Source organism: Mchenga conophoros, linkage group LG4, assembly GCF_057382185.1.
Source record: "Mchenga conophoros isolate Kocher_MC1m ecotype Shallow Benthic linkage group LG4, M_conophoros_male_GT1.1, whole genome shotgun sequence".
NCBI classification, from domain to species: Eukaryota; Metazoa; Chordata; class Actinopteri; order Cichliformes; family Cichlidae; genus Mchenga; species Mchenga conophoros.
The window spans coordinates 9580781-9652869 of NC_140529.1; the positions used below are offsets into that span (position 1 = coordinate 9580781).

Sequence of the window (72089 nt, forward strand, 5' to 3'; positions counted from 1 at the left end):
CCAGCTGGACTCAAATGCTGGACTTGGAATCTCAAAGTTCAGTTTTATTTCCAGTGAAGTCAGCAACAACACACTGCAAAATGAGGGAAGCAGTGATCAAAGGGTCCATGGAGAAAAAGAGTCTAAACATCCAGTTATACACAAGAAACTCCTCTCAACTCGGGTTAGGCTCACCCAACACCAGAGAAAAGAATCCAGGAATCTGTGTAGAAGAGACAAATGGTCAGTATCCAGAAAAAAAACAGGAGCAAGATAAGTCAAAGGAGCTTGCAAAGAAAACCGTCTGGACTTCTTTAAGTTGCTTGAAGATGTTTCACCTCTCATCCGAGAAGCTTCTTCAGTTCTAAGGTCAAATGGTGGAGAGTCCCAGATATAAACCTGGTGGGAGTAACCCCCCACAGAGGGACAAAAGGACCCCCTGATGATCCTCTAATCTCCTGACACCCAGTTTCACACCTTGGCTCAGGCGATTAGAGGATCATCAGGGGGTCCTGATATCTGGGACTCTCCACCATTTGACCTTAGAACTGAAGAAGCTTCTCGGATGAGAGGTGAAACGTCTTCAAGCAACTTAAAGAAGTCCAGATGCTTTTCTTTGCAAGCTCCTTTGACTACGATGACCTGGATGACTGAGAACCTTCACAGACAGGAGCAAGATAACAACACAGTGAACCAGTTTCACTAACTGTATAGCTTACCAGTGCACCAAAGACTGACTGCCAGCCATTATATTACAGTTTTTTCTGATGGCTTTAACCCTAACTGTGATTCTTATAGCACAATTCCTAAAACTATTAATACTTATAGCAAAACCACTCACTGAGTTTGCAAAACTAAAAGCACAAACACTGCTTTGCACTCAGTTTGCCATTTTGTAACACACTTTGCAAAACTGTAGGCACAATTCACTGTTCAACACTCTTTTTGCAGAACTTTAAACACAACTCACTGCTTACACTCAATTACCAAATTTCCAACACACTCCTAGCAAAATTATACACATGTATGGCTATCATTAACACTATTTTGCCAACTGTTTGGCACACTTTCACATGTGAAAACTGTTTTAGATAATTAGTCCACTTTGCAATCAGCCTAAGCACTATAAACAGGCCACAGGTAAGCTGTCTATGTGGAGTACAATGGAAGGAGCAGGAAGAGTGAGAAGAGTGAGAATCAGAGGAGGCCGAGGGAGAGGACGTGGAGGTGAAGAAGCAAGAGGGTTAGAGGAAGTTAGAGGAAGAGGACAAGGAGGAGCAAGAAGAGGACGAGGAGGGGAAAGAGGAAGGGTAAGAAGAGTAAGAAACAGAATAACTGATGACATCAGAGCTACAATAGTAGACCATGTCATCAACCATCGGATGACCCTGAGGGAAGCTGGCCAACGGGTTCAGCCTAAACTGAGCCACTACACTGTGGCAAGCATCATTAGGACATTTCGAAATGAGAATCGGTAAGTACTTTGTAGCACTGCCAGAGAAACACAACAGTACCATACATGCAAAAATACTGAAATTGTTACTTTACAGAATTGCTAGACATCCAGATGTTGGGGGCAGAGGCAGAATGTTCACTCCAGAGCAAGAGACCCATATAATGAACATGGTGATTGCCAATAATGCAATAAGAATGCGCGAAATACAGCAGCGCATAATTGATAATGACACCATCTTTAAAAATATACACAGTGCAAGCATTTCTGCACTAAGTCGTGTACTTGCGCGCCACAGAATAAGAATGAAGCAAATTTACAAAGTTCCCTTCGAGAGAAACACAGAACGTGTAAAGCAACTGCGATATGACTATGTGCAGGTAAGCTAGTGTCATTGGTTCTGAATTTGGAAGTGCATACTGTAGTGCTGTGCATGGGCCTGATGTGTTGCATTTGTTTTGTCTTGTCCAGAGAGTGATGGAACTAGAAGCAGATGCAATGGGACATGAGCTACTTTTTGTAGATGAGGCCGGTTTTAACCTCAGTAAAACCAGGAGACGTGGCAGGAACATTATTGGACACCGTGCCATCATCAATGTCCCAGGACAACGTGGTGGTAACATAACCATGTGTTATATAAGCCAAAATGGTGTTGTTCACCATCATGCAACCATAGGCCCATACAACACTGCACACATTATTGCATTCCTGGACACCTTGCATGACATGCTCACTGTTCAGAGACCAGAGCAGACCCAATATATCATCATATGGGACAATGTTAGTTTCCATAGGGCTGCTTTGGTCCGCAACTGGTTTACAGACCACCCATCCTTCATGGCACTCAACCTCCCTCCATACTCTCCATTCTTAAATCCCATCGAGGAGTTCTTCTCTGCCTGGCGCTGGAAAGTGTACGACTGTCATCCTCATCAACAGGTAGCCCTTTTACAGGCAATGGAGGAGGCATGTGGAGATATTGACCAGGCATCATGTCAGGCCTGGATATGGCATTCAAGGAGATATTTTCCCCGGTGCCTTGGACTGCGATGTGGACAAAATTTTGTGGCCGGACCCAGAAAGACGACATGATGTAGGCTGATTGTCTTTTTTTTTTCTTTTTTTTTTGTGAAATTCCTATTTTGTGTTCTGACTTTGTCTTGGTTTTGATGAGTGTGAATAAACACCAATACTTGAAGTTTGGATGTTTACATGACAATATGACAAAAGTGTGACCTCAAATTGACATCTGTACACAGAGAAAGCAAAAGCCAGATGTGTTTTGTATTCATACCATCAGTTTGCAGTTGGCGCATTGTGTGCTTAGTAAATGATAGCTTGTGTGTACTGTTTGATACGAAAACACCATTTTTACGAAGGTATGAAGAGTTACAGTTTTAAGATAAGATAGAACTTTATTAATCCCTCGGGTGGGTTCCTCTGGGAAATTCGTTTTTTACAGCCGCTAGGACACATTTCACAATACTTAGGTCACTTTTGCAAAACTCTTCACACAATTCTCCTAACTGACCTTCAGCTTGGCAAAGCAGTTCATTTCACATTCAAAATGCACTACAACTACCAAAACACTTTATTCAGGTCTCAAATAAACTCATTCTTCCAGAACACTAGCAAAGGTTGACAGCTGACAAACACACTTTGTCACCCACAAAACAATGACCTAAAAAACATTAACAACATGTAGCATTACACAGTGTTTTCTTGTGTAAAACAAGGACACATCTCTGTTTATAATTTCAATATATGTTACTGGAATGAATCAGACATCATGCAGAATTCGTTAATATTTGTTTATGTATTTTTTTTTTTTTTGCACTAAGTAATCCCAAAATACAAGAATTTGTATACACACCATCCACTGATACACATACAATAGTAATGCTAATCTACTCGGTCTTCTCCATTTGGCCACATCACATCTTATGTCATCTAGGGCAATACACCTAGGAAAGAATCTTCTGGCATGCCAGAATTGAAGGAGTTGAAAAATTGAAGGAGTAACACCTGTGTAGATGTTCATCTACAATGAGAATAAGCTGTGGCTGGTTAAACTGCGTTTTTAGATTTAAAATTTGTTCCAATAAAATATTGCTGTTGAATTTTTCTGTCTTTTTAAGTTTTGCATTGTGTTATTGTTTTGGCCATAAGTTTAACAGTTTTGAAAACAGTATGTAAGTACATGCAAAATGTCCTGTACGTACAAAGATTTTTGGCAGTTGTTGTGTCTGAGTGAGAAAATAATTCATGAAATTTGAGAGATGTAGTCATTGAATGCATTTTGTGCCAAAACAATGATGACTGATCCTCAGTTTAGCCCACATAGACTTCTGTTGTGCTCACTGTGTGAGGAGTTTTGCAAAAGTGACCTAAGTATTGAGAAATGTGTCCTAGCGTCTGTAAAAAACTGTAATCTAGCTATGTTCACTTTTGCAAGAGAACTAAAATGTTTTGATAATTGGGTGACAGGTTTTCTTATTTGTGTGTAGAGTTTTGCAAAAATAGCCAATAGTTACAAAAAATGTGCTTAAGCAATCAGAAAAAACTGTAAGTAATGGCCTTGATAAGCTCATTGGAGATAGGTGGGTGATTACAGGGGAACCCAGAATGAGTCTCAACCATGGGCAAAGACAATAACAGCACACAGAGAAGAGGAGAGAATCTTGGCATGAGAGACCAACAGGAGCTAAACGCGGTGAAGTCCATGACAGTTTTTATATTTGTCTTTTTAGATTTATAGTTTTTAGATTTAAAATCATCTGGAGGCACCACAAGTTAACTCATTATGTTATTCATAGCATGTTTTACACATTTTGTGCAATGTATAGCAAAGAATCTGTGAAATTGCTCATTTTTTCTTCAGTGTACACTACTGACTACAACTATGCATTTGTAAAAGAATAATTGGAGATTCGTGTACACTTGGTTTTGTGAACACTGGAAAAAGAACATGAAAACAAGTACATCTTTTTCCATCCATCTCCATCTTCATCCGTTTTATCCGAGGCCGGGTCGCATGGGCAGCAGCCTAAGCAAAGGCTGCAGCCCCAATCCGTCTGTCGATCTCCGGCTCGTCCCTATTGCCAGTCTTGGCAGCCGGGGGTCAGTCCGCCAGGGCCTCCGCTCCTGGCTGCCACCCGGCACACAATGCAACCGACCCCTATGGCGCCTCCTGCGGGTGGTGGGCCTGCGGGAGGATGGGCCCATGTCCCCTCTTCGGGCTGTGCCCGGCCGGGCCCCATGGACTAAGGCCCGGCCACCAGACACTCGCCCTCGGGCACCCTCCCCGGGCCTGGCTCCAGGGCGGGGCCCCGGTAACCCTATCCCAGGCAGGGTAAACTGTTCCCTCGATGTTCTTTTCATAAGGGTCTTCTGAATCGCTCTTTGTCTGGTCCCTCACCCAGGACCAATTTGCCATGGGAGACCCTACCAGGGGGCAAAAGCCCCCAGACAACATAGCCCCTGGGATCCCTGGGACACACAAACCCCTCCACCACGATAAGGTAGCGATTCAAGGAGGAGTCTTTTTCCAGTAATGTTAAATTGTTATAAAGGAGCACTGGTTCTTAGATGGGGTACTTATGAAGAAGATGTAACAGAAATATTGACCGATGTATGGGAGAAGCTCCAAGATAAACATCTGTCCATACCAACCATCAACTTATTTTAAAAATCAACTTATTTTAGAAATGGACTCTTTCTAATCCAAAACAGAGGTCTCATTGGCCTCCAGAATGTAAACCCAGTATAAATAATAAAAGTTTAGTGTTGAAGACATCTTAAACTGTCTAATTATTACATGATCAATATGGAATATGGCCACTATCACACATTTGAAACATAAAACACATGGATCTGGGTTGCATCTGAAGTCCAAATGGATGCTTTGTAAAAAATAGTCTCTCAAATTCTGCAGATGAGAACACATGTGGTGTCCAGATACACTTTTATTAATAATCTCATGCCCTCCTCAGCTTTCTTATAATGAGTACAATCTTGTCTGTAAACATGCTCTGTTCTCTAGCTTGCTGAAATTTTAAATCATCAAAGGCTGAATTTACAAGTGATGTGGGCAGGGGTTTGCTGTGGATAACGCACCCTTAGATTTATCCACAATCCCTAAAGTCTATATATCCCTTTAATCTATAGTCAGACACAGTCTTGAAATAAGACGAGTACTGAAGTATTTTTTTAGGACACAAAGAGATGGTCATGACCTGGATTATTCTTCTTTCTACATTAATTATGTGCCTCACTGGGTATGTTTCAGTAGCCCACCTTGTGCCAGTGACCTACAATGACAATAAATACCAGTAAAGTAGTGTTAAGGTTCAAAATTGAGGAAGGAGAGTACAAACCACCCTTGGTCCAGAAGCTCTTGGTCAAACAATGATTTTTAATGAATACACACGTGTGGGAAGACACTCTGTACGCAGACAGCAAGTAGTCTTCGACTTCCTCAAAGCATACACAGATTTTATACCGTCAGGGCTTGATTTACTGACGCCCCTTCATGCGTCACAGACAGGATATATACACATACGTCAATATCAAAACCACAACGACTTTTGACACCGTTTAAAAGAACAATTGTCTTCTATCTTCATAACAGGTGCTTCCTGTCACTGCCGGATGCTCGCTTGTCATCCTGACACCTCAGCAGCAGTTCTGCGACAAACTGCTCTTTTTGCAACCCCAAGCAAAACATGATTAAACTTTCACCTATAAATGATTCTCTAACTGAGTGTGTGTGTGTGTGTGTGTGCTAACCACAATTGCACCCTATTTCACCTCGCGACTAGCTCCTGACCTCTAGACAGAGAGACAGAAACCACTCTCAGATATGTAATAACTGAACTAAAACTATGGATATGTCATCTACTAAATAAATGTTTTAATCAAGAACCCCTACTAAAAGCTTAATACAAGAATATGAACATATAAAAGATATTAAAATAAACTGATATAAGTGTTTTGTAAGCATGTATTGCAATTCCTTCTATGTTCTAGTTTTCCCTCAGCATGGATCATCTAGACACTCTCACTAGGTGAAGCTTTAGACCATTAATGAACCTGAACATCAACTCAAATAAGCACAGATATGCATTATGTATAAAATAGTTATAACTGCACCTGGAATACAAAGTTAACATCATCATAAACATCTTAAGGCCATCTTAAAGCTATCTGTTACATTGTTAAAGCAATGATCATACTGCAGATTATATTATCAATGCAATGGTACTGATAATAATTATTTAACAATAACAGTAAAATAATTTCCCTGCTCCACAGTAGCCATCCCCTTTTCAGTGTCCTGTTCCCCAGAAGATCCTAGTTTAAGTTACAGAAGGTTGACGGTAGTTGACAGTGTGTGCTTCAATCTGTGTGTATGTAAATAAGTAACAGGCTTTGGAGATTGGCCTTCTGTTTTCAAAAACGACAGTTCATTTTTTTTCTCTCTCCCTCCCTTTCTTTCTTTTGTAATTTCTTAATGGATATATACACTCTCTCTCTCTCCCCATAATTATAAACAGAGGAAGATTTGCAGACACACACACTTTTTTGAAAATGGTGCCCCCCACCCCACCCTGCAATCCACCCCCCAGGCAAGCTCATATAACCAGTTACCATGACAGCCAGGCCCCAGATTGCAATAAAGTTTTACAACACAGAAAGAGGCCCCAAACTCCCACTCTGCCCCCTTTCTGTGTGTTTGTGTGTCACTGAGAGGAATTGTAAAAAAAAAGAATCTATGTCAAAACACACTATAATCCTTTTCTCCCTCTCACGCCTTCATTACATGCTTTCTCTAAAAGGATTCGTGAGGGGATTGAGCCCCCCCCCCCCCCCCCCATTTTTTAAACAGGCTGTGGGCACATTAGGGGAATTAAAACATATTTATGGAGCTGGATTTGCATTTCTTACAGGCAAGATACACACGGCCCATGGTGTCATTGTGTGTCTGAAGGTCAATCGGTTTGAATCCAATGTGCTGTATTAAATGCACTCTTCAGAGATCAGCACTTTGATCTGCTCTGGTACACTTCATCCCAGTGAAGGCTCTAATTGCTTTTTATCTTGGTAAAATGTACAAATCACACATGTCATTTATATCTCCACAAAATTCTTTCAAAACTGCTAATAATGTTCTCCCTATATATGGAGAGGTTTGCAGTATTTGATATTGTGAAAAACATCAGGAATGATGCTGTCCAAGACTTCTCACCAAGGGAAAATATATTTTGCTGTTTCTTCTTACACTGCATGCTGTTATGTTTGAATTGTATTTCCACGAGGACCAGATGTATCCAGACTGAGTCTGGACATGTGGCTTTTAGCAGATCACAATAGCAGAGCTTACGTTACTGAAGCATTTTAACAGGATACAATCTAAAGAGGCATTCTATGCAGAGTAGGTTACTCTAAGATATAGTCAGAACTGCATGATGTTCTGATTTTTGCTATTCTGTGCACCAAAGTGATCTGAAACTTAAGCTTTAAGAGTACACACTGCTAAAGAGCTGAGCTGATATAAATTTAACACAATTAACTGATATTAGTACAAAATGTAATTTATATATTGGCATTAGAATACCTTATTCAAAAATTATTTTTATTTGTTAAAACACAATACATTATTATCCTTACAATGTTTCTGTGTAATCCTATATCACCTACTCTGAAAGTAAATATTAGCTTTAAAAAAAAAAAGCTAATACAGCAGGTTTTGTTTTTATCAGTGTATCGTTAATCCATCTGAAAAAAGGATTACTATAGACACATCAATTATAAACTCAGACTAAATACTAAAACAAATTACTCCTGTATTATGGACAGACAACCAGCAGATGGCACTGTGGTACAAAGAAAGAAACTTTGAAAACAAATGTAAATACCGATACAAAAAAGAGAGTCAGATCAGAATAATTCAGTGTCTTGTATCCCAGTTGACAAGCTTGTTACACAAGTATTAAAGTTGCAGTCTTTAGTTAGTTGATATAAAATGTATTACTTATGAAGGGACAATATTTTTTTTAATTACATTTCATGTTGTGACTGTTATCTGTATGTGAAGCCATCTTTTATGAAAATGCTGAATGCTTACACCTAGTATTTTTATTTTTATTTTTTATTCCTATTTATTCTATTTATCCCCTTTGTATATTTTATTTATATTTGTCTCTGTATTTATATGTGTGTGTGTGTGTGTGTGTGTGTGTGTGTATATATATATATATATAACAATTCTGTAACTGTAACTTCGGTCGTTGCTGTGCTTTTTTTGGAAGTCGAATTTCCCAGAGGAACCCACCCGAGGGATTAATAAAGTTCTATCTTATCTTATCTTATCTTAGTCATTTTCAAGCTAAAATGCATCCAGTTATTCGCCTTAAACCTTCAGCCTGTTTTTTCTTCATTTCAGTCTCCTAGGACACGTTGGGCTCCAGCCGGCAGCTCTTTTTATGGTTCTATATTTCCCGGGCTTTTTTATTGCCACTGACAGACAATTAAAGTCTGCTGAACACACGCTTGCTGCCCGTCAGCAGGCTGTGGCTCCATAAAAGCGTCTTTCTGTGAAAAACAAGTGGCTGTCCAATCAAAGAAAAGAAGAGCAGAAGCAGTCAGAAAAAGCCTTACCAATCAGGGTTAAGCTGGGCCCTATAAACTTGGGAAACCCACAATGCCCCACCTCAGCCGGGGTCGATTTGACCTTGAAATCTTGCAAAAGTGCAGCTCCCTTCCTTTGCTGTTTTGTGTCACAAGGAAGCTGAGCGAAAATGACAGTTAATGCAGTTGGTTCTGAAATATGTTATCCCAAACAATGTCAATTGGATCAAATTAATTTACCCTGGAATACAGTGAGCAAATTGGCAAAATGTTAACTTAATGTACAGCCTTCAAACAGATTGTATTATGTGACTAATTACTGAATGGTAACCTAAATTTATTTTTGTATTAACTGTTTTTCAAACAGGGAAATTAAGCTTATAAAGACCTTTAAATTATATTTGATGATATAATAATGTGTATGGCACTAATGCTATCACTCAATTTTCAGCCCATCTTACTTTACATTGGAGTTGGGCTGGATCAGGTAACCCTGAATCCTCCCATAATTATGCTGCAGTAGGCCTAGGCTGCAGGGGGGATTCCCAACATACACTGATTATTTCTTCCTCACTCACGCTTTTTCGCTCAGTATGTGTTTATACCCCCCTATACATTTAATCATTACAGGGAGTGCAGAATTATTAGGCAAATGAGTATTTTGTCCACATCATCCTCTTCATGCATGTTGTCTTACTCCAAGCTGTATAGGCTCGAAAGCCTACTACCAATTAAGCATATTAGGTGATGTGCATATGTGTGCATAATTATTAGGCAACGTCCTTTCCTTTGGCAAAATGGGTCAAAAGAAGGACTTGACAGGCTCAGAAAAGTCAAAAATAGTGAGATATCTTGCAGAGGGATGCAGCAGTCTCAAAATTGCAAAGCTTCTGAAGCGTGATCATCGAACAATCAAGCGTTTCGTTCAAAATAGTCAACAGGGTCGCAAGAAGCGTGTGGAAAAACCAAGGCGCAAAATAACTGCCCATGAACTGAGAAAAGTTAAGCGTGCAGCTGCCAAGATGCCACTTGCCACCAGTTTGGCCATATTTCAGAGCTGCAGCATCACTGGAGTGCCCAAAAGCACAAGGTGTGCAATACTCAGAGACATGGCCAAGGTAAGAAAGGCTGAAAGACGACCACCACTGAACAAGACACACAAGCTGAAACGTCAAGACTGGGCCAAGAAATATCTCAAGACTGGTTTTTCTAAGGTTTTATGGACTGATGAAATGAGAGTGAGTCTTGATGGGCCAGATGGATGGGCCCGTGGCTGGATTGGTAAAGGGCAGAGAGCTCCAGTCCGACTCAGACGCCAGCAAGGTGGAGGTGGAGTACTGGTTTGGGCTGGTATCATCAAAGATGAGCTTGTGGGGCCTTTTCGGGTTGAGGATGGAGTCAAGCTCAACTCCCAGTCCTACTGCCAGTTTCTGGAAGACACCTTCTTCAAGCAGTGGTACAGGAAGAAGTCTGCATCCTTCAAGAAAAACATGATTTTCATGCAGGACAATGCTCCATCACACGTGTCCAAGTACTCCACAGTGTGGCTGGCAAGAAAGGGTATAAAAGAAGAAAAACTAATGACATGGCCACCTTGTTCACCTTTTTTTTTTTTTTTTTTTTTTGCCTGTCCCGTTTGGCTCTTTTGCCATCAGAATTGTTGTCTAAAGGCAAAGAAAGATGCCCAACGGATTTACTTTACCAAACTGACCATCCCAGCCTTGCCATACTGGTCCATTTGATTCACCTTTTATTGTTTATTTTATTTTCACTTACTGAATATGGGACAGACTTGACTGGGGGAAAGAAGGGGAGAAAGAAAGAGGGAAAGAGAAACAGCTGAGAAGAGGGACGGGGGAGAAGGGCAAAAACCAAAAACCAACAGAATGAGCAGAAAAAGAAAAAAAGAAAAAGAAAGAAAAAAAATGTATATATCAATCACCTGGGTCACCTGCTGAGAAAGAAAAAAGAAAACAAGCAGAAGAGAACAAGAGTAATAGAATAAACAACATCACAATGATATATGGGAATATGACAGTAAATACTAAATATTAAACATTATTGTGCAGCACATAAGATCAACAGAACACAGTGTGCTTTGAGGTAGGAGCCAAAAAAGGTGTAGTTTGTGGGTGTGATCACCCGTGTGTACACCTGTGAGCATGGACGCGTTTGTTTTTTGTTTTTTAAAAGGTTCCTTCATGTAATGATCTGCTAGAGGGTGTGGGGGGGCCACAGCCCCGTCCTCCAGGGCATGAAGCAGGTATGGAGGAGATCAAAACTCCAGACATCCAGAGGCCCCCAGAACACAAGAGACCAAGGAAGACCAACAGAGGGGCAGCCGCGCCACTGTCCCAGAAAGAGCTGAGGAGAGTCCCAGATGAGGGCTCACTCAGCAGCCGCGGAGCAGAAACCAGGGGGAGTTGCAGTGACGCGCCCGTGAGCGGTCACTCAGCCGCGCCTGAGTGACCGAGCCCCAGGCCGAGAGGCCGGGGGCACCCCACCTCCGAAGTGGCCCGAGCAAGCCCCAGGCTCCAGGCCCCGATAAGCGGCCACCAAGGAGTGAGCCAGTGTGTACCTGGACGCCCACCCCCGGACACAAAGACCCACCAACGCACCGATGTCTGAGGGAGTCCGCCACTGGCAGGGGAAGTGGTGGTAGGGGGAGATAGGCCTCCATACCTTGGAGGGCCTAAGATGTCCCCAGAGAGGTGGCGCCTGACACCCAACCTGACATATAGACACAGAAATACAGGCACACACATATACAAACATCCATTCCCACCCTCATGCTCTCATATACACTTACTCCACACTCAACCAACGTGGAGACAGACATAAAGAGACGCTGTACACACGATCACACTCCCCAAGCGTACTCTACAAACCGGGTCTAGGTACCCTTGCCCCTGGAGGGGGGGAACTGCCCCCAGACCCAGGTGGTGTTACCCTTTTCCCTGCGGTGGGGGGAGGCAGACCGCCCCGACTCCGCAGCAGCAGGGAGGCCCCACACTCCAGACCGCAGTCGGACGGCCAACTCCTCCTCCTAGCCCCCCTGCTCCAGCAGGTCGCAGAGAATGGGGGTGAGAGAAGACTCCAAACCTCCCTCCACCTGCTCATTGTAGTGTTGATGCATGTGTGTTCTAAGGTGCATTTAAAACCCAGGAGGGCATGGAGCTACCTGCCAGAGAGCAGCAGGTAAGCGCATGGTCCCTCCTGCTGGCCCTCAATGTCTACGTGTATTTAACCTTGTTCACCTAATCTGAACCCCATTGAGAACCTGTGGTCCATCATCAAATGTGAGATTTACAAGGAGGGAAAACACCTCTCTGAACAGTGTCTGGGAGGCTGTGGTTGCTGCTGCACGCAATGTTAATGGTGAACAGATCAAAACACTGACAGAATCCATGGATGGCAGGCTTTTGAGTGTCCTTGCAAAGAAAGGTGGCTATATTGGTCGCTGATTTGTTTTTGTTTTGTTTTTGAATGTCAGAAATGTATATTTGTGAATGTGGAGATGTTATATTGGTTTCACTGGTAAAAATAAATAATTGAAATGGGTATATATTTGTTTTTTTGTTAGGTTGCCTAATAATTATGCACAGTAATAGTCACCTGCACACACAGATATCCCCCTAAAATAGCTAAAACTAAAAACAAACTAAAAACTACTTCCAAGAACATTCAGCTTTGATATTAATGAGTTTTTTGGGTTCATTGAGAACATGGTTGTTGTTCAATAATGAAAGTATTCCTCAAAAATACAACTTGTCTAATAATTCTGCACTCCCTGTTAGGGATGGGTACCGGTGTCCGGGAACCAGACCGAAAAGCAGCGCACATTTCGGTGCTTTATTTCGGTGCTTTTTTTTCCTGAGCTGTGATACACTTCTAGCCAATCATTTTACGTTTCCGAGGATAGTAGGCGGGGCCAGGTACGTACGTTCTGTTAGAGCAGAGCTACAGATTAAAAATGTCCAAGGCGAAGCAGTCAAAAGTCTGGCTGTACTTCACAGCAAAATATGCAAACTCAGCAGCCTGCAACAAGTGCTTTAAGCTGATACTGTGATACTGTCAAAGGAGGTAACACCAAGAATCCGATTAAACAGCTGGCGACGCATAGCGTTTTTTTTAAAAGCCGAGAAATGCGCCGTATTTGATAGCTTGCTGCGAGACCTCACACTGTGCACGTTGGGTGGGTTGCCAGTTATCGGACCCGGAGCAACATCCCCCAAAAACCCGAAGAATAGAGTCCTGGCCCCTAGCCCTGCCAGTGTAGCAGAAATGATGACGGATGATGATGCAGCAGCAGCCGTTCTTCTCTGCATGAGTAGCTTCATGTTGTTCGTGTGTAATTTACGTTGAGTAGGCTAACCACGTTATTACATTAATGCATGTAAGGTGAACTAGCAAACATCATCATAGCTACATGCGGCTGTCTTCTTGTTTGATGGCAGATACTCCCTTCACCCTGGCCAAAAAGGCTAAAATGACCAAAGAAAAAGTGGGAAACAGTTAAACATGAGAGGTTTTTGGACAAAGTTTGTGTTTTTTCCATTGTTTAAGCACTGCTTCCAGCCAAGAGTGATGCCATATATGCCACATAGCTGCAGAAAAGGCACACATTGTTATCTTTTTACAAAAAAAAAACAGCTGAACATGAGAGGTTTTTGGACAAAGATTGTGTTCTCCATTCTTTAAGCACCGGTTCGAGCACCGTTTAAGCACCGGCACCGTTTCAAAAGTACCGATTTGGCACCGGTATCGGATAAAACCTAAACGATACCCATCCCTACTCCCTGTAGTTATTATTGTCCGCTGTCTCTCTTGCACACTGTCTTTTGTCCTGTCTTCCTCCTCTGACCCAAAACCGGTGAAGTGAAGAAAGCCATCAAGCTAAATGAGTCCTAGCCTAAACCTAGCCCGTCTGACTTTGGAAGCAGGTAATGGGTACCTGCAGGCCAATCAGCACACAGCTCGAGTGGTGGCTGAAACATGCAACTGAGGATAAAGTTAGGTGGTGAAAGGAATACTTTGAAGATGTGGTAGAGATGTGGTCTGTGGCTCTGCTGCAGAGGAAACATGGTCCTGGGGTTAGTGCCAGGGAGCCTGCCAGAGCAGCTGGGACTAATCTCCTGATGATGTCCCCTATGTTTAGTAGCCCATTGAGACCAGAGGAAGCAGGGATGAGCAGGATATATCAATATTATTGTTAATATTGTTGTTTTGTTGCTGTGGAGGCCAATAAATGGACTCTTGTCCATAAATGCTGCCTGTGTGTCCTTTAGGCCCTTCTAGGACCGCCTTAATGCCAACTGACATGGTTTCGGCAGAGAAAGCAGAGTCCAGGGATGAGGGGGGCAACTAGCTCTTCACTGGGGGCGAGGTCACTAAGGTAGTTAAACATCTCCTTGGTGGTAGGGCTCCTGGAGTTCCTTAGGCTATGGATGTCAGGGCTGTCTTGCGTGACATGTCTCTGCAACATCACATGGCAACCAGGGGCAGTGCCTCTGGATTGGCAGACTGGGGCATTATAATAAAAAGTAAAAATACAAAAAGTCAGACAGAGATGATTATGACTGCAACAGAGATGAATAGAGGGAAGTGAGAAGCATTTTGGTGGTTCCAGTCGTGAAGAAAGGGGATCCGAGAGTGGGCATAGAGGGAATCACACTTCTTAGCCTGCCTGGGAAGATTTTTACCAAAGTACTAAAAGGTTTTCAGTTAATTTAATATTAGATTCGGGAAGAACAATACAGACAAAACACACTGACAGGAAATGTTCCCTCTAAGCTGCCCGCGTGCGCAATTGCGCAGAGTAGGTTACTTTACGGTCTCTGCGCAGAAAAAAATCCACGTTGCGCACAAAGTTTTTTTTTTACCTGAGTTGAAATTAAAATTAAAATTTTAACAATTCTGTTTTGCAGTGTTAGTCAGTAAGTGACTGGCTGCTCCAGTATGGGATTAGAACGATGCCACCTTATCCCATAGTCCAGCCAATGACGCGATTCACATTCACGTATATGCGCAGCTAATCAACGTCATTGACAGGCTATGACAACGTCCTTATGTGTTTTAGCTAGGAAAGCGGCGTGGCAGATGTGGAATGAAGCCATGTTAATGACAACGTGTACAACCATTGGAGATGTGAGCAGGACAGACGGGACAATTGATGGAAAAAGTGTGGACTTTATACCAGTTTTTAAATTGTGTTGATAGGCCACGTAAAACCAGAGTTATGATAAAAATATATGCAATGTTTGGTTTTCTTCCTGATTACTATTGTTGTTTATATTTACTGCAGGAAGAAACGGTAAAAACGGCGTTTTATAAGGAAATCGCTGGAAAGCACTCCGCATGTGAGCAAAGATGAAACCAAAACATCCCCCCCACCCTTTCCCTTTGGTCGAAAAATGCACCATGTTGACCAATCAAAACATGGCATTTAGTTGTTAAGAAACGGGGAGGAAGTTTTAGGAGTGATGGCGGTTTTGAGATGTGAGAGATTTGCGATGTTTAGCACAAATCTTGTGTAGTTAGTGTGTAGTGTATTCAATAGTTTAATTGTGTGTGTCAGAACAATGAGGCGCTACAGGTGTTACAGGAGTGATACATCTCCTGTTGTCAGGCCTGCAGGTATCAGGCTTTTGTTCTCCTTTATCTCATAGTGGACAGAAATTAGTTTTTGGAGTGGCACAAATAATTTGTGTGGCATCAAATTTGATGCAGAACAGCTGATTGTTCTGTAAATATTTTGAAATGTTTGTTTAAAAAACGCCTTGGCTACATTTTTAGGTAAACAGCTGCAAAAAACTTTGTTGTTTGTAAAACCTTTTAAAGAAGTAACTATATAATTAATTGCCCAACATTGGTCTCTATATACTGTATTTTGCAGACAGAGAGTTACAGAACTCTCTCCCAGACCACAGACTCATACTCATAATACAAGTCCGCTTTATAAAAAAAAAAAAAGAAAGAAAGTTGTGTTTTCAAAATTGGAGTACAAGTTATTTTTACTTCCAATACTGTTACTGTTACTACACAGGTCATGAACAAGATGTTTGTAAATTTTCATTGTAAGTGGGCTAAAGCAGTTAATTAAAAGTAGTCTAACATAAATGTAAATGCTGTAATTTGATTATTTTAATAAACCATGTAACTTGGATGGATTCGATGCTGGCGTGACCACAGTGAACACGTTTACTGTTGCTCACAGTGGTCCAAGGGAGTTTGTGCGTTTGCTCAGACACATGAAAAATTAGAGGGAACATTGCTGACAGGGAATACACTGCACTGAGAGATGAAAGAAGACAAGAAAAAGAACTCAGTGAGATACAGTGTCATGGTCTGCGGTGGGTGGCTGGAATTTCCATAAGGCTCCTGAACTGACCTGGGATCCGCCCCTGGGCAGGGCCAACTCCAGCTCCTGCACACCTGGAGCCTATTGCAGGCAATCAAGCCAGAGGGATTTAAACCACACGTTGATGTTCATTCACTGCCAGTTTGTCATCAACACATGTTGGTAACAGGCCTTATACTTCAAGTTCTTGCTGTGATCTATCTTGTTAACAAGTCTCTCTTGTGCTGCAGTTGCTGTATTCACCTTGGCTCATGCTCCACCTCCGGACTCAGGATACCAAGCAATCATTTTGAAAATCTCTCTGTGCCTCACCTGCCTGCCCTCCTGCCATCAAACTCCATCTGAAGCCCCGGATCTCAGGCCAGCCTTTCCACGCCACTCAGCCTCCCCTGGATTCTCATCACCCCCTCTCAACACTCCATGTCCCCTACTGCAAGTAAGAATTGCTACTCTTACAACTGGCCACTTCAGAGCTGCCTCCACTACCTCCCTAACTCCTCTATCTTCTCTCTTCAGTGTGACTGTTCCCTGCTCAGCTCCACTCCGCATCTCAGGCCTCATCCCCTCGCCCTAGCCACGTTCCCCAGGCCACGCCTCGTCAAACTCCACGTCTTATTGTTTTTTTTGTCTTTGCTACGTTTTCTTTTTTTTGCACTTAAGCCTAATAAATTGTTACATCATCTGCTGTCTCTGCTCTGGGTTTCTGCACCTGAGTCCTGTTCAGTACAGGCCACTCGGCCCCGTGACATACAGACCATATATAGGCACACAGGATAATGAAAGCATAGGAAGCAGGTGGGGAAACAGCTTGTAAGAATTAAATTTGAGGACACGAGGAAAGCAAAACTAAGCAAAATGCACATGAAACAAAGACAAAAAAAAATGAAACAGGAAGTGACAAAAAAAACAGACAGATTGAGGAGCCACTCACCTAGTTTGGGAGTCACCGCACCTAGTGCTCCGATTACCACTGGGACCACCGTCACCTTCACCCTCCACATCTTCTCGAGCTCTTCTCTGAGCCCATGGTATTTCTCGAGCTTCTCGTGTTCCTTCTTCCTGATATTGCTGTCATTCGGAACCGCTACATCAATCACTACGGCCGTCTTCTTCTGTTTGTCTACCACCACTATGTCCGGTTGGTTAGCCACCACCATTTTGTCCGTCTGTATCTGGAAGTCCCACAGGATCTTAGCTCAGTCATTCTCCATCACTCTTGGGGGCATCTCCCATTTTGACCTTGGGACTTCTGGGTTATACTCGGCACAGATGTTCCTGTATACTATGCCGGCCACTTGGTTATGGCGTTCCATGTATGCCTTGCCTGCTAGCATCTTGCACCCTGCTGTTATGTGCTGGATTGTCTCTGGAGCATCTTTACACAGCCTGCACCTGGGGTCTTGCCTGGTGTGATAGACCCCAGCCTCAATGGATCTTGTGCTTAGTGCTTGTTCCTGTGCTGCCATGATTAGTGCTTCCGTGCTGTCTTTCAGTCCAGCTTTGTCCAGCCACTGGTAGGATTTCTGGATATCAGCCACCTCCTTTATCTGCCGGTGGTACATACCGTGCAGGGGCCTGTCCTTCCATGATGGTTCCTCGCCTTCGTCCACTTTCTTGGGTTTCTGTTGCCTGAGGGATTCACTGAGCAAGCTATCAGTTGGGGCCATCTTTGTGATGTATTCGTGGATGTTCCTTGTCTCATCCTGGACTGTGGCGCTGACACTCACCAGTCCCCGGCCCCCTTCCTTCCTCAGGGTGCTGGACTTGGGGTGAAACCCTCCATGCATTGTAAGGAGCTTTCTTGTCTTGATGTCAGTGGCTTCTATCTCCTCCTTTGGCCAGCCTATTACCCCAGCAAAGTACCTGATCACGGGCAGGGCATAGGTGTTGATAGCCCGGATCTTGTTCTTACCGTTCAGCTGACTCCTCAGGACTTGCCTGACCCTCTGCAGGTACTTGGTGGTTGCAGCTTTTCTAGCGGCCTCTTCATGGTTCCCATTCGCCTGCGGGATCCCCAGGTACTTGTAACTGTCCTCTATGTCTGCAATGTTTCCTTCTGGTAGTTTGATCCCCTCTGTTCTGGCTATGTTCCCTTTCTTTGTTATCATCCGACTACACTTCTCCAGCCCGAACGACATTCCGATGTCATTGCTGTATAGCCTGGTAGTGTGGATCAGTGAATCGATGTCTCGTTCACTCTTGGCTTGATGTCATCCATGTACAGGAGGTGGCTGACAACTGCTCCGTTCCGTAGTCGGTATCCGTAGCCAGTCTTGTTAATGATCTCACTGAGGGGGTTCAGGCCTATGCAGAACAGCGGTGGGGACAGAGCATCTCCTTGGTAGATCCCGCACTTGATGGTGACTTGTGCTATGGGCTTGGAGTTGGCCTCTAGTGTTGTACACCACATCCCCATTGAGTTCCTGATGAAGGCTCTTAGGGTCCCATTGATCTTGTACAATTCTAGGCATTCCAGTATCCAGCTGTGGGGCATTGAGTCATAGGCCTTCTTATAATTAATCCAGGCAGTGCACAGGTTTGTCAGTCTGGTCTTGCAGTCTCGGCTGACTGTTCTGTCTACCAGTAGCTGGTGTTTTGCGCCTCTGGTATTCTTGCCAATTCCTTTCTGTGTCCCGCTCATGTATTGACCCATGTGCCTGTTCATCTTAGCCGATATGATGCCTGACAGGAGCTTCCATGTAGTACTGAGGCAGGTTATTGGTCGATAGTTGGAGGGGACCGGTCCCTTCTTGGGCTCCTTGGGGACCAGGACCGTCCGGCCTTCGGTTAGCCATTCCGGGTGTCTCTCGTTAACTAGCAGCTGGTTCATTTGTGCTGCCAGACGCTCGTGGAGTGCAGTCAGCTTCTTCAGCCAGTAGGCGTGAACCATGTCGGGACCTGGTGTGGAGACCCTTTCTTGGATATCTGCCACTGTGATGGTTACTGGACCCTGTTCAGGGAGGTCGCTGTGGTCTGCCCTCAGATCCACTAGCCACTGAGCATTGCCGTTATGGGTTGCGTCCTTCTCCCATATGCTCTTCCAGTATTGCTCCGTCTCCAGCCTTGGTGGTGCTGTTCTCTTATTGTTCCCTTGCCACTGAGAGTACACCTTTGCTGGTTCTGTGGAGAACAGCTGGTTTATTCTCCTGCCTTCTATCTCTCTGGTGTACCTCCTCAAGCGGCTGGCCAAGGCTGTGAGTCTTTTCTTGGCAGTTTCCAAGGCCTCAGGTATGGACAGCTTGCTGTATTTCTTAGGCACCTTATTTGTCGCACCTTTCTGCAACTCCGTTAGTTGGCTAACCTCCCTCCGTGCTACTCTGATCTTGCCCTCTAGCCTCCTTCTCCATGGAGGGTACTGCCCCTTGTTGCTGTTCAACTTGTAGCCGAGCATCTCACTGATCACTGCTGCCGTATTGTAGATCAGCTTGTTAGTGTCGGTAATCGTGGTTGTAGGTATTGCCCGTAGTGCTACATTAACATCATCTAGCAGACCTTCTGAGAGTACTTCACGTAATCTTGGTAACCGGCTACGGGGGATCCAGGTTTCAAGCTTGGCCATGATTCAGGTCAGTTTCTCTCGCACTCAACGATCCTTCTCCTATCGCACTTGGGGCTATGTACCCAATCTCGGGTGGGGGTGATGATATCTCCCCCCTGACCTGGCGTCCTGACTCCTCCTTGCCGTAGCATTTGTGTTGTACCTCGTCAATCTCTAGCTGTGAGAGCAGTCCCTTCTTTCGAATGTTGGAACACTGAGCTACTAGTTGTTTCGCCATCATTGTGGATGTTGGGTATCGAAGAATCCATAGGTCCGTCATCCTATTCATGTAGACCCTTCCGCCGGGGTTACTTGCGTAGTAGCATTCCAACAACGCCCTGTTTTCGTCTCTTGCCCACCGATGCCTTCTTGTTCCAGTAGCCCACTTTTCGTCAGGGTGCCCTGGTTCCTCAACACCTGACGCGGACCTTGTTGATCCGGGCGACATCCGAGCGACGTCACTCTTCTTGGCTGCAGTGGTTATTATTATATTCACATGTTTCCAGCTCCCGTTTCTGCTCGATGACAGCTTGTACTTTTCTACTTCCTTTTTCTCCCTCCTCGTGCTCAAAGACACATAACGGGTATGGCAGTCCATTCTCCCTGCAGCATGGACTACACTGCCCATGTGTCAGGGTTCCTGGGTCGTTGACCCAGTGTTTTCCGTTTTGTCATGTTCAGTTTATTTTCACATCTGTTTTCTGTGCCAGCATACTGCCTGCGTATTGTGTTCCAGTTATTCCCATGTATCATTAGTCAGAATAAGTTCAGCTGCGTACTCACCGGTTTCTAATCATTCATCACCCAGCGTGTATTTAAGTCCTCAGTTCCATCCGATCATTGTCGTGTCATTGATGTACATGTGATGTTCCTGTCGTCTCCCCGTATGTACGTTCAGTTAGTCAGCCAGCCATCCATCCAGTCTTTCAGCCAGCCATTCATCCAGTCTTTCAGTCAGCCAGTTCTTCGTTCCTGCTTTGTTCATTCACCCGCTCCAATAAATCCCCGTCATTTCTGTACCTGCGAGTCCTGCGTTTGGGTTCCTTCTTCCTCGCCTCCACACAATGCCTGACAGAATGACATGACCCGTGCCACGAAGACACGATTGGAACCCAGCAGACTCGGACCTCTACGAGCGGCAGGAGGCAGCGCTTTCCCGTTGGGCAGAGGAGCTCAGGGGAAAACAGTGGTTCTTCGCGGAGAGAGAGCACGTCTTCAAGGGGACTCGCCTGGCTCTGGGCGGGCCTCGGAGACTCCGCGTTCCCCCACCTGCTGCCTCACCTGCACCGGAGCATTTGCCGCGGAGAGTGGACGTTTCATGCCGTGCTTCGGCCGCTCCCTCTCTCGCCGCTCCGCTCCTCGCTCACACACCCGCCGCCTCATTCGCCGGACCTCCACTATCGCCACGGCACAGCGGCTACGCCTCCCACCTCGGCTCAACGGAGGCTACCGCGCCAGGGGTTCTGCTGTTTACCCCGGCCGCTTCCTCTTCCCGGAGAAAGCGGTGCACACGCCGCCACAATATGAAGCATTTTCAACAACTCCCGGTGGTGAGTTCCAGTGACTGTTTTTCGCACTCCTCGACTGATTCCTCACTCAAAACAAATAACGGACTCATCTCTGATTCGTGGGGAGTTTCCCTCCAAGAGGACGATGTAGACTGGGACGAATTTTTCTGCTCTGCTCCCCCAAAAACTGTTCAGTCAAAGACTGTAAATAGTGGTGGCAAGAGGAACAGAATAATCCCAGAAAAACCTGCTAGTATCACACACCCACTCGTTATCTCCACTCCCGTCCGTCAGGCTACACCCACACCAGTGCCAGCTCCCAGGAGGAGGGCAGCTGCGACCCAGTCTACCGCCACACCTGCTTCTGTTTCTCAGGTGGGGGTGACTGGTGTCCAGCCACCTCCCGTGCCTGTCCCAGCGCCCAGGCTGAGGGCAGCCAGAACCCAGCCTGACCCCCCTAGAGGCTTGGAAGAGCTTATCCGTCCACCACTTCATCCACCACCTGATCCAGCCTTTAACACACTAGCTTTATCCCTGGTTAGGCTAGCTGAAGTGTCCCCTGCTCAGGCACCAGCTTTACTAGCCCAGCTCCATCGTCAGCCTCGCCTACCTCTGTTCCTCCCTTAGCATCTCCACTCCAGTCAGTTCCCTCACCTACTGTTCAGCTTTCACTCCAGTCAGTTCCCTCACCTGCTGTTCAGCCTTCACTCCAGTCCCCTGTAGTCCAGTCTCCTGCCTTCCAGTCCCCTGTAGTCCAGTCTCCTGCCTTCCAGTCCCCTGTAGTCCAGTCTCATGCCTTCCAGTCCCCTGTAGTCCAGTCTCCTGCCTTCCAGTCCCCTGTAGTCCAGTCTCATGCCTTCCAGTCCCCTGTAGTTCAGTCTCCTCCTGTCTTCCAGTCCCCTGTAGTTCAGACTCCTCCTGTCCTCCAGTCCCCTGTAGTTCAGTCTCCTCCTGTCCTCCAGTCTGTCCAGTCAGTCCAGTCTGCTCCTGTCCTCCAGTCTGTCCAGTCAGTCCAGTCTGCTCCTGGCCAGTCTGTAGTCCAGTCGCCTCCCGTCTCCCATCCACCATCCTGTTCAGTTCCCGGACCTGCAGCCACAGCGCCCAGAGCCAGCTGTGAGCTCTCCTGCGCCTCAGCCAGGGGTTTCCGCACCCGCTGGCCCGGCCGCTCCTCAGCCAGGGGTTTCCGCACCCACTGGCCCGGCCGCTCCAGCAGCCAGGGGTTTCCGCACCCGCTGGCCCTGCCTGTCTCCAGCCTGAGGCTTCCGCGCCTACTGGCCCTGCCTGTCTTCAGCCAGGGGCTTCCGCGCCTGCTGGCTCTACAGCTGTGGCTCCGTCACCCCCGGCTCCCGTGCCGTCGCCTGGTCCAGCCTCAGCTTCAGCTTCAGCTTCGCCTGGTCCAGCTTCAGCTTCTGCTTCGCCTGGTCCTGCGGCCGCCACGCCGTCGCCCAAGCCACGTTCTGGACGTCATCGCCTGCGTGGTCGCCCACCGGACCCGTCTTGTCTCGGCCGCCGCCCTCTTCCTCACGGCCGCCCACTGGACCTGCTCAGTGGCCGCCGCCGTCTTCCTCGCGGCTACCCACCGGAACTGTCCCGTCTCGGCCACCGGCCACGGGGCCGCCCACCTGAACTGTCTCTATGTGGACTCCGTCCCTCCGTCCTGGGCCCCCTCCGCCCGCCCTGTTCTGTTTTTTTTCTTTTGGCCATCGGGTGCCGGCCTTTGAAGGGGGGGGGGGGGGGGGGTACTGTCAGGGTTCCTGAGTCGTTGACCCAGTGTTTTCCGTTTTGTCATGTTCAGTTTATTTTCACATCTGTTTTCTGTGCCAGCATGTATGGGGCCACGTATGGGGCCACGTACTGTAAAATCTTGGAGATTCTCCTTGCCTCAGTAAGAACACTGAAGATGAATCATGGATTAGTCTTCCAGCGTGACATTGACCAAAACCATGGACCCAATACAACAAAGGTGTGGTTAAAGATGAAATGAAAGACCAAGACAGACTTTTAATTCATTTGAAAGCCTGATGCTTAACATTGTCCACCCCAGCTGTGAAACTCAGAAACCAGTCTTACTTGTTATCATCTATCGTCCACCTGGGCCTTACACAGAGTTTCTGTCTGATTTCTCAGACTTTATATCTAATTTAGTTCTGAGCTCAGATAAAATAATTATTGTGGGTGATTTTAACATCCATGTAGAGACATGGCATTTAATCTGTTATTAGACTCAATTGGTTTGTCTCAAAATGTAAAAGAACCCACCCACCACTTTAATCACACTCTAGATCTTGTTTTAACATATGGCATAGAAACTGAACATTTAACAGTGTTTCCTGAAAACCCTCTCCTGTCTGATCATTTCCTGATAACATTTATATTTACAATAATTGATTACACAGCGGTGGAGAGTAGACTTTATCAAAGTAGATGTCTTTCTGAAAGCGCTGTAACTAAGTTTAAGAATATAATCCACCCACTGTTATCATCTTCAATGCCCTGTACCAACACAGAGCAGAGCAGCTATCTGAACGCTACCCCAACAGAGGTCGATTATCTTGTTTATAATTACACCTCCTCACTACGTACGACTCTGGATACTGTAGCTCCAGTGAAAACTAAGGTCTCTAATCAGAAGTACCTGACTCCGTGGTATAATTCTCAAACACGTACCCTAAAGCAGATGACTCGTAAGCTGGAGAGGAAATGGCATGTCACAAATTTAGAGGATCATCATTTAGCCTGGAGAAATACTTTGCTGCTTTATAAGAAAGCCCTCCGCAAAGCCAGAACATCTTACTATTCATCACTGATTGAAGAAAATAAGAACAACCCCATGTTTCTCTTCAGCACTGTAGCCAGGCTGACAAAAAGTCAGAGCTCTTTTGAGCCAACCATCCCTTTAACGTTAACTAGTAATGACTTCATGAACTTCTTCACAAATAAAATTTTTATCATTAGAGAAAAAATTACCAATAATCATCCCACAGATGTAATATTATCTACAGCTACTCTTAGTACCATTGATGTTAAGTTAGACTCTTTTTCTCCAATTGATCTTTCTGAGTTAACTTCAATAATTACTTCCTCCAAACCATCAACGTGTCTTTTAGACCCCCATTCCTACAAAACTGCTCAAAGAAGTCCTGCCATTAATTAATTCTTCGATCTTAAATATGATCAACCTATCTCTAATAATCGGCTATGTACCACAGGCCTTCAAGCTGGCTGTAGTTAAACCTTTACTCAAAAATCCATCTCTAGACCCAGCAGTCTTAGGCCAATCTCCAACCTTCCTTTCATATCAAAAATCCTTGAAAGAGTAGTTGTCAAACAGCTAACAGATCATCTGCAGAGGAATGGTTTATCTGAAGAGTTTCAGTCAGGTTTCAGAGCTCATCACAGCACAGAAACAGCTTTAGCGAAGGTTACAAATGATCTTCTTATGGCCTCTGACAGTGGACTCATCTCTGTGCTTGTCCTGCTAGACCTTAGTGCAGCATTCGATACTGTTGACCATAATATCCTATTAGAGGGATTAGAACATGCTGTAGGTATTACAGGTACTGCACTGCAGTGGTTTGTATCATATCTATCTAATAGACTCCAATTTGTGCATGTAAATAGAGAGTCCTCTTCACACACTGAGGTTAATTATGGAGTTCCACAGGGTTCAGTGCTAGGACCAATTCTGTTTACATTATACATGCTTCCCTTAGGCAGCATCATTAGAAGACATAGCATACATTTTCACTGCTATGCAGATGACACCCGGTCTATCTGTCCATGAAGCCAGATAACACACACCAATTAGTTCAACTGCAGGAATGTCTTAAAGACATAAAGACCTAGATGGCCGCTAACTTTCTGCTTCTTAATTCAGATAAAACTGAGGTTATTGTACTCGGCCCTGAAAAGCTTAGAAATATGGTATCTAACCAGATTCTTACTCTGGATGGCATTACCTTGGCCTCCAGTAACGCTGTGAGGAACCTTGGAGTCATTTTTGACCAGGATATTTCCTTCAACGCACATATTAAACAAATATGTAAGACTGCGCTCTTCCATTTGCGCAACATCTCTAAAATTAGAAATATCCTGTCTCAGAGTGACGCTGAAAAACGAATTCATGAATTTATTACTTCCAGGCTGGACTACTGTAATTCATTATTATCAGGATGTCCAAAAAACTCACTGAAAAGCCTTCAGCTAATCCAAAATGCTGCAGCAAGAGTACTGACAGGGACTAGAAAGAGAGAGCATATTTCTCCTGTTTTGGCTTCCCTTCATTGGCTTCCTGTTAAATCCAGAATTGAATTCAAAATCCTGCTCCTCACATACAAGGTCTTAAATAATCAGGCCCCATCTTATCTTAATGACCATGTAGTACCATATCACCCTATTAGAGCACTTCGCTCTCGCTCTGCAGGCCTACTTGTTGTTCCTAGAGTAATTAAAAGTAGAATGGGAGGGAGAGCCTTCAGTTTTCAGGCCCCTCTTCTGTGGAACCAGCTTCCAGTTTGGATTCGGGAGACAGACACTATCTCTACTTTTAAGATTAGGCTTAAAACTTTCCTTTTTTGCTAAAGCATATAGTTAGGGCTGGACCAGGTGACCCTGAATCCTCCCTTAGCTATGCTACAATAGACGTAGGCTGCCGGGGGATTCCCATGATGCATTGAGTTTTTCCTTTCCAGTCACCTTTCTCACTCACTATGTATTAACAAACCTCTCTGCATTGGATCATATCTGTTATTAACCTCTGTCTCTCTTCCACAGCATGTCTTTTATCCTGTCTTCCTTCTCTCAACCCAACAGGTCGCAGCAGATGGCCGCCCCTCCCTGAGCCTGGTTCTGCCGGAGGTTTCTTCCTGTTAAAAGGGAGTTTTTTCTCCTCACTCTCGCCAAAGTGCTTGCTCATAGGGGGTCATATGATTGTTGGGATTTCTCTGTATCTATGAAGCGCCTTGAGGCGACTTTTGTTGTGATTTGGCACTATATAAATAAAATTGAATTGAATTGTATTGTCCAGCTGATCCATCAAACCCCCCAGCAGGTGAACCTTATTCATGACATAACACAGTAACTATTTAAAAAATTAAACAGCAAAAGTCTAAATGTAAAGTGCATTCTAAACTCCTCTTCAATAAATTATATGCAAAGAGTCATTCAGGACTGTAACGTGAACTACAGAACCCAGAGTCTTCATCATTAAATCTCTGGTTGCTTCGTTTTTCTATCCTATATCAGATACTTTAAAGGTTTTAGTAAAGTTGCATTCTCATGGTGAGGCAAAGTGCTTTATGTGTGTGTCTGCGTGTCATGAACGGGAGTTTGAGTTACGGCAGACTGGCGCTACTTGTAAATGGAACGCAGCCTTCCTACGGCGGACAGCTAGTAACAGGAATCGGACGCGCGGTCCACCTTAATCCACAGCAACCACCATAGCAACAACCTAGCATGTCTTTAAAAACATATTCTGTCTTCATAACTATCAAAAACGTGAAATGATTTGCAAAGCGTGAAAGTGTTACAGCTGCAGAGAGCTATGGCGGCATCTTTGGAAGCTGTTTACATAGCTAATAATATACGATATAACCATGGAGACAGTCAGTCACGTGAGCTAGCGGTGCACGTTTACTACAGTGAATAAGGTGATTGCGTGCACAGCGTCCACACACGCTGCACAGGGTAAAGACATTACTTCAATGTTGTTTTATATCTATATATATTTGCCTTCTGTTGACCATCACCTCAGGTTCACCATTACAGTTCCAGCATACAGATGCACACTGTTTAAATATGAACACATTCAAAAAAAAAATCATGTCTCAGAAATAAGCACAGCTGTTCATGTTTGTCATTATAGTTTTATTTGTAAGAAAATTATGAACTTCACATTGTGTATCAAATCAAAGAACATTTGACAAGTCTGAGTCATTCCTTTGCCCTACGAGAGCTGGAATAAATATATATCCTGACAGTTACAGTTGAGCAAACTTCAGTGAAATGTTGAAACAGTAGAGACAGGTAGAAATGGGATCAGACTAATCTTTGCTTAGTCAGACACGTCCTGTGTTCAGTCCATTGTATTAAAAAACAAACAATAGCACGATCCGTGTGATTTTGCATCTACTTCCAAATCGTAGTCAAGCAGCCCAGTCTCATAAATAGGTAACAGAAATGTCTCTAATGTAGACGTGTACAGTGTAGTGTAAGCATTAAAAGATCATAAAGGAAACACTAACATTTATGTGAAACTAATTTTAATTAAAAATGAGCAGGTGCTTTGCAGATTTAAAAGAAAGAATCTGAAAACAACACTTTTTTGGTCTAAGTGGTCAAAGTAGAAAACAGAACTGATGTTCAAGAACAAACCGTAGCTGCACTAATGTTACACATCTCGATTGTTGTGGTGAACAGACATGTTGCTTTTAAAACAACATGCAGTGTGTGACCATGACTGTTCACTGAGACCATGAACGCCACTTCGCTGAAGCATTCTTCTTCTTCTTGCCACCAAAATGGAAGCAGAAAGAGGACGAGCTGCTTTGATCTACTGAAAGGAAAAAGCAGAACATCTGAGCTGAAACCAGCCAGCTGAAATCATTAAAACAGAAACAATCATTCAATGCAGTGTCTCAGGTGGCTTAGCCTGTTACAACTGTTGACACAAGCTCAGTACAATTAACACACAGTGTCAGGGAGCTCCAGTGTGGGAACTAGTGGCTTTAGGTTTGTAGTCATTTAACTTTCATCCATTCATTCATTTAATTCAGGAGGAAGAAATGTCAGGTTGGTGCAGGCTGGTTACATGCATTTGGTCCCATGCTGTCTTTAACTAAATGACTTGGTTCACTTTATGGCTGGGCTCTATGTGGGGTTATATCATGTTATTTGGGCAGGAGTACCTGTCCCCTGTTAGGCTTAGAAAGTTTCTCCATAAGCAGAGCTTTTAACTCTTATAGCTTTTAGCACATCTGTAGCTGTGCAGGCTGACAGCTTTTTGGTGGCTCTTTTTACCCCACACTGCTTGTGAGTTTGTAAATAGCCCCACTAATTCTTTTGGGTTGCAGTTAACTTGGGAGGAAGGGTTTGGTCTGCCATGACTAGATGAATAACAATTATCTGGGATACATAAATTTCATAATGCATGCATATATCTCTATCAATTAAACCTGGCCTGAGTGCTGCCATTTTTTACATTCAGTTATTTCTCTTAGCAATGTTGGAACTAAATAATGAATGTGTTACAGTTAAACTGACACTGGTCAGTGTAAATGGCTCACTGGGACACAGAAACCTTTAAATTAAACCTGATATCTAGTGTCAAACAATATAAAAGCTGTAAAAGGTGTTTACGGTCAGAATTTATAAAACTATGATTGTAAATAAATTCAAACAAGTGAGCTTTTCTCTTTGTGCTGAATATCAATACTGTGGCTTCTTAGACTGTAAGCTTTACTTCAGCACAACCAGTTGTAGAAGCCGTCACTCCAAATGTCTTTTGATAACAAGAAAAAAATACCTTTTCAGTACATGGCCTGAAGTTCTTCTCCGACATCTTCTGCCATCGGCTTTGTCTGCTGGTTTGAAGACAATAAACCATAAAAAAGATGATTTAGTCACTTTGTCTGCATCCTGCAGCTCGAATGTGTCGTGTAACGATGTTGAATAGCCGTCGTTATCCCTCTGCTGTCAGTAGGATTGTACTGTACAGCATCTTACTGATATGTGAGGAATGCTAATGTAACACGATAACAGACGTCTGGTCTTACATCATTAAAATATAAAGGGCAGGAGATATTTAGATATTTTTTATATTTATATTACATTTTATAGCTGACAGATATTACTAAATAGAATTTACTAAATGGTTGATGTGCATGAAAAATATGTCCATAATCGCAAATGACCATGAAAGCCAGTAGAATTAATTCAACTGGACAATCAAAAGACATCCTTAAATGTCCTTTAAGTGGCAGAACAAATGAATAAACAGTTAATTGCTTACTTGAGATGAAATCTGCTCAGCTACTTTGAAAACAGCTTCTAACTGGTTCCTCCTTTAACAGGATGACTGCTCAGGGGTAGGGATGGGTATCGAAAACCGGTTCTTGTTGAGAACCGGTTCCCACTGTTTCAATCAGAGGAGGAGCCAGACATTTGAAACACCCGGGGATTAGCCCTAAAGGGTAGTATGCATGTGGGATTTTTTTTTTTTTGAGGGGGGGGGGACTTAACCAAGACATAACCACAATCAGAACTAGATGATAGTAGCACTAAAAATCATCATAGACCTGCACTACACTTATTTATTTAATTCTACCAAAGTACAATATTTAGATTGAGAAAAGTTTATATAATTATTTAGCCTTGTTGTGCAAACAAGCCTGCAGAACTTAATAAATATAGAATTTGAAAAATAGCAAACCTAAAAAGAAACACTAGGTACGAGATACATGAGTACCTATGATACGGTGATACTTTTAGTAAGCAACCATTTGACTAACATGCGTGTCTCACCTGCTCTTGCTCATCTCTGTTCTGTCCTCATTCTCCATCTCAATCTCTGTTCCTCTCTCTCTCTCTTTGTGCTGACAATCATCAAATATACAGTTGAAACCAGATATTTACAAACTCTTCAGATCAAAACAAACACTTTTTTAATTGTAACATCAAATCAGACTGTTTATTTTTTTAGATTGATAAATATAAAAACATATTTGTTAACTTTAAGAGTAAAGAGAGAAACTGTCTGTGTTTTTTAATTGCAAATGGCACCAAATTGTATTCAAACTGAGCCACACTTATGGAGCTCCACAGTTCTTTTCCTGGTGTTTTGGTTGACATCTCTTGATTTTCCCATGTCACAGAAACAGGCTTTGTGTTTTGCCTTATATGCATCCACAGCTGTGCCACCAATTTACTCACATGGACTCTACTAACCTATCAGAAGCTTCTTCAGCTCAGAATGGAATCCTCTGGAGTTTTCTTATTAATTAACAATAAACTTAGTGTATATGTACTCCTAAATTTAATGAAAGTGATAAAAAATAGACAGCTCTGTCTCTCTTTATTCTGGAGTGCTTCACCAGGTTCGACAGGTGCAACTGAGCTAAAGATGACCTCGATGGTACTTTTGTCCTGGATGTCCGACATTGACTCCAAGTTGGTGAATTCATTCCCAAATTCTGCATCCATGAAGTGAAGCCTGAAGTCCCCATTAACTCCACACTGTCCCTTTATCTGCTGAACTAGCTCACTGACAGACACTGGCATCCCATTTGGAAGGATCAATCTCCGGGAATCATTTTCTCCGAGAATGAGTTTCACCATTGCAGCCATTTCACAACAGCCTAAAAGAGGAAATTAAGACAACGTTAACCATTTCAACAACGGTAAATCTGATTTCAACAAAGCAATTCGGATAAAAGTGTGGCATGCTATGTCCATTCAAATGGATTCAAATAAAAATAATGCCACATTAATTTTCAAAACATTTTAGATTTATTAGACTGCCTGTCATAAAAAAAACGAGTTAATTCCTGTAATTTGGACTCTTTCCTTTTCAGTGAGTTCAACATTTTACCATGTTGAACAGGAGTGAAGAATTTCAAAATGAATTATTTACATTATGTAACCAAATTTAAACTGGAATTCTCTCAGAAGTAAAATTATTAAAGCATAACATTCGCTTCAGGAATTAAAATAAATAATTGTAATTTCCTCCTCAGTGTACTAAAAACATACATCAATTGTTAAGTAAACTACTGTGCAACAGTTACAACTTACAAACTTACACATTTCAACAACCCATAAATAAAATGCATATGTATCACAAAAGTTTCTGTGGTAGAGCCCAACTAGCTTATTTGCAGAGGTTAAGTTATAAACAATACCTACATTTGAAGTAGCTATGTCTTTCATATTAGGCTTTTATACTTGTGCTAGCTTGACATTGTGCTATATTGTTGCACTAACGTGTTAGCTAGCTAGAATGGCATAAACAGAGAGATTTAAAAAAAACAAAAAAAACAAAAAAAACAAATGTGAATAAATATCCCTGAAAATAATAGACAAACTAATGATATCTTTGCGCAAAAAGTATTTTCATCTGGATGGATGAAGACAGATTCACTCTTACCTTTCCAAGGTGACCGTGAAGCAAACCATGCGGTTCTTCTTCTTCTTCAGTCAAGTTTAACGGCAGCTTGGATCCAAAACTGTTGCATTACTGCCATCTCCTGGCTGTTAATCGTCCGTCACTCCTGAATCCTCAGATCCTCTTGATGAGACCAGTACTTCTCAAAAAAAGAAAAACCACCACTTTCCCTCCACCATGACTTAACTTATTAACCACTTGCTCAAATGTAAGTTCCCTTCCACCACTCATTTCACCCCACATCACCCTCCTGTGACTTACATACTTCCTACAACTAAGGAGTACATGCTCAACCGTCTCCATATCAGTGCACCCATCACACAACCCCGTCAGATGTTTCCCTATCCGAAAAAGAGTATCATTTAAAAAGCAGTGGCCCGTTCGTATTCGACTGATAACAACCTCCTCACGTCTCTGCAATCCGCTACTCCTCTTAGCTTCTATTGTGTTTTGCACCCTATATAAATGTCTCCCTTTTGTTTCATTATCCCATGCCATTTGCCATAAGTTCCGACTTTCTGCCCAAACTACACTTTTCCCTTCAGATTTTGACAATGGTAACTGTACATCTATGTCGACTCTTTTGACAGCTGCTTTGGCCAACCTCTCTGCGCTTTCATTACCCAAGATACCCACATGAGCCGGAGTCCACATTATTACTACATGTTTATTTTGGTCAGACAGTCTATGATGAGCAAAAAGAATGTCATACAGAATTTGCTGATGGGTAGTTGTGTAACCCTGTGCAATACTTAATAATGCGGACAATGAATCACTGCATATCAGTACTTTTGAGACCCTGCTGTCCTCCACCCATTCTAGAGCCAGCAGTATGGAAAACAATTCAAATGCATACAGTATACACCCAGACGGGTTGATGTTCTTTTCGCAATCTTGATATTCAACACCGGAATTACCACTGCTACACCAGTTGCTTCTGTCTTAGGATCTTTTGACCCATCTGTATACACCTGTAAAAAGTCACTGTATTTGCTGTCCAATCTGTTATAGAATTTTTGACAAATATCTGTGGTCACTTTCCGCTTTCCAGTGTCCGTTAAAGAGCTGTCCACGACAAGACACTTCAATGTCCATATGGGACGTAAAGGCCACAACACTGTCTGATTAAAGACTTTGTCAGACACTTTAAAAGTTCTTGCACTATCATCTCCAACCCACCCAAAACTATTTTTAAAAACCTTCCCTCTTTCCCAACAAGCCCCCAACACTTTCTTAACAAAACCATGTGGTTTCCTGCCTCCTGTGCTTAAAATCACCCGTGATCTTGTGATATCGCGAGTCTTTAAGGCAACTAACCACTATCGTTAGATTTTATCATGTCATATCAACAAGAATAAATTTAAGAGGTGCTAAGTTGGTAAATTTCATGCAGATCATATATGATTTACAGAGATGGGCAGTAACGCGTTACTTGTAATGCGTTACTGTAATCTGATTACTTTTTTAAAGTAACGAGTAAAGTAAGGGATTACTATTGCAAAATCGGTAATTAGATTACCGTTACCTTCCCGTTGGAACGCTGTGTTACTGCGTTACTAAAACCGTGATTTTTTTGCGAGAATGTCTCATGACAGTGACGTAAGCGAGTGCGCCGTTAGTGACAACAGCTGTGTGCAGATCAACAATGGATCACATATCGATTGTGGGAGAGAGTATGAGCGTGCAGCGTTTAAAGTGTGGACGTACTGACCTTACTTTGAGTTTGATTCCATAAAAAGTGACAAAAACATTAGCGTTCATCGTGCGTGGGAAAAAAAACTTCTTTTTACAGCGAAAAAAACCCCCTAAACTTCCAAGCAAGCACCGAGTGCGCAACGACGTAATGGGAAACTCACAGAGAAAGTCGCGGATTCTTCAACTGACCGCGGCACACCTGCACCAGGGTAAACCTCCGCCTACCCCCGGACGATCTGATTTCCTCGTGTCAGCATTGTTCCCACATCATCATAATTAATGTTGTTCCAGGTTCAACATTGCAAGTGACCAATCACCTTCTTGTGACGTCATTCCTTTGCGACTTCGAAATACCCGCCTTCGAGTATTTCGAAATACAAGTGAAGAAGCGAGAAACCGCCGCCTGTCCGCCGAATTTGAAGTCAAATCGCCTGTCCGCCGAATTTGAAGTCAATTTAGGATACTTTCCTTTAATAAACGGTAAGCATTATACATATGTTCCTCACTTGGCTTGCTGTTTGTTTGCTAGCGATAGGCTACTTGACGACAGCATTAGCTAACCAGTGTTCTCTAGACCAGCGTTCCCCAACTTTTTGGGTGTTTCGTGGCCCGGGGGTTGGGTCAGGCAAAATTGCAGTAGCTTCCCTGATCATTTTACAAACATAAGTGAAGAGAATCTGGACTAAAAGGCCTAGACTTATGGTTGTGTGCTGAATCTATGAATCAAACTATCACCTGGAAACATAATTAACTGGTCCATAGCTGTGAAACTGGACATGAGTTCTTGATTCTATGGAGATTAACAGTAATCCAGAAATTTACAAATTTGTCCCAGGGACATCGCGTAGATGTTGTCCCTGGGACATCGCGTAAATGTTGTCCCTGAGACATCGCGTAAATGTTGTCCCTGGGACATCGCGTAAATGTTGTCCCTGGGACATCGCGTAAATGTTGTCCCTGGAACATCATGTAGAAGTTGCCCTGGGACATCGTGTAGATGTTGTCCCTGGGACATCATGTTAAAGTTGCCAGAGACATACCATATGAAAGTTTAGCTTCTTTTAGCCCCTGTTTGTTTTATATTATTTTATATATATATATTTTTTAATATTATATTTAATATTTACATTGTATTGCAAAAACCCCCAAAACAAGTTAAAATGAATTAATGAATATTGACTAATTAAACCTTCGTTATTTTTCCACCAGAAATGGACGACATAATTAGAAGAAGTGTTCTGAATGACGAAAAAAAAAGAACTGGAAAAGACACACAACTTTGTGTGCATGTGTCACAATGCCAGGAGGACCCATTCAGTGTTGTGTTAGAAAAATTGAACTCATTAACCCTTCATGGACATTATAAATGTTTAAATGTTGCCTCAGGTAAAGACAGGAAAAGAGACTATTACAAATTCAACTGCATCAGAGCTGGGAAAAAAAGTCGAAACAGCTACAGAGCAGTGGGCTGTAAGGCCTATGTTTCATTTAAAGTACTCAAATGTTGGAAAGACCACACAGTCATCGTGCAGCGTACATATGATAAGCATGATGGGCATGATCCTTCGGACCCAAAAGACGCACATTTCAACAATATTTCCAGTGATTTGAGGAGGAAGATTGAGGAACTGCTTTCCCTTGGAACTAAGCCAGCCATCATACTAACCGAATGTCATAAATGGGCCAAAGAACATGGACACAGAGATCTTCATAACAGAGAGCATTTTGTCACACCACGTGACATTGACAGTGTTAGAACCTGCATGATGAGGAAGAAGCACTTTAACTGTGGAGACAGTCAAAGTGTACATACCTTACTTAATGGAAAACATCAAGAACATGTTCTCTTCTATCAACCATACACATCTGACCAAGAACTAATGATTGTTTTGCAGACACCTGTAATGAAATCAAACATGGAGAACTATGCAAAACAGTTAGTATTTGTTGACACCACGCACTGCGTTAACCAGTATTCATTTCCCTTATTCACACTTGTTGTAAGAGATGATCATGGGCATGGAGTCCCTGTGGCCTATGCTATTGTCAGCAACGAAAGTCAGAAAACCCTGGAAACTGTTCTTGGAATAGTTTGTGAGCATTTCCCAACTTCCCCGAGGTAAATAATACATTGACAGCTATTAATTTTGAAATAATTCCTTTTCAAAAAAGTTATAACGTGCCAGAATCTAATGCTATAGCTGCAGCATGGGCTGCAAAAAACTTTCCTTTCCAGTTGTTAAAGTTATTCCTATAGGCTGTATGCAGTATTTTATATATCTACTTGTGAGTTGAAATGTTTGATTTGGCATTGAAGTGGTGCTTTGAGATAGCAAAAACATTTTCATACTGTTTAATCTCATTTAGTGTTTTCTTTTTTTCTGTAGAGCATTTATGGTTGACAAAGACTTTGCGGAAATAAATGCTTTGCAGAAGGTTTTTCCAGAGTCAGCTATCCTTCTATGCTGGTACCATGTCTTGCAGGTAAACCACATTGTTTTCTTTTCACGTTGTCTAAGATGCACCTGAAACACATTTTTACAACAGGGTCCTGTTGTTATGATTTGCCTCATTGTGATATTCACCTACTCAGGTTAATGAATATAAAGGGATAAAATGTTGAGTGACTATGTCCATCCATTTAAGACCACAGTGCACTCATCTTCTGGTGGCTGCTTCCCAAAGCTCTTTTTGACATTTAAAAATATGTTTGCCTGGTTGATTTCTGTAATGCACAGGTCCTCTTGTCCAGTGAGTGACAAAGTTATTTTTGGACGTCAGCTTTCTTTTATGCTTTTTGTACAGCTGCTCCTCTGTCTCTCTCTCCAGATTAACTTTTTTTCTCTTACATTCACAGGCTGTTAATCGATGGCTTTCAAAATCAGAGTCCGGGGTCCATGGGCTTTCTAACACCCAAAAGAGAAATGAAATCATTTCTTTCTTTTGTAAGCTGAAAGCTTGCACATCTGTAAGTGTAATTTGGCCACATGTGGTGTGACTACGGCCGTCGCTTCAGTCACGCTCGTTCTGAAACAAACAATGTGATTGAAAGGTATGATTTATTATTTTGACCTCATTCAATTGTATTGCTGAAAAAAAGATATTATGCTTTAATCCAAGAGGCTAAACTGAGTAGGTTCGTCATGTCATTGCCAGAACAGGTTTTAGGCAAATCCTTTAAATTCTAGCAGCGTTTTTTATGTTATCACAACAAAAAACAGAGTAGGTGGATTTGCCTAAATCAGCTAAACCGGCACAGAGCATTCCTTTATAAAAGACGTGTGCAATAGGTATTCCAATTTTTAAAAAAATAATACAGTCTTGATTAAAACTTTAAATTCCTTCAATTACAGTTACTAATCATTTCAAATAACTGTTTTTCAGATTTTTCCACCGCCTGAAATACCAGTTTTTATCTGGCTACAAGAATAGGCGTCTGGATGATCTGATTGAAGTGCTCCTAGGGAAGGCCGACGACTACTTCTCAGTCATAAAAACCCTGCAAGATGTGGGCCGCATGAAAAACAGGTTTGCTGACACCTTGTCTCAAGTTTCAGACTCTGCTTCAAGACTGATGGAAAGTGGTTGGGCTCTTAAAATTACAGTCAAGAACAGCCATGGAGTTAATGCATATCAAGTCCCATCTGAGTCAAGAGAAGACATGGTGTATGATGTCTGCCCTGTTGAGTCCTACTGCAACTGTACATATGGCTTACGAGGACTTCTTTGCAACCATCTAGTGTTACTTGCAAAATTAGCAGAGGCTGACAATGACATCTATCCAAACATGGAAACAGACATTTCTACCTTGGCAAGAATTGCAGTGAAAGAAAGGCATTACTTTGTACACTGTGAGGACTTGAAAGTGATAAAAATGCCAAGTTTGTTTGGAAATCTGTGTTTTTTTGCATCGGCTGAAACACTTCAGTGCACTTGTTGTACGTTCTCTCACTATAACACATGTGCTTGCCTGAAGGTGGCTTGTAGCCATTTTAAACAAATGAAAAACTCTCTGAAAAGTCCTCTATCAACTTTGAATGACACTCCTGTAGTTGAAAGCACAGACAAAAAATGCACAGAAGATGCAGTTGGAAAACTAAATGCTGTTTTAGACACAGTTAAACAGTGGGCATTCATTCCAGAGGGTATTACTGCAATGATAGATGAACTGCATACAAATGTCTTAAAAACAAAACAAGTAGGCAAAAGTATATGCCAGTACGAAATAAAGACGACAGATAATGCACGCAAAATTAGGCCATTGTATTCTAGCAAGAAACGTTCGGCCAGCATCGACATTCCAACAGTCTGTGAAAATGAATGTGAACAGTCGATAACCACTGAAAGAGAGACATCCTCTGGAGAAAATGAAAACCTTTTGGAATACAAAACAAAAAAGAGAAGAGTTAAAGCTAAGTATATGCACAAGTAGACTTTTGTGTGACATTTCAAAGAGACTGCATCCATTACTTCTGTTTATTGAAACCTAAAGCTGAATAGCTGTCTTAACTTTCTGCCAAGGAACAGATGAAAAGAAATTGTTTGGTCTCTCAAGCAGTTGTTATTTATGTGTGTTATTCATTACTTTGGCTTGGTTGCTGTTTTTGATACAAATTCATCTGTGCCCATTGTAATATTTTCATATGTTACTATTTTTATATTGCTATGCATTATAAATAAAGGATTACTTATTACTATTAAAGGTCTGCATTTGTAATTGTTGGTATTATTTATAAAATATGCGCTCTTAAGTTTTTTGCTCCATAAAACGATACCTGTCACTTTTTGGACATAGAGTATCAGCTGTTGAGAATCCTGGCTCATACAAAATAGAAGTAAAAGGTTTCAACATCCAGCCTTTTTATGATTAAATACAAAGTGTAATAACAGAGTTATTGGGGTGTGATTTTGTTAATAGTTAGTCTTAAGTATAAGTTTAATAGTAATGAGTAAGAAAATATAGCCAGAATAATGGAATGAGACTAACACCTGACCTCACACTGAGATTTGGTATGACGTGGCATGTTTGTGCTAATGCTGACATTGGGGCTCAGAATTCCTCTGTGTGTATATATTTGTGAACGTTAACTTGGCTAATGTCCAAGGGTTTGACTGCTTTCCTGTTGGATTGTATCACAAAGAACAGGGATAAGAGCACCAGTGGCCGTGCACACCCTCATCTCTCTCCTTCACCCGATTATTAGTGTTGGAAACCGGCATTAGCTCAGAGTAGATTAGACTTCAGTATAGTGCAAGTGATTTGATTTTATGATTATTTGATTCAGTTTTTTCTGTGTTCAAGCTCAATTACTTTAATAAAATATGTTGAATTCAAACAAATAAATAAACAAATAAACTGTGGACATTACCCTTTTAAACCTTTCTGAAACAAGACAGGTAAAAACCAGTGTATAAAAGTTTACATAGGTATAAATAGCTCTAACACTTTACTCCAGCCTGGCGTCCACACATGTGGACATCACATTTTGGGTTATTTAGACCAAAATACTAAATCTTGATCAACAAGTGCCTGATATACAGTTATGAGGACATTATACTGCAACTGTTCTATCGAAATTTCAAATTAATGTCCTCATATGTGGCTCTCATTTTTCTCAGAAACAAAAATTAGGTAAAAAAAACAAAACCTGGTAATTCTTTCTTTTTACATTCATTGGGTTCCAATCGGCCCAAATATCAAAGAGAAATTAAAAATGCATGCCATGGAAGATTTCGGGTCTTAGGGGGTTAAAATGACCAGACCCCTCCGGCCTGTTTTCCAGGCCACTAAATTAAACCCAGTCAATTACCAATTGAACAGAATAAAAACCTACGAGGTCCACTAATAGTCCAAAAGTCCAAATCTTTAATAGAAAAGACAGGCAGAACTCAAACAAACAATAATCCAAACGAGGAGCATATATACACACTGGAAAGTAAATAATTATAAGTTATTAAATCAGACTAATTAAATACAGTAAAACTAATAAGGGAAGACGAACACACGGGAAATAAAAATAACAGTGTAAACATACCAAAACTCAAAATAAAACAGGAAAGCTACTACAAACCGAGTGTGACACAATTACATTCATATTGAAACATATGTGATAATTTTCTTTCTTTGTAGCATTTTTAAGATATGTGTTAGAACAGTCATTATGCTGTTTGGATTAGGAACCAATCATTTTTGCCAAATAGTTAACACAAACTTAGAACAACAATGAACAATTTTCAAGATTCTGATTTACAGAACAAACAAAAGTCACAAAAGGTTTCATTATTTAAGAGACAAGATCAAGTTTTTCACACAGGAATGAAATGACAGAATCCAGTGCAGCGGGGCCAAAGGTGTGTGTCAGCAAACTGAAGGTTGAGGAATCAGTCAGTTCATGTTTAAGATTGTGTTGGATTTTGAGAAGAGTCTGTCTGTTATTAGAAAGTAAGATTAACAATGTTACACCAATAACCCAAATAAGATAAGATAAGATAAGATAAGATAACCTTTATTAGTCCCACACGTGGGAAATTACAAATACGGGGAAATGACAAATAATACCAAAAAAGATACAACTTTCATATTGTTTTACTAACTTACTTTGTCATATCAGCACTTGAATGGTCGATGCCTTTACAGACCATGTCTGTTGTGACATCGCAGGCCAATCTTCCGGCAAACCCGAGGGCTAGCTCCCCAGCCTCCTCTTCACTCAGAACACTAAACACTGTTACTTTAGTTTTGGCCTTCTTAGGCCTGTCAAGAATCATTGCGGGCAGTTTGGCTTTACGGCCCTAAAAAAGAAAAAGTGCAAACACCAAAAGAGCAGAGAGAGACACACACACGCGCACAAAGTTAAATGCTTTTGTTTACATGGTGTAATTGTGTATATGTTGCAGCAAATGCACAATTTCCAGCCACATTGTCACTTCATTGATACGAGTAACCCGGATTTATTTCAGGTGACATCAAAATCACGAAATGTATACCTACCCCAATCAAACCTCTGAAAACATGAACTGACATGTTCTCTGCGTTGATTCTGCGCTTGATCTCGTCTTCTGTTATTGTGTAGGTTTTCTTTTTTGAGCTTTGTACAGATAAGCGACCATGCACTCTGTAAACTGTACTAGTTCCTTCTGAATCAGTTTGGAATTCTGTATCTGCATCGATCCTGTCAACATCATCAGCAGCAGCATTATCTGTACTCAAACTTGTGCCGTATACTTCTGCTTCTTTTTCGTTGTCTTCAGTCTGTGTACCTTCATCTCTTTCAGTCTGTGTACCTTCATCTCTGACTGTCAGTCTTCCTATCTCACTGTTACTTGTCGATTTGCTGCAGATATTCTCTCCCTTAGGAACTTTTCCTTTGTCATTCGCTGCCTGATGCTTTCCCTGATGACATTCTTCACTGGCTACTTCTATTGCTCCTCCTGTATAGCCACCCACTATGCTGCACAACTCCTTTCCCTCTGCTGTGCTGCACTGTGCTGTTACATAAAGAAGAATGATATAAACAGCACTATATCAATTTAATTGTGAAGAGAAATCCCCACAATACGACACAGTTATGTCTAAAATAGTTTTGTGTAAAAACTGGATCTTGAAACGTCCACTTTAATTATACAGTCCTGGTGTGCAAAGGCAAAATTACGAAAAAAAATTTCACTTTAAACATTTTTGGACATTGTTTAGTTATATTGTGACTTACTCTCACAGAAGATACAGATGCCACAAACAGACTTTGAACAACGCATGTGCTTGTATGCACCACATTTCTGGCACTGCACCTGTGAATAAAAAAAAAAAAAAAGAAGAAGAAATAAACAAACAAAAAACAAATGAACAAAGTCCATTAAATAAACAATCTATATGGCTAAGGACATGTCATAGTGTACCCGGTCTTTGGCTGCAATCACACACCAGCACTGACTGCACTTCCTAGTTCGATCTGCAAAATATAATTTGTTTCAGTACAAGTTACATTTTCCAATGTTAGAGAAAAAGAAGGCAGCTAATTTTATCTTTACCTATTGAGGAAAATAAGTAGTGGCAAAGTCGGGACCTGAGCTTTGTGATTTCAGTGTTGTACTCCTCCACTTGTGTTTTACCGTCAATGAGAGATTGGGCAAACTAATAATTGACGAAGAAGAAAAAAAAAAAAAGAACAAAAAGAATTAGATTAACAAAGAAATGTTTGTTTGTTTTTAACCCCCCCCCCCCGCCAAGAAAAAAAAAAAAACAGAGCAACCAAAGCAAAGCATTACTGCTGAAATGGTTCAATCTACAAAAAAAATTGAGATTTTACCATCCTGCCTCTAAGGCTTTAAAAACTGAATAGGCAAAAATGTAAACATTACTTATATAGGTTAAAGCTATAGTTTTCAGTACCATTATGACATGCACTCCACATGAGTTCCCATCCTGTTGATGTGGGTGGCTCACATGTGATAAGGTCTGTGATGTTTACAGATGTTTTATTTTGAAAGGTCGAACAGGAAACGAAAAAAATGAACAAGTTAGCGCTGCAGACTGTGTTATCGCTGCAAGCCTGAGAATAAAAGAATGGAACTGAGAATTACCGAGGGTGTGATCATTAATGTTTGAGGCATGCAAACATTACAAGGTCCACTCTCCAGCGCAGCCTCTTGCTGAAGCAAATGAGCTGAGAGATCGCAGTTATTACAAATAAAAAGCATATAGAGAAATCAATAACCACGTTCGGTAATGATTTCAATTAAATTAAATATGTTATGTTAAATATGTTAATTAATTACCTCCAGTTTTTCAACACCGCACTTTTTCTGACCTCCGACTCGCCAAATGAATTCATATAGACTATGGTCCTCTTGGGTATGTCACAAAACTGTTTTGTAAAAAGATGGATATGGTAGGCTTGGGCCTTGAGCTTTCCTAATGAGGGACACTGAAAAGTATCATGCACTAGAGAGAGTGCAAAATCTGTGCAACTTACAAACAAGGTCCAGTGGCTGCCGTTTTCCAGACAGGCTCCAATCAATTTCTCATACATCTGAAAGATGTTTTTCTGGAAATAAAAATAATGTGACAAGTATGTTTTTCTGTCAAGAATGACACTGCAAAACTGCAAAAGCTTGTCAGGTGAGACTTGTAATTAATTCTGCAGATACACAAACATATAGAAAGTGTCATTTTTGGTTTACATTAATTAATTTCTATAGTGTGTACAAAACAAATCAAGACCACAGACTCAACACGCACCACTCAATTTTTGGTGTTCTTTATCTGTCATGGTCCTGGGCCATGTTGGCCCAGTATTCTTAGTTTTCTTGCATGTTTGTATTTTGTTCCCTATTTAGGCCATGTTTCCTGAGTTGCCCTGTTGTGTTGTTCCCTAAGTGTTTTCCCTTCGTGGCTTTTACCCCGTGTGCCCCTCTGTGTATCTGTGAGCCCTCGTCTCTCCTTATGTTTTATTCCATGTTTCCCCAGCCCGTTATGTCTGTGTTTTCCCCGTGCTCTCTCTCCTCCTGTCTGAACCTCTGTACTTCCTGTTTGACTCTGCCCGTCTCCCGTCAGTGTTATGTTCACCCCGCCCTGTCTCGTTATGGTTATCTGTGTCAGCTGTGTTCCCCGTGTGTTCCCACTTTCCTCGTTAACCCTCTGTGTATTTCTGTCTGCGTCTCCCTCTGTTCGGCGTTCGCATTCTCCCTCATGCTGTGTGTGGTTCTCCCCGTGTCTTCTGGTATATGTTACAATTAGCTTTTCCCAGTGTAGTTTAGTTTTGTATTGCTTTGGTATCACTGCTTTCGTTTGTCACCTGTCAGCAATAAAGCTGCATTTTGAGTTTATCCCCTGAGTCCGTGAGTTTGCATTTTGGGTCCTCATCCTGCCTGCCACACAGCGACCATGACATTATCAGTTGGCCAAGACAGAAATGTTTTAATCTGTGTGCATTGCTTTTGAACAAGTCTTTACACAGAAAAGGTTTCAGAAAGGTATTTTTCAGGTTCTTCTGACAAGGCTTCAATTTTGGAAAATGCTGTTTGTTTATAGTGGCAACTTATAAACCCTTTGTGATAAGAACATAGTTACCACAGTCCAAGTCATACCTTCAAAAAGTATGCACTTTGTGCTCTTGTGGACCCATCCAAAATTTTTCCAGTGATTTGGCTTGGTATTGGATAAATGTGAGGGAAATTCTATAAAAATAACATAAATACACCTATGTTTTCAAATACATTACAAAAAACGTAAACATGCTATGTCATTATGATCAAACAAGCTTTTCAACATACCTCACACTGCAAATAGATTAGGCCATCTATTACCTTATAAAACAAATAAATAAATACATATAAATAAAAACAGAACTAAGGAATACGATTCATTAAGTAAATTGTACAATAAAGTGTATTTAAAGCAGAATTTAACATTAGTTTTATGACAACATAAAAGGATTTTTATGTCAAGAGGTACCTCATCTGAAATGTTAGTCTGGTCAAACAGGGATTTCAAACTTGAAATACCAATAGAGTTTGGTCCAGCTACTCCCACAAGGTAATCTGTGAGAAAGCATACGCTGTAGTCAACAGATATCATTTTCTTTTTGCATGCTGCAACCATCATCCATTTCAGTCTTCTAGGAGCTTTGTCTGGTTGTAGTTCTTTTTTCTCCTCCTCTCCCCTCATCTATTAATTAAATTGTTTTCTGACCTTCCTAACTGTTTCCGACCTGTCTTCCCAATGTGATGTTTAAGCAATATATGTATGGTCAGAAGGGGGTGAAATTTTCATTGCAGTTGTACGTGTAACATTGCATGTGATAATAAAAGGCTTGATTGGTTGATTATTCAACATGAGTTGACATTTACCTGACATTGTGAAGGAGTCACAGTTTCTGTAAGGGTGTAAGAACATAACATGTGGACTTGTTACACTTCTTTTTCACAAGTTAATAACAATCAATAATTTTCATTCCATTATTTACAAGCTATCACACGATGTCCCAGGGACAACATCTACACGATGTCCCAGGGACAACATTTACACGATGTCCCAGGGACAACATCTACACGATGTCCCAGGGCAACTTCTACATGATGTCCCAGGGACAACATTTACACAATGTCCCAGGGACAACATTTACGCGATGTCCCTGAGACAACATTTACGCGATGTACCAGGACAAATTTGTAAATTTCTGGATTACTGTTAATCTCCATAGAATCAAGAACTCATGTCCAGTTTCACAGCTATGGACCAGTTAATTATGTTTCCAGGTGATAGTTTGATTCATAGATTCAGCACACAACCATAAGTCTAGGCCTTTTAGTCCAGATTCTCTTCACTTATGTTTGTAAAATGATCAGGGAAGCTACTGCAATTTTGCCTGACCCAACCCCCGGGCCACGAAACACCCAAAAAGTTGGGGAACGCTGGTCTAGAGAACACTGGTTAGCTAATGCTGTCGTCAAGTAGCCTATCGCTAGCAAACAAACAGCAAGCCAAGTGAGGAACATATGTATAATGCTTACCGTTTATTAAAGGAAAGTATCCTAAATTGACTTCAAATTCGGCGGACAGGCGATTTGACTTCAAATTCGGCAGACAGGCGGCGGTTTCTCGCTTCTTCACTTGTATTTCGAAATACTCGAAGGCGGGTATTTCGAAGTCGCAAAGGAATGACGTCACAAGAAGGTGATTGGTCACTTGCAATGTTGAACCTGGAACAACATTAATTATGATGATGTGGGAACAATGCTGACACGAGGAAATCAGATCGTCCGCCTACCCCCAGTCCTGCTTTACAGGTGAAAATAGAGCAACAGGACCGCTGAGTCTTTGACTTTATTTATTTTCTGCTGTGTTTTACTTGCATCTATTTAAAAAGAATGAGTGTAAACACAAAAAATATTTTATTTTATGTGCTGGAATGTGCAGAAAATAGGTTTAAATGTTAAACTAATTTATTCAAGTCAGAGAATGTTGCATATAATTAAATTTTTGCTTGATGCATAAAGTTAAAAGATTAAAACTGATAAAACAAGTAAAAAATAAAGAGACTTTTCCATTTGATTACATTTTGTATGATGGATTATGTAGAAAAAGTAGAATTGGGCTGAAAGAGCTATCGCTTTATCACCTCTTCAGGTTGTAAATCGTGTTTTTAAAAAGTAACTAAGTAACTAAGTAATTAATTACTTTTGAAAATAAGTAATCAGTAAAGTAACGGGATTACTTTTTGGGGGAAGTAATCAGTAATTAGTTACTGATTACTTTTTTCAAGTAACTTGACCAACACTAATGATTTAATTAAGTTCACCTTGGAAACCTCGGATTTTGTTAGAGACTTGTAAATGCAATAACCATTCAATTTCACTTTTTTGAGTGTACATTACATATTATGCCTATACTTTTATGACTATTAAACTTTTGAGTGATAACGCCTGACAAGATTTTGAAAGAGCTGAAAGAAAATGTCATAGTACAAACTGTATAATCACAATAAATAAGAAAGCTATTAAATATATTGGTATCTCAAAATATTTTTGCTTTTGTTTATGTATTTTTTCTACACTAAAACCCTGATAATATGTAATATCGAGGTAAAAGCACCACAGAATACACCCTTAATCTAAGGATCTAAGGTAAAATTAGTTTATCTGAATCCATTAGTTTTAGTTAACAGTATCTAATGCTCTAACAGCTTAGCATTTGCTTACTGATTCAGCAGATACTTCCATCCCATTCATCCTTCCTGAATTTAATGCTGTTATAGGTTTAATCACTTAATAAGTGTATTTTTTAGCTATCTACTGCTAACAATGATCCAATGTCAAATTACACTGCAGCAGTGTACTATCCATGGATATAATAGAATGGATGGATGGACAATTTTTAATTGATAGTTTTTCAGTTTTCCTCTAATATTAATGATATCCAGAGTTAGCATTTTTCTTCAGGTCTGTTACAGTTCAACGTGGGAGACTCAAGCGCAGGACTCCAGAATCAGCTGAACACAAGAATTTATTTACAGAGTTCACCAGGTGTATATAAAGGAAGTGCAGGGCAGTGCTATATACAACAATGTGGGGGACGGGGCTCCAGGGAAATCCAAAGGGGGGAAATCTCTCGTTCTCCAACTCTCCACACTCACGACCGCAGTTCCTTTCTCCACACTTGACACAAAGATTCACACAGGGAAGGTTATCCAGGAGGTCTGTAGGCAAGGAAACGAGAATGAGTTACAACTTTCACAATAGACACTTGACTTAGCTTGAGCTGTAGCTTGAGTCTCACTGATTGTTGTCTACCACGATCCAGCAATCGTGGTAGACAACGATCCAGCAAAGACCAGCAGACTCCTCCTGGTTAAATGATTTTCTTTTTTTTGCCTGTTTCTGGGTCTTTTCATTTCAACATACTGTGCTGTTAATTTTAAAAATATGTTATAAAATGTCACGTCATCTCTTCACAGTGAAAAGTCTATGGGTTTTAGATGCCACACAAAAAGGTTAAATATTATATATTGATTAAGTAAGTAATAAAACAACAATAGCAATGTGTCCATGTGACCATAGTTGTGTCTTTTTTTTTTTTATCTCAACTTTAGCTCTAAGCAAGAATCTAGAAACAGCAGTGCTTAAAGTTACCAATGATATTATGATGTAGAGATAAGATAAGATAAGATAAGATAAGATAAGATAAGATAAGATAAGATAACCTTTATTAGTCCCACACGTGGGAAATTTGTTTTGTCACAGCAGGAAGTGGACAGTGCAAAAGTTATGAGGCAAAAATTAGGATACAATAAGAATAAATACAGTACACAACTGTACAGAATAGAATAAAATAAAATACTATATACAGTAGAATAAAATAAAATAAATATACAATAAGATAAAAATAGAATACAAATACAAATGCTATATACAACTGAGTAAAAATACAACGATGACAGAAAGGATTATTGCACTTAGTATTATTGCATATGTATGGATGTGTGTGTTTGATCAGTTAAAGTCTTTATTATGGAGTCTGACAGCAGTGGGGAGGAAAGACCTGCGAAATCTCTCCGTCCCACACCGTGGGTGCCGCAGTCTCCCACTGAAGGAGCTGCTCAGTGCTGTCACAGTCTGCTGCATGGGGTGGGAGATGTTGTCCAACAGTGATGACAGCTTAGCCACCATTCTCCTGTCACTCACCACCTCCACTGGGTCCAGAGGACATCCTAGAACAGAGCTGGCCCTTCGGATCACCCTGTTCAGTCTCTTCCTGTCCCCAGCAGAGATGCTGCCGCCCCAGCAGACCACACCATAAAAGATAGCAGAAGCCACGACAGAGTCATAGAAGGTCTTCAGGAGTGGGCCCTCCACTCCAAATGACCTGAGTCTCCGCAGCAGGTACAGCCTGCTCTGCCCTTTCCTGTAGAGGGCGTCTGAGTTATGAGTCCAGTCCAGTCTATTGTTCAGATGAACACCAAGGTATCTGTAGCTGTCCACAGCCTCAATGTCCATACCTTGGATGTTCAGTGGTTGCAGTGGAGAATGCTTGTGCCTGCGGAAGTCTACCACCAGTTCCTTGGTTTTACTGGCGTTGATCTGGAGGTAGTTCAGCTGGCACCAGTCCACAAAGTCTTGGGTCAGACCTCTGTACTCCTTGTCGTCCCCATCAGTGATGAGGCCGACTATTGCAGAGTCATCAGAGAACTTCTGCAGGAAGCACTGGGTGGAATTGTGGGAGAAGTCTGCAGTGTAGATGGTGAAGAGGAACGGAGCCAGAACCGTTCCCTGTGGGGCCCCCGTACTGCAGATGACCCTGTCCGACACACAGCCCTGAGTCCTCACATACTGTGGTCGGTCGGTGAGGTAGTCCAAAATCCAGGTAGTGAGGTGATGGTCCACTCCAGAGTTCACCAGCTTGTCCTTTAGAACCGAGGGAAGAATAGTGTTGAAGGCACTGGAGAAATCAAAGAACATAATTCTCACAGTGCTTCCAGCGGTCTCCAGGTGAGCGAGGGAAAGATGTAGGAGGTGAATGACGGCATCATCCGCTCCAATGCCAGGCTGGTAGGCAAACTGAAGTGGGTCCAGTGATGAGCTTATTAGGCGCCGAAGCTGAGCCAGGACCAACCGCTCCAGGGTCTTCATCAGGTGGGATGTCAGAGCCACCGGCCTGTAGCTGTTGAGGTCCTTGGGGCGTGAAGTCTTTGGCACTGGTACAACACAGGAGGTTTTCCAGAGCTGTGGGACTCTTCCCAACCTCAGGCTCAGGTTGAAGAGGTGCTCCATCACCCCACACAGTTGGTCCGCGCAGGACCTGACGACCCTCGAGCTGATGCCATCTGGACCCGCTGCCTTCTTGCCATTAATCCTCCTCAGTTCCCTCCTAACCTGGGTGGTTGAGAGAGACAGGCTGGAGCTTTGTGTTGAGTGTGTATTGGATGCTGTAGTTGGGGGTGGGGGGGAGTGAGCAGGGTGAATAGAGGAGGTGTGAAGAGTCTGAGGTGGAACAGCAGCAGTGGGGGTGGGTGAGTCTGCAGCCGATGTTGCAGACTGCCTCATGGCTGAATCAAATCTGTTGAAGAAATGATTCAGTTCATTTGCCCACCTCACATCCCTCCCAGGCAGAGAGTTCTGCTGTTTGTGGCCCGAGATGGTTCTGAGGCCTCTCCAGACTTCACCAACGTTGTTTTGTTGAAGCTGGTTCTCCATCTTCTGCCTGTAGCTGTCCTTCCCATTCCTTATCAGTCCCCTCAGCTCTCTCTGCACCCTTTTCAACTCCTCTTTGTCTCTGGATTTGAAGGCCCTCCTCTTCTGCTTGAGGACGGTTTTAATTTCTGGGGTAATCCAAGGTTTGTTGTTGGAGAAACACCGTACAGTCCTGGTAGGTACGGTGTTATCCACACAGAAATTTATATAGTCAGTAATGCATGTCACCAGGCTGTCGATGTCCTCTCCGTGGTCATCACAAATCACCTCCCACACAGTCGACTCAAAACAATCCTTAAGAGCCTCCTCGCTCTCCTCCGACCATCTCTGTACTGTGCGGGTGGCTGGTGGCTCCCTGCGCACTAAGGGCTCATACACAGGGACAAGGTGCACCAGGTTGTGATCAGATCTGCCTAGGGGAGGGAGAGGTGATGAACTGTATGCCTCTTCTGCATTGGCATACAGTAAGTCCAGTGTTTTATTGACTCTGGTTGGGCAGGTCACATACTGGGTGAAGGTGGGCAGTGTGGAGTCCAGTGAGGCATGATTGAAGTCCCCTGATATTATGAGAAGGGCTCTCGGTGATTGTGTTTGCAGTCTGCTGACCACAGAGTGGAGAGAGTCACAGGCTGCATCCGCATTGGCCGAGGGGGGGACATACGCTGTTATCGCGATAACATGCAAGAACTCCCGGGGCAGGTAGTACGGACGCATGCTAATGGCTAACAGCTCAATGTCTCTGCTGCAGAGTTGCTCTTTTACAGTGATGTGCCCAGGGTTACACCATCTGTCGTTCACAAAAACTGCCAGTCCCCCTCCTTTCCTCTTACCGCTGTCTCTGGTCCTGTCCGCTCGCAGCAGCTGGAATCCCGGTAGTGTCACGCTTGTGTCCGGAGTTAGCGATGTTAGCCACGACTCCGTTAGCATCATGATGCTACATTGCCGGTACTCCCTCTGTGACCAGGTTAGTGACATGAGCTCATCCATCTTATTGGACAAAGATCTTACGTTTCCAATAATTACAGAAGGAAGAGATGGTCGATAACGTCTCCTTCTCGGGCGACGGCGCTCCTTCCCAGCACGACACCCCCGTCTTTTCCTCCTCAGCTCGCTGGGAATGTCGGGTCTGTCCGCCGGCAGTACCGCTGCAGGACGCAGCGCTAACAGCTGATCCTTACTGTAAACAAAGGATCTCTGCTCTGGGTCCCCAGACACGGGTGAAAAAAGTAGAAATAAACTGAGAAAAACGACCAGGACTAGCACAAAACGGTAGAACATGGTTGCAGAGTCTAATTACTAATACGTTAGTTATAAAAAAAATTACGAGAAAAAAGATAAGAAAGAAAGAAACTCAGAATGAGCAGAGCTGCTGTAACAGGCTGCCGCACACGGGGGGCGCCGGAAGAGGATGGCACGATACCACTTTTTTATGTCCGATACCGATATCATAAATTTGGATATCTGCCGATACCGATATAAATCCGATATAGAGATTGACAGACCACGTGACTTTCGCGCATTGCGTGCCGGGAACTCGTGGCAAAACAATCCAAGTACCGCATCAAATGCAAGCATTTTCAGCACCTGAAAACGTTCATTCTCCGGTTCCAATACCTTCTTGCTTGTTCTTTGTCCCCCGAAAAAGTAATGTACACAACGAAGGAGAACAATGCCAGTCCGTACAAAGACAGACTTGATGAAAAGTCAAAGAAAAGATACGAGGAAAAAATCAAAGGAGTGAAAGGGTTAGACCCTTACGAGCACACAGAGTGGACAAAAGACGTTAGCGTGCTGCCCAACTTTCACCACGCTCATATTTATAATTATACGGTTCTTGGAGTGAGTGCATACTCTCATGAAGTTTAGTAACTTCAGGTCACTGCAACAAGCCCAGGTACAGTGTACAGACGGATGGGTACAGGACCTTGAAATGCACCGTGTAGAACGAAAGACCATCGTACCTATCATAAGTTTACCAGTCTCACAAATCGTCTTCATAAATACACATTCGTTAACAGTTTATTAATAGGACCTTTAAGCTCAACGGTAATTAATTAGTAGTGGAAATAATTTCTGGTACGCATTACAGAAATGTAGCAGTGACAACAATATTGTATGCTGTAATCGCACTGGGCAATTGGTGATACAAAAAAACCTGTTTTACCCTGTGAATAAAAGTATATGTTTTTGTCAATGTACCATGGTAATAACAGAAGCGAAACACAATATTGTGTCAGGACAATTCAGTATTTATGCACAATAAACAAAGGAGCATAGCGCGACAATTTCTGTTCAGCACCAGACTTGCTTGTAACCTATATCACCAATTATGTTAAGAAAAATGACGTATTAATTACTACAAAACACTGACCTTTGTGGGAATGCTTGGAGCAGACTAACATGTGAGCTGGAGTGTTCTGGGACGTTATATTTGGTCTTTGAATGGCTGCAATCCAGGCCATCCGTCGCCTGTTTGTTACTTCGGAAACATGGCTCGAACAATTTCTCTTCAACGACGTAATCCGATAACAACCGATCTCTTTACCCATCGGCTTCCCGTGGCTGTCATGCGACTGGCTATTGCAGTTAACAATACAACAGCTTCTTGACATCTTTTGTTTATTTTTATCGCTGTGTAACTGATTTCAATTGAAAGCCTGCGTGCACTAGTACCTCTTGCCATGAGTTCCCAGAATCCTTTGCGGTTTTACCCCTGAATGACGTCACATTTTCAATCTCTATAGGGTATTTCATAATCAATAAAATGTTTTTTTTAAATATCTTGCTGCATTTTGTATAAGTTCATACTCAAGTTTAAAAAAGAAAACCACTAAAGCTATTCTGTTAAACCTGTATGCAAAAAATACACTGCACCCAAAATATTTCATAGTTCAGCAAAACTGATCAATCTAATAAACTTAAACCTACACCATCCTCACTATTCTGGTATTTTAAAGAGTACTTAGTGGAAATATTAAACAACCTAACTAATAGGGTTGCCAACTCCCAGCAAAAGAAAAAAAAATAAATAGAGACCCCCCCCCAATAATGCTTAATTATGCTTAGCACGTGCTTAATGCTTAATCAACTTTAATTTAAAGCACGTATAAAAAAAAAGCACAGTAGTCAACAATTTTTCTACAATACTTAAATAGATTCAACATGATCAATCAATCAATCAATCAATCAATCAATCAATCAAAGCTTTATTCACCACATGCAGGTTGCCCTGCAGTGAAATGGGACCCCCCCCCCCCCCGACCTTACACACACAACACAGACATCACATGGGGATACAGGTCGGAGATTAGTAACATTACAGAAAAACACTGAAATGTACACTACAATGGGAAAGTACAAGAGGAAAAAAAGTAGTGATGGGATTTCCAGCTCTTTTTAGAGATCCGGCTCTTTCGGTTCGGCTCACTAAAAAGAGCCGGCTCTTTCGGCTCCGAACCGGCTCTTCAGATTGTTTTGTTGCTTTAATTAATTAATTATTAACAATAATATAAAATTATGCACAAAAGGAATTACTAACGTAAAAAAAGTGGTTTTATTTATATATGTTTATATATAAATATATGCGGTGGCACCTAGAGACAAAACACGTACAAACTCCAAAACACATTTCTAGCATGAACTGAACTTCCAAAGCAAAGCTACTAGATCACTTAAATTACACAATTGAAAGCATGTATGTATTGTTTGTGTATTCATACACAAGCACTCATATATATTCAAATAATTTAAAAAAAAAGTTCATTTACCTGTTACTACCATACATCAAATCCAGTCGTTGGTACTTGCTGGCTTGTGTAGCCACAAGATAACAAAAGCTCAACACTGCGCCCAGCATCCTGGAGTACTTCTGTTGTCTTTTGTACGTGTTTTGAGTTTTTATATGCTTCTAAGTTTTTACGTGCTTATGAGTTTTTACGTGTTTTGGAGTTTTTACGTGTTTTGGAGTTTGTACGTGTTTTTACGTGTTTTGGAGTTTTTACGTGTTTTGGAGTTTGTACGTGATTTGAAGTTTATATGTGCTTCGTCTCTAGGGGCCACCATAAATATACTTTTATTTATTCACTCCACATAAAATGTAATAAATAAATCATATAATACAAAAATCAACTATTCACATTTCAACTTTTAACTATTTAAATTTTCAGCTTTTTCCTTTTACAAATTTAAAGTGAAAACAACACAAAACACTGCAAACCACAACACAATTAAATATAAATTAAAATATGAAAACATAAAGAAGATGCATATTCTCTGTCATATGGGCCCGCATGAATAAACTTTCTGAATCCTTTATCATCTGCAACCGAAAATAGTTGTGGATGATTACTATACCTTTCTAATGTGATGTTGTTGTCCCTGGCTCCCGTTCTCTCTCTCTCCCTCTGGCTCTGTTCCTGTGCTACTGAGTATAACTCCCCCCTCTGCCCAGCGTAAAGCACAAGGCTCATGTGCAGAGTGAAGCGGAAAAAAAGTGCGAGAGAGAGAGAGGGTGAGAGAAAAAAAAAAACCCCACGTGACGGCTCGCGTCGTTCACGTCAAAGAGCCGGCTATAAGAGCCATTTCGTTCGCGAACGACCCATCACTAAAAAAAAGAGACCTCTACTCATGCTGGGCTCCTATGAAAGGACAGCATGAGAACAGGAAACCAAAAAACTCCTCTGCACAGAAGCACATAAATGTCCACAGCACAACATTATGGAGCACGTGACAAGCAACAGGGTTGGGTAGGGGGTGAGGAGTAATCCGAAGCAAACACAGCAGCCATCCTGCCCTCAGTGGCGTGTCCAGCAGGGTGGCCTGGGGGGGCACAGGCCACCCCCCCAACCAGACTGGCCACCCCAGGTGCCACCCCAAAGGCAAAACAATAAAATTCAATCAAATATCAAATGTCCGATTATGTTTTCACGGTGAAGCTCAGATATCCGAGTGTAAGTGAATGCAGCATCGGCTTCTGCGCTTTGTGCATCACGTTAGCAAAGGTAGGAGAGCCAAGCACGAAAGATGGCACCGCAGGAAACAATTTTTCGGTGAAAGAAAATGAGGCCAGAATAAATGTAAGTAATATTAAGTTTGTTGAGTTTAGTAAACTTCGGTGAAATTAGAATACCAAGGAAAAAATAACACTTGAAGAATTATTGCAGCCGTCAAATATTTCAGACAGTATGCTACTGAGGGGAGCTAACATAAGAGTTATGAGTTATAATATATAATCCAAGTCGTAACATTGCTGTATGGAGCTGCAGATTTGGTTGCAGGTTAACATAGCTGGACTGGCCATCGGGCATACCGGGGATATGCCCGGTGACTTATTTTTTATTTTTTTTTGTAATGGCATGAACAATGAGAGGTGGTGGATTGGCCAGATGCAGGTCGATGTGTAAAAATAGCTCAGTTGTTTGGTGGTGGCTATGGCGGGGCTTCCACAGAGGCCAGCAGGTGGATGAGGGAAGGGGAGGCAGGTTTCATTCAAATGTTAGTCTTTTCAGTTGTTTCCCCACTTTTTTCAAAATCAAACACCAGTTTGTGAGAAGATTATCTTCTTTTTTTAACAGGCAGATAAAGTTTTACATTGGAATTGGCTGATTTGTCAATTATTTGTTACAAATGTTCGTATTTTAATATTAAAAAATGTTTTTGCCCAAAACATATGTGCACTATATGTCAGTAAAAATACTATGCAAATATTGCTGTCCTTGAATGCTGAGTAAACACTGACAAAGCACTGATTGTATCTCTTGTACTTTATCAACGCAGTATCTAAAAACTTTGCACCGTAGTGCTTAAAATCTCATTCTAATAAGAGTTAAAAGCACATTCAGTTATTAGGTTTACAGGGTTATTTAATTATGGTTAACGGTTGGTAGAATTTTTTTTAAACATTATCTGCCAATTACATCTGCCACCCTTCTCCAAATCTGTGCCCCTACCTGGCCCCCCCAACAAAAATTTTCTAGACACGCCACTGCCTGCCCTGCGCTATTATTCCAGCGCGGGCTCAGACCCGCCGTGTTCTCCAGAAGGGAACAAGCATCGAAGGCGTTTGGAAAGGGAGGGGGGATGAGTGAGTGCGTATCAGTGTATGTGTATGTGTGTGTGTGTGTGTGTCCAGAGTTCAAGATCTTATCCATGCTGCACTCAATGAGCCCATTCTGAGAACTCATGCCTCGTCCCATCGTTTCAATCCCAGCGGGCAGCCTTGTGGGGGAACAGCCAGTTCTGCTTTCTTAATTCTTCGATAAGCCAGGGCCAAGCCAGCTCCGATCAGCAAGAACCCTGTTATCATGGTTCCGGATAGGTAGATATCTTCAGTGTCCTCGATCGACAGTCCCGCCAGGCACACGATTCTCCATTTCTGCCACCCGTCCATCGTGTATCCGGCAGGGAAAGTACCACCCGGACACTCAGACTTCTCGTTGAGAAAAGGGTGTCAATAGCATTCAGGGACCAGTTGATCAAATCCATAATTCCCTTTTAGGTTTTAGAGAACAGACTATGAGAGAGTGTTCCAGGGAAAAGTAATACAAAAAACACGAGACTAGACAAGGACATAAGAGGCTAAGCCCCTGCTAAGATAAGGGAGAGGAGGAGAGGAGTAAAGTGCGACCGCCTTCGCCAAGAGCCAAACGAGGTTTCCCACCTTTGAGTACTGTAGCTTTCTAGGTTATAAATTTGACTTAGTAGTTACTATATACAATAATGGATTTCTATACATTTTACATCAGACGAAAACTTTGGTTGTAAGATTCAGATAATTATTTATTAAAAGCCAGACATGACAATTAGAAAGAAAAGTATGTTTTTGTGCCCCCCTTTCCCTGTTAATGCCCTACCTGGCAAAACCTTGCTAGACCCGCCCCTGCATAGTTATCAGCTGTCAGCAACGTAGAAAATAATCCTGGTGTAGAAAGTAATATTAAATAAATTCTAACAACAGCTTATTACGTTTAAACGTGCTGCTGTTGTTTATCCGCTGGTTTCCTCTTTCTGGCGCAAAGTGGGCGATAAACAAACAAGAGAGACGGGGGTTGCGACGGAAAAGCCGATCAGCTGATCGTTGATCAGTTTCATGATTGAAGTAGCAGCAGGAGAGGAAGGGGAGAGAGGCAGTCGCGCCATATATCGGTTGTTAAGCTTAACGTGGGAATGCTTTATGAAATGCTGGTTTGGAAGCACGTAGCGAGGCTCCAAATGCTCAACCAGACCGCCGACAGGTTTCGCACGCCACAGCCGCTCTATCACGAGACGCACACTGCTCCCACGTGCTAAGGTCATGAGCTGGGTTACACTGTGTCGCTAGTTTTGTGAGGCGCTTTTATGATATTTAATGGATCGGATTACATTTTTTATTTCTCTCCGATATCCGATCCAATAATTTCGGTCAGTATCAGTCCGATCGGTCCATCTCTATTATGATGTCAGACGATTCTGGAGAATACACAGCGTTGGTCTTACTAGACCTTTCCTCAGCTTTTGACACAATTAATCATACTATCCTAATAAAAAGACTGAAGAATCTGGTTGAGATATCCAGTCTGTTTTAAAGTGGTTTTCATCCTACATCCTAATCTGGTGGGAGTTTTAATGTGTCTGCAAAACAGATTATGTCTAAATGTGGAGTCCCTGAAGGCTCTGTGCTGGGACCTATTTTCTTTTTAATATATATTCTTCTTTTAGACCAGATATTAATGATATTCAGCAGTACTGCTCTTTTACGCCTTCAGAGGTTCACAAACTGTCTGTTTTAATTAATTGCTTAACTAACATTAATCAATGTTTAAATAAAAACTATTTACAGCTAACCCCAGATAAAACTGAAACTTTGATTATATTGCTGATTAATTGATTATTGCTGTTTAATGTTGGAAATTGCAGTGTCCAACATTAACCTCCTAAGAACCGAACTCTTCCATGGCATACATTTTTAATTTCTCTTTGATATTTGGACAGATTTTTTTTTTACCTAATTTTTATTTCGAAGATAAATGAGAACCACATATGAGGACTTTCGTTTAAAATGAAAAAAAGAACAGTGGCAGTATAATGTCCTCGTAAGTGAATATCAGGCCCTTGTAGACCAAAATTGAGTATTTTGGTCTAGACAACCCAAAATGTGATGTTCACATATTTGGGCGCCAGGTCCTAGAGGTTAATCAGAAATTGGGTGATCCTGGTCACTCAGAAATTTAGGTGTTATTTTTGACAAAGCTTTTTTCCCAGAAATATAACTTAAAACAGACAGTAAGAACTAGCTTCTTTCATTTGAGGAACAGCTCAAAACTTCAATCAATGGTGTCAGCAAGTGAACTTGAGATGATAATTCATGCTTTTGTCTCTACGAGACTGGACTATTCTAATTGTCTATTTACGTGTCAAGAAAGGGCTGAATAGTTTCCAGGTTGTCCAAAACTCTGCAGCGAGACTATTGGCTCTCTGAAACAGAGGAACTCATAACCCCTGTTTTAAAGTTGCTGCACTTTTTAAATTTTATTTGTAACTTTTAGAGCATAGGTGTCAAACTCTGGCCCGCGGGCGCCATACCAAATTATTATTAGAGCTGGCCTACTGGTATTATACAGCTAATATATATATTGTTTAGTATTAAGCTTTGCTTGTCCCATATTCAGTTTTTCAGCAAAACTTGTTTGAGTCCATAAGAAGAGATCCATTCTTAAATTCCAGTTTTGAATTTTGGCCCACTGTGTATTTGAGTTTGACACCCCTGTTTTAGAGCATTATATGGAGAAGCCCTTCCTTGTATTGTTGATATGATTCATATATAACTATATATATATACCTCTTCTCGTAGCCTGATGTCATAGAATCAAAACCTTTTAGTGGCCTCTCACACCTGCTTCAAAACTATTGCACCCAGACTGTGGAATGCATTGAACCCTGTGATGACTTAAAGGGCTTTAATGCTTTGATGATGCATTTATGATTGTATTATTTTCTGTTTTTTTGTGGCATTTGTCTGCAAAATCTGCTGTATAAAGAAACTTTAAGGCTACGTTCACACTGCAGGTCTTAATGCTCAATTCCGATTTTTTGATCAAATCCGATCTTTTTGTCTGCCTGTTCACACTACAAATAAAATGCGACAGCAAACGCGCTCTAGTGTGAACGCTCAAAGCGGCCCGCATGCGCAAAAGAAGACTTCACACACAACGCGCTCTGTTTAGACCCAGAGCAAACAGTATTGTTTGATAGATGGCCCTTAATATAAAGAGTTCGGACTTTACATTTCCCAATTTTTTCTTTAAGTTATTTTGTTATTTACATAATAATGTAAATAACAAAATCCTTGAATCGCTACCTTATCGTGGTGGAGGGGTTTGTGTGTCCCAGGGATCCCAGGGGCTATGTTGTCTGGGGGCTTTTGCCCCCTGGTAGGGTCTCCCATGGCAAACTGGTCCTGGGTGAGGGACCAGACAAAGAGCGATTCAGAAGACCCCCATGAAAAGAATATCGAGGGAACAGTTTACCCTGCCCGGGATAGGGTTACCGGGGCCCCGCCCTGGAGCCAGGCCCGGGGAGGGTGCCCGAGGGCGAGCGTCTGGTGGCCGGGCCTTAGTCCATGGGGCCCGGCCGGGCACAGCCCGAAGAGGAGACATGGGCCCATCCTCCCGCAGGCCCACCACCCGCAGGAGGCGCCATAGGGGTCAGGTGCATTGTGAGCCGGGTGGCGGCCAGGAGCGGAGGCCCTGGCGGACCGACCCCCGGCTGCCAAGACTGGCAATAGGGACATGGAATGTCACCTCTCTGGTGGGGAAGGAGCCTGAGTTGGTGCGTGAGGTTGAGAGGTACCGGCTAGATATAGTTGGGCTCACCTCTACGCATTGTCTGGGCTCTGGAACCAGTCTCCTGGAGAGGGGCTGGACTCTGTCTCAGTCTGGAGTTGCCCCTGGTGAGAGGCGGCGGGCTGGGGTGGGTATTCTTATATCCCCTCGGCTTGCTGCCGGTACGTTGGGGTTTTTCCCGGTGGACGAGAGGGTTTGTTCCCTGCGCCTTAGGGTCGGGGAACGGGTCCTGACTGTCATCTGCGCTTATGCGCCGAGTGGCAGTTCGGAGTACCCAGCCTTCTTAGAGTCCCTGGGGGGGGTGCTGGAAGGTGCTCCACCTGGAGACTCTGTTGTCCTGCTGGGAGACTTCAATGCTCACGTGGGTAACGACAGCGAGACCTGGAGGGGCGTGATTGGGAGGAACGGCCTCCCTGATCTGAACCCGAGCGGTGCTTTGTTATTGGACTTCTGTGCTAATCACAGTTTGGCCATAACGAACACCCTGTTCGAACATAAGAGTGTCCATAAGTGCACGTGGCACCAGGATGCTCTAGGCCGTAGGTCGATGATCGATTTTGTAATCGTATCACCAGACCTGCGACCATATGTTCTGGATACTCGGGTAAAGAGAGGGGCTGAGCTGTCAACTGATCACCACCTGGTGGTGAGTTGGATCAGGTGGCGGGGGAGGACGCTGGACAGACCTGGTGCACCTAAACGCGTAGTGAGGGTGTGCTGGGAACGTCTAGCAGAGGCCCCAGTCCGCGAGATCTTCAACGCACACCTCCGGCAGAGCTTCAACAGCATTCCGAGGGAGACTGGGGACATTGAGTCCGAATGGACCATGTTCAGCGTCTCCATTGCCGAAGCTGCTACATTGAGCTGCGGCCGCAAGGTGGTTGGTGCCTGCCGTGGTGGTAATCCCCGAACCAAATGGTGGACACCAGAGGTGAAGGGAGCCACCAGGCTGAAGAAGGAGGCCTATCGGGCTTGGTTAGCCTGTGGGACTCCGGAGGCAGCCGACAGGTATCGACAGGCCAAGCGGAATGCGGCTCGGGCAGTGGCTGAAGCAAAAACTCGGGTGTGGGAGGAGTTCGGAGAGGCCATGGAAAAAGACTTTCGGACTGCCTCGAAGAGATTCTGGCAAACCGTCAGGCGTCTCAGGAGGGGAAAGCGGTGCTCTACCTGCACTGTGTATAGTGCTGGCGGAGCGCTGTTGACGTCGACTGAGAAAATTGTCGGGCGGTGGAAGGAATACTTCGAGGACCTCCTTAATCCCACTGACACGTCTTCCGGGGAGGAAGCAGAGTCTGGGGATGAGGGGTGCGACCCACCAATTTCCGGGGGCGAGGTCACTGAGGCAGTTAAACAACTCCTTGGTGGCAGAGCCCCTGGTGTCGATGAGGTCCGCCCCGAGTTCCTGAAGGCTCTGGACGTTGTAGGGCTGTCTTGGTTGACACGTCTCTGCAATGTTGCGTGGAGATCAGGGGCAGTACCTGTGGACTGGCAGACCGGGGTGGTGGTCCCCATCTTCAAGAAGGGGGACCGGAGGGTGTGTTCCAACTACAGGGGGATCACACTCCTCAGCCTCCCCGGGAAAGTCTATGCCAGGGTGCTGGAGAGGAGGGTTCGTCCGCTAGTCGAACCTCGGATACAGGAGGAACAATGCGGTTTTCGTCCTGGTCGCGGAACACTGGACCAGCTCTTTGTCCTCTCGAGGATACTTGAGGGTGCATGGGAGTTTGCCCAACCAGTCTACATGTGTTTTGTGGACCTGGAGAAGGCATTCGACCGTGTCCCTCGGGGCGTCCTGTGGGAGGTGTTGCGCGAGTATGGGGTGTCTGGCCCATTGCTACGGGCCATTCAATCCCTATACAACCGTTGCAAGAGCTTGGTTCGCATTGCCGGCAATAAGTCGGACTCGTTCCCGGTGGGTGATGGGCTCCGCCAAGGCTGCCCTTTGTCTCCGGTTCTGTTCATAATTTTTATGGACAGGATTTCTAGGCGCAGCCAAGTGGCGGAGGGCTTTCGCTTTGGTGGCCTCAGAATCTCATCTCTGATTTTTGCGGATGATGTGGTTCTGTTGGCTTCATCGGGTGAGGGCCTCCAGCTCGCACTGGAGCGGTTCGCAGCCGAGTGTAACGCAGCGGGAATGAGGATCAGCACCTCCAAATCTGAGGCCATGGTTCTCAGCCGGAAAAGGGTGGAGTGCCCACTCCGGGTCGGGGATGAGTTCCTGCCCCAAGTGGAGGAGTTCAAGTATCTCGGGGTCTTGTTCGCGAGTGATGGGAGAAGGGAGCTGGAGATCGACAGACGGATTGGGGCTGCGGCTGCAGTAATGCGGACGCTGCACCGGTCAGTCGTGGTGAAGAGGGAGCTGAGCGTAAAAGCGAAGCTCTCAATTTACCGGTCGATCTACGTCCCTACCCTCACCTATGGCCACGAGCTGTGGGTAGTGACCGAAAGAACGAGATCGCGGATACAAGCGGCGGAAATGAGCTTCCTCCGAAGGGTGGCTGGCCTCTCCCTTAGAGATAGGGTGAGAGGTTCGGCCATCCGGGAGGGGCTTAGAGTAGAGCAGCTGCTGCTCCACATCGAAAGGAGCCAGCTGAGGTGGTTCGGGCATCTGGCAAGGATGCCCCCTGGGCGCCTCCTGGGCGAGGTGTTCCAGGCATGTCCCACCGGGAGGAGGCCCCGGGGCAGACCCAGGACACGCTGGAGAGATTATATCTCTCGGCTGGCCTGGGAACGCCTTGGTATTCCCCCGGACAAGCTGGAGGAGGTGGCTGGGGAGAGGGAGGTCTGGACCTCTTTGCTTAGGCTGCTACCCCCGCGACCCGACCTCGGATAAGCGGATGAAGATGGATGGATGGATGGACATAATAATGTAAATAACCTAATAATGATCCTTATTGCTGTTTTAGAGAGGAGCGGTGCTTCAAAGGATAGTTGCAGATTTCTGTCAGAATCTGCAGATTATACAGTACAAATAAAATGTTCACGTTTCTCCAACATTGTCTGCCCAACAGTTTCACTGATATCTACACGGGATGGCCAGAGAAGCGTTCGCGATGTCTTCTCTGGCGCTGATAATTGGCGTCTGTCTTGTGTCGGTGACGTAAAAGACGGATTTAATGCGACCTGATCGGATTTGAAAATATCGGATTTGTGCCGTTCACACTGTCATACCATGATCGGATATGGGTCGCATAGGGTCAAAAAAATCGGATTTGATGCGCTTTCGCCTGCAGTGTGAACGTAGCCTTATTTACTTACATATTGATGTTATTTTAAAAAGTGACCTGCAATGTAAATGCCATGTCACAGTATCAGGTTGCATTGTCTCTTGCCACTTGTAGGGCCCTCAATTATATGGGTGGGAACAGAATTTGTGTAGGCATCAGTTCACTGTAGGAAATAATTTCGCGAGCTATTGACCTGTTAATAACGACTATCAATCTCATCTTGAATGTATTTCTTGGCCTATAATATGACTATTTTGCATTACCTCTGTGCCATTTTTATTGACTCTGAGCATTTTTATAATCATCAGTCACTGATGTTTTCAGCTGCATAATGTTTTGTCAGGGTTTATCATGCAGTGCAGTGCATTACAAAGTTCCAAGATACAAAGCATGACTGCAACTTAAAATATTAATCTTTAGAGTACACACAAAAAACTGACAGAATAAGTTCCAAGACCCAATGAAGTAGATCTATTGGATATCAGAGGGGAATTCAGGTGTGAGCTGAAAGAGTTTGTGGTTTTCTGAGGAGTCAGTGGAAAGTGGGCAGCAGGATTTCGTCTCTGAGTAGTCAGCTGGTTGAACAAAGAACAAAGATCACCAGGATTTACAGACTTGGTGATCTAGAGGATGAGGAATATAGGATGAGCATACTTGAAGCAATAGCTATCTAAGAAGATGTATAACATTGTTTTTGAAATATGTAACATTTGTCAAAGTATTAGAATTAAAACATCTCTTATATCAACATTTACAAAAAGAGATTTGTTGGTTCATCAGTTTTCCAGTATATTCTGTAAATGATGTTAATTGCTGTCTTTCACTCAGAACTGTGATTTTTATTACCGGTATAAGTAAAATATTTAACATGTCTACTGAAAATGAATTTCTAGAACCCATTGGGGCGATCGTGGCTCAAGAGTTGGGAGCTCGCCTTGTAATCGGAAGGTTGCCGGTTCGAGCCCCGGCTTGGACAGTCTCGGTCGTTGTGTCCTTGGGCAAGACACTTCACCCGTTGCCTACTGGTGGTGGTCAGGTGGCGTCAGTGTCCGGCAGCCTCGCCTCTGTCAGTGCGCCCCAGGGTGGCTACAATGTAGCTTGCCATCACCAGTGTGTGAATGGGTGGATGACTGGATATGTAAAGCGCTTTGGGGTCCTTAGGGACTAGTAAAGCGCTATATAAATACAGGCCATATATATATTTAATTTTCTTACACAATGGATACGTTTATATATATATATATATATATATATATATAATTTCTAATGTCTTCCCTTACCTTTGCATGTTATAAATCAAATCAAATCACTTTTTATTGTCACATCACATGTGCAGGCACACTGGCACAGCACATGCGAGTGAAATTCTTGTGTGCGAGCCCCACAAGCAACAGAGATGTGCAAACACAACAACACAAACGAGCAAAATACAAGATTATACATAATTATTCTGGTATCAAACATAGAATGGTCTACTGAAGAGGAATACCAACATGTCATTGCAACAGTGTTAATAAATAAACTAAATTATTTTGTATTGATTCATATTTTGAATGTTACCTTATTAAGAATATACTAAAAGTAATAATTGTACAAGAGAAATAAATGTAATTGCCTTGTTTATTATATGCCAATAATTTCCACTGAATTTACTGTTTATCAACTTTAGAAATATGCAGCTGATGAAATAAATGAAGGTTAAATAAAGCTGTTTTTTTATTCCTGCTCCTCTGAATTCCAGGAAACTCTTTCCGTGTTTTTCAAACCAGGCTGGCATTCACCATCCCACACACAAAGGCTTTGTTGGAGGCCTGTCCGGCTGTATAGTGTGTTTATAGTCATTTCCTTTTCTTCCTGAGCTGTTAAAATTCACACATACTCAGACACACACGCATACACACATAGTTACATGCATGCACACACACACACGAACACACACACACACACAGTAGTAGTGTTATTTCTTTACATCTCAATTTAAAGTTAGTTTGATTTCATATATTCTCCATTCTAGAGCTTCAACAGTTTTACCATTTTACATCCAATATCTGTGCTACCTAGTCCAGTGTGTATTTTTTTAACTGTATTTTTTTTAACAGATCTTGAACTTGAAACAGATCAGAGATTGTATGTGCATATGAAAGCATTTGGTTTAAAAAAAGGGTTGCTGAATTCAGTTCCCCCCTCCACTGCTGCCACCACTTCCCCCAGGCCATTCCGCACTAGACAAGGGCCAGACTGCCAACAGTTTACAAGCTGTCTGTCTGTCTCAAGTTCAACTTCAACATTCAACCTGGAGAACAAAAAATCAGTCTGCAATGCACACAGAGAAGGATGGCTAAAGATGGTTTGTGTGTGTGTGTGTGTGTGTGTGTGTGTGTGTGTGTGTGTGTGCATGTGTGCATCTGCAGTCTGTTAAACACGAATTTGAGACGGGAAAAAAAAGAGCTACAGTCCTGCATTCCTGATGTAAAGCATACCCTAGAGAAGGTGTGTGTGTGTAGTGAATTGACACTTTGTTTTATGCCTCTAAATCATAATTTGTACTTAGTATAATTTATTGACTTTAGAATAACTGAATTTCATTGAGTATTCATTAGGTTTAGTTGTGTAATTTGTAAAGCTTAGGGGTGATAAATAATGGTTTAATTTTGAAATTTTATACTGTTTTCCAGGCTTTATGGGGCGATCGTGGCTCAAGAGTTGGGCGTTCGCCTTGTAATCGGAAGGTTGCCGGTTCGAGCCCCGGCTTGGACAGTCTCGGTCGTTGTGTCCTTGGGCAAGACACTTCACCCGTTGCCTACTGGTGGTGGTCAGAGGGCCCGGTGGCGCCAGTGTCCGGCAGCCTCGCCTCTGTCAGTGCGCCCCAGGGTGGCTGTGGCTACAATGTAGCTTGCCATCACCAGTGTGTGAATGTGTGTGTGAATGGGTGGATGACTGGATATGTAAAGCGCTTTGGGGTCCTTAGGGACTAGTAAAGCGCTATATAAATACAGGCCATTTACCATTTACCATTTACTCATAACTCGGCTAAAGTATTTTATCATACTTTTTAGAATAAATACATTATCAATTTAAGTTAAGTTCTTTGATTTAAATTATTCAATTATAGAATTTAATTCTTATTTTATTTTTTTGTTGTTTTTTGTGTTTATTTATGCTAAATAAAACATGACATTGCATACCTCTGTACATAGGCAAACTACAAAGTAAAGGCAAGTTTCCTGAGGTCACGGGTATAGTGTGATACTATCTAGCCAGAGCATTCTCACTCCCGAGGCGTAACATGTCGACGTTTTGTCACGTCCCGCGGCGTTCCTGAGGAACGCGAAAGGAGACCTTCGGCGTTCTTATGGTATGCGGCGGGTTATGGCTGGAATCCAGTGCAATGACGCTCCCGCGGTAGTAGACGTTCCAGCCCTGTATTCCAGCCCTAAACCTAACCTTATCCCTAGCCCTGACCATAACCTTATTCCTGACCTTAACCAGGACTTTAATGATGTTAAATAGCGTGTTTCTAAGCGATTTGAAGAAAAAGAGCGAACATGTGTAGGTTCAGTCCAGACGGTTCTCATATTTCCTCTTTTTCCGAGGTCGTCATTTAGGAACGTGGTGGGTAGCCGAAAACGTAATATGGTGACGATTTGTCACCTAGCGTAAAATGTTACGCTTTGGGAGTGAGAACGGGTTGATCTAGCTCGCTGATCTCTTATATTAATCTCTAAACATGTTTGTGGTTGTACAAGTCAATCTTTTTAAAGCTGTCTTCCATGTATAAATTTATTTGCACACATAATGCATCTGATAATGAAATCATTGTGACCCCCCTTAAGTATAATATTTAATTTCACTTCACACCACTGTCAATCCCAGCTGTGGATAAATGTGTATAGGCAGCTTTCTTTTGAACATCTTTCTTTTCTTTTTTATGCCATTTCTTTTTTTGTTGTTGTTGTTTTAAGTCTAGTCAATTTAGTCTCTAAAAAAAATGGTTGGTTGGATCCAATGTTGAATTTTGACTAAGTATATAATATAATTTAACAAATATTAAAATTCCTCTGCAAAATATTAGCTGTGCACTGATATATAAACATATAAATGCCAGTGATGCGTGATAACCCTGAAAATTCCACAGTGAAAATGATCCACTCCTTTGAAAGCATAATAACTTTATTGAAACCCTTCCTGAATAAAAGTACTGAATAATAATCTATAAAATGCACTTAATCATTAATAAAATAAATAAAGTAAATTTGAATGTTCTTTCTGATTCTTTCATATGTGTGTGTTACTGCATTCATTTTTAAATTGAAGATCACTTTACTTATATTTCAGATTTTTTATGTTTTATTGATTATATATTTTTTATTTATTTATTTACCCTTTGTGTTTTTTGCTCTTAATTTTGTGACATTTTCAACAGATATTGTCAAGTTCTTAAAGAGTTACATAAAATTATAGTCTTGAGTCCTGCATTTTTTCTATTTTACTAGGAACATGGGCAATAGGTACAGTAATTTGTGGAAACATATGACAACATGACTCCTACCAAAGCTTTCTTGTAATATCTTTAATATCTTTATCTTTAATATCTTGTATAACTAGCTCGGCATTCCAGCTCTTCTTTAGATGCTGATTGCCTTTTATTCCATTCTCTTTCATGATGATCCCACACTGATTTAATAATTATGAGGTCAGGTCTCTGGGTAGGAGTGTCCATTGTGTGTTTTTAAATCCAACGCATCTGCAGTTTGTAATGCTGTTTCTCTTCCTTAAAATGTCTTCTTGACAGCAATGGTTTCTGACCTGCATTGCCTTCCATGCCAAGATATGCCAACTATTCAGCGATACTCCTTGAAATAACCCACGGTGAAAAAAATGACTGTTGAATTGTGTTATCATTATCATTTTTATAGATTCAGCTAAAGAAATGGGGGTGGAGAGGATTATTTTTGTGGCAGGCTGCTAGTAACTAAGTGTATAAATTTTTAGTGCTTGTCTGTTATGTGTTTAAACAACACTGGTTCCTACCTTCAGTTAGATACCTTTTTATTTTTTCAGTGGTTATTAAATGAGTGTTAAGTGGCTTAAAAAACAAACAAAAAATAAAAATTCCTCTGACAACGGCCAGGTACAAGGAGTGGCCTGAAAAGTCAGTGAAAATATAGCAATTATCATAAGACCTTCAAAACAGTGGCGTGTCTAGAAAATTTTTGTTGGGGGGGGCCAGGTAGGGGCACAGATTTGGAGAAGAGTGGCAGATGTAATTGGCACATAATGTTTAAAAAAAATTCTACCAACCATTAACCATAATTCAACAATCCTATAATACAATACAATCTTCTCACAAACTGGTGTTTGATTTTGAAACAGGAAAAAAGTGTGGAAACAACTGAAAAGATTAACATTTGAATAAAACCTGAAAGCAAGTAAATACTTTCTATGCTGCCTTATGGTAAACTTTGGTAATATTGATCAAGAGCAACACTGGCTGATGATGAAATACAGTCAGCTGGCATGGTGACACTGCCAGTATTAACCTGCAGGGCTGGACTGGGACAGAAAATCGGGCATTTTGACTATAGACCGGCCCACCAGGTATTAAAGCCATAAAGACTTTGAATGAAAACAAATGCTGTTGTGACAGTGCCCATATGGAAAAGAAATAGTAAAAACTTATATGATTTACTCATGAAAGTGGCCACTTTCTTATTACTTTCATATATTGTTTTAGTATCCAAAACATACAAGATTCATTATATAATCTTTCAAGGGATCTTATATCTGTTTTTACTCTTTCATGCTTTTCATACAAGTTTCACACAAGACAGATACAAACTTTATAAAATTTATATATATCTTTTCCATATGTACACTGTCTTGTTGGTATATGTATGATTTCTATACATTTTACATCAGATAAAAACTTTGGTTGTAAGATTTAGATAATTATTTAATAAAAGCTAGATATTTTAAATGAGAATAAGAAAGAAAAGTATTTCTTTGTGCCCCACCTTTCCTGTTAATGCCCTACCTGCCCCCCTGGCAAAACTTTCCTAGACCCGCCCCTGCACAGTTACCAGCTGTCAGCTACATAAAAAAGGATCCTGGTGTTATTTGTCTCTCAGATACAGTTCATAACTTCAACTCATTCATGTGAACTAAAAGGTAAACCTGTTTCTCCATCACCTGTTCAGCTCCGATGATTCAGTAAGGACATCTCCTGGTTTCATCTTCATGTTTCCCTCTCACCAGATAACCAAACCGACATCATGACCAGCAGCTTTACAGCTGTGGCTCCAGCCAACATCAGCTGATACTAGAAATTAATATTAAATAAATTCTAACATCAGCTGATCAAGCTTAAATGTGCTGCTGTTGTTTAGTGCGACATCTGCTGGTTTCCTCTTTCTGGCACAAAGTGGGCGATAAATAAACAAGAGAGAAAAGCCGATCAGCTGATCATTGATCAGTTTCATGATTGAAGTAGCAACAGGAGAGGGGGGAGAATGAGAGAAGTTCACTATCAGTAAAATCACAGCACCCACCCAGCTGTGTAGAAACTCCGTCAAGCTGGCTAGAACGCAGTATGAGTTATTGTAACTGACAGTAAAAAGTCAGCACAACGAAAATAAACTCCACCTAAACTTGATTTATATCTGACCCACATAGACTGCAGGTCATAACTTCTTACCTGAAGCTCAGTTCACCTGACACTCGGACTGGCGGCTGCCTCTGGGCTCTCCTCCTGCCTCCCCTTCCCTCATCCACCTGCTGGCCTCTGTGGAAGCCCTGCCATAGCCACCACCAAACAACTGAGTTATTTTTACACATCGACCTGCATCTGGCCAATCCACCACCTCTCATTGTTCATGCCATTACAAAAAAAAATAAAAAATAAGTCACCGGGCATATGCCCGGTATGCCCGATGGCCAGTCCAGCTATGTTAACCTGCAACCAAATCTGCAGCTCCATACAGCAATGTTACGACTTAGATTATATCTTATAACGCATAACTCTTATGTTAGCTCCCCTCAGTAGCATACTGTCTGAAATATTCGACGGCTGCAATAATTCTTTAAGTGTTATTTTTTCCTTGGTATTCTAATTTCACCGAAGTTTACTAAACTCAACAAACTTAATATTACTTACCGGGACATTTATTCTGTCCTCATTTTCTTTCACCGAAAAATTGTTTCCTGCAGTGCCCTCTTTCGTGCTTGGCTCTCCTACCTTTGCTAAAGTGATGCACATAGCGCAGAAGCCGATGCTGCATTCACTTACACTCGGATATCTGAGCTTCACCGTGAAAACATAATCGTACATTTGATATTTGATTGAATTTTATTGTTTTGCCTTTGGGGTGGCACCTGGGGTGGCCAGTCTGGTTGGGGGGGTGGCCTGTGCCCCCCCCAGGCCACCCTGCTGGACACGCCACTGCTTCAAAAAACTATGGCTCAAGTACAATCTTAAAAATGACAAGTTTTGCTCCTAGTAAGGAAAATATAAAGAAATAAGGGGTGGCTCTAGACCAGGGGTCTCAAACTCGTGGCCCGGGAGCCACTTGAGGCCCACGTCACCCCTACATGCATATCGATGTGAAGAAATACAATGCAATTTTGCCCTTGAAGTTACTTTTTTTGCTTGGGAGGATTCGTTTGTTGTTGAGTGCAATGTTAAAATAAGTTATTTAAAAAGCAAAAAATGATTTAATATGAAAGCAATATGAGAAGAGAGTACAAACATCCGGATTGGCTGTGTTAGTTCAGTGAGACAGTTATTTGTCACTGGCTGTCAAAAACTAATATATACACTTATGTCTGCATTTTTATTTTGTTAAATACAAACAAAATGATAGCAGAAGTGCTGCCACGTGTCTGGTCAGAAAGAGAGTACCAATGTATTTATTTGGTAGTTCAATGAAAGGCTTCAGTTAGTTACTGTAAGCGTGAGGGAAAAAATTGTATTCACAATTGAAGTTAAATTTACTAGTTGAACACTAAAGTGGCCCTCCAATGAGATGACAGTACCAGCAGTGGCCCACAGCTCAGACCCCTGCCCCAGACTTTTGCATACTACATTAGATGCTGCATGCCTTTTTTTCTTTAGTAAAGATAAAAAGGCATGCTAAGTGAAAGACATATTTAAAATGCATGTGTGGATTAAAGGGATTTTCTATAGTTATGTGTGAATAAAGTGATAGCATGGTCCAGCTCAAAGGCTTGCTCTTTCATCTCCTCCTCCTCCTCGCTGGTATGCAAAATAAAGGGGAGAAGTAACTTTGTGAGCTTCAGGTCTTCCATCAATTTTGTTGGTTTTAAAGAAGGAAAGAGATGAAGCAGTAAAGAAAGTAAACAGACCAGCAGAACACACTGCTATTTGTGAAGTTCAGTGTTAATTTTTAATGGTAACACACATGGGGCGATTGTGGCTCAAGAGTTGGCAGTTCGTCTTGTAATCGGAAGGTTGCTGGTTCTCGGTCGTTGTGTCCTTGGGCAAGACCCTTCACCCGTTGCCTACTAGTGGTGATCAAAGGGCCCGGTGGGGTCAGTGTCCGGCAGCCTCGCCTCTGTCAGTGCACCCCAGGGTGGCTGTGGCTACAGTGTAGCTTGCCATCACCAGTGTGTGAATGTGTGGATGACTGAATGTAGTGTAAAGCGCTTTGGGGTCCTTAGGGACTAAGTAAAGCGCTATACAAATACAGGCCATTTACCATTTACATGCATGTGCCTCATTTTGAAATATAAAGTATTATTTTCTTGATAGAAGCAATTAATCAACTCTTCATATATGTACCCAGCAGTTCAATTATGTGCATTCCCTGGTGCAGCCTGCTTTAAGCAAAAATAACTACTGCTGTCCAGTTCATTCTAATTAATACATTGTATGCTTTAATGTACACTTGACCCTGGAGTTTCACTTCAGTTCTGCCAAATCGCCCTGGCAAAGCAAATAAAGTTGTATTTAATATTGTATTTCAATTTTTAACACTGTATTCTAAGCCACATATTTGAGCCTGTAGATATTACTGTAAAAATCTTCCTGCACACAGAAATCTCACATTTCATCTTTGATTGTATCTGAAGCATGTGTATACATATTCTATTTGTTTAATACAATTAACTGACTTCAAGCAAAGTATCCAATGAAAGAGAACTAAGAACTTTTAGAAGCAGGTCTGTTGAAGCAATTAACTTCAATTTGACAGGAACACAAAAAGTGCATGCATTTAACACCAGTCAAGTTTTACAGAAGCATTTTCCTTTATAGTTTTACTTAAACTATTATATTTCTGCTGTCACCCCATGAAATTTATAGTCAGCACTCCTTGAGTGGACTTGGACTTTCTTTAAAAAGTCTACAGTGTCACTTCCATGAAATGTGCAGATGAAATGCTCAGTGCAATGAAAACCATTTTCTGGTGGACTGAAATGTTCTCATTTAAAAGACATTGCCCAATGAAGCAAAAAAATAAATAAAATAAAATAAAAATTACGGCCATGAAAAAGAAGCCATCAATATGATTTTGTGTAAATTATTTCTGGGGATTCATGGTAGAGATTTGGATATAGACCAAAACTGTTTTAAGACAAGAAATTCTGAAAAGTGTTTTTATTCAATAACAATTCCTGAATTTTAAAAATTTCTCTTACAATAAAATTGATTTTTCTTTGCTGCATTTCAGGTTTGTTTGACCTTTTTACAGCAGAAAAAAAAGACAACCTGTACCGGTGGTCAAAACCACTTGGAAGGGACCACATGGCGATCAAGAAGGCACTCCTTGATAGTCATTTGAATTTTGGGCCACGAGGGTGACCAAATGTCCCTCAGAACGTGACACAGCGTTTTTGTTCCCTGTGCTCCTGTCCCAAATCTTGAGGCACTGTGACTAGTTCTAAAGGACATTTAGAACTAGCGCTTATTAGTCTGGTTTTTACCCACATCTATGTACATGAAAGGAAAACTTTTTGTTATAGTCTGAAGAAGGTTAGCCAGTCTAATGCCCTACTCCTCAGCAGATAAGATAAGATGAGG

General features: G+C 42.3%; 2 protein-coding genes and 1 long non-coding RNA gene across 3 annotated transcripts; 2 read left to right on the forward strand and 1 right to left on the reverse strand.

The window, feature by feature from the left end:
- The first annotated feature begins 35041 nt into the window (after nt 1-35041).
- Nucleotides 35042-36290, forward strand: LOC146575538 (uncharacterized). Its single transcript, XR_014892145.1, has 3 exons — nt 35042-35440; nt 35709-35805; nt 36179-36290. It is a non-coding gene; the product is annotated as an uncharacterized LOC146575538 (long non-coding RNA).
- A 16-nt stretch (nt 36291-36306) lies between these two features.
- On the forward strand, nt 36307-38027 carry LOC146575539 (uncharacterized). The gene is made up of 2 exons (XM_085270272.1): nt 36307-36373; nt 36706-38027. Exons 1-2 carry the CDS (start codon nt 36309-36311, stop codon nt 37751-37753), a joined length of 1113 nt encoding a protein of 370 aa, XP_085126398.1. The 5' UTR covers nt 36307-36308; the 3' UTR covers nt 37754-38027.
- Nucleotides 38028-39164: 1137 nt separating this feature from the next.
- On the reverse strand, nt 39165-44882 carry LOC146575540 (uncharacterized). Its single transcript, XM_085270274.1, has 14 exons — nt 44833-44882; nt 43775-44195; nt 43594-43626; nt 43408-43497; nt 42294-42365; nt 42097-42185; nt 41949-41984; nt 41711-41777; nt 41350-41452; nt 41218-41270; nt 41031-41109; nt 40313-40809; nt 39920-40113; nt 39165-39750 (listed from the first exon to the last, which is right to left on the reverse strand). Exons 2-14 carry the CDS (start codon nt 43985-43987, stop codon nt 39606-39608), a joined length of 1671 nt encoding a protein of 556 aa, XP_085126400.1. The 5' UTR covers nt 43988-44195; nt 44833-44882; the 3' UTR covers nt 39165-39605.
- Between the last annotated feature and the right edge of the window lie 27207 nt (nt 44883-72089).

Bases quoted from the DNA above. Each gene is read 5' to 3' on its own strand.
- LOC146575539 (XM_085270272.1), top strand. From the start codon at position 36,309: ATGTGGTGTGACTACGGCCGTCGCTTCAGTCACGCTCGTTCTGAAACA. The intron at 36,374-36,705 runs GTATGATTTATT...ACTGTTTTTCAG, and splicing joins ACAAACAATGTGATTGAAAG to ATTTTTCCACCGCCTGAAAT.
- LOC146575540 (XM_085270274.1), bottom strand. From the start codon at position 43,987: ATGAGGGGAGAGGAGGAGAAAAAAGAACTACAACCAGACAAAGCTCCT. The intron at 41,778-41,948 runs GACCTTGTAATG...GTAAACATCACA, and splicing joins AGAGGCTGCGCTGGAGAGTG to GACCTTATCACATGTGAGCC. The intron at 41,271-41,349 runs GTAAAGATAAAA...TATATTTTGCAG, and splicing joins CTACTTATTTTCCTCAATAG to ATCGAACTAGGAAGTGCAGT.